Below are 72,089 nucleotides of genomic sequence, written 5' to 3'. Positions count from 1 at the left end.
GAAAAGGAAAATCCACTTCTTTTAGTTGAGCAAAGCTTAGAGGGTTCTTTGTAGAGTCCTTGTTAAATCTAGTGGTTGACTTGAGTACCATGGGCTTCAGGTTCCTGAAAGAAGTTTCTCTAACCTTATTCCTCCCTACTGGCTTGTGCTCCATAATGATTGGCTCAACTTTTGTGCAATGTTTCACAGATAAGAATTTTGTAGTTGTAGAGCCAAACACTTGTTGCATCCTTTCATCAATTTTTCTCCTTTGCTCTTTCACCTTCATCTCAGCTGCTGCTAGCTGGATTAGATCAATTCCATCAAGTTTTCCTTTGATTTGAAGTGTTGGAGAAGTAGTGATAGCTGGAACTAGCACTTTTGATATTTGTATATGTGTAGATGGTCCCCTTCCCCTTCCCCTTTATTCTCCCCCTTTTTGTTATCATCAAGGAGAGGGGTCAAGCCCTGTGCTTTAGCCAGTTGCATTAGAAGACTACTCTGAGACTGTTGATTGTGAAGAATGGTGACCATAGAGTTTCAAATAACTTGAACTCTTTCCTCCAATTTGGCCATCTTATTTTCAGCATCTGATTCTCTTCTCAGTCTCAGTAACAGTTCCTGCATGGTACCAAAGGGCATGATTGAATCCAGCTTCTCAGTATTGTAGGACTTCAAGTCAGCTATATCTTTCTTGAGTTCATCCACACTTAGATTCTGTCTTAATTGTTGTAGCTTCATGAGATGTAGAGAATCTAAGTGGGATTGAAGAATAGCCTTAGTACCAGCATTTGAAGTTTCCTGAATCACCTTTTGGATAGCCATGACTTGTTTGACTAAGGATACATTGAAATGCCCTGGTGTAGACTCCTTTGTTAATGCCCATTCAGGTAACTCTGGAATAGAACATGGGCCTTCATCTCCCCCTAAGTTCATGCTTCCATCAAAAGAATCAGAGTCATCATCATTAGAATTTACTCCAAATTCTTCAGATGGCTCACCAGTTGTAGAAGGCATCATATTGACAGCATCTTTATCTCTTTGTAGAGATTCTGAAGTATGTACTAGATTTAAAGTCTTTTTTGCCTCCTCATTGCCCTGAGTGGCCAACAGTTGATATGCTGACACAAGATGAGTAAAAGTGTCAGCATTCAAGGAAATGTTATCAATTACAGCTTTGTAATGTTGCTGAAATTGTCTTTCCTTTTCAGCATCATCCACAATCATTGACTCACTAGCAATGGCTAGATCCACCCTTATATCTCCTGTACTTGCTTTTCTCTCAATTTTTCTCTTTTCTTGCATCAGGGGCTCCCCCTGGCTCACACTCCTCAAACCCTCACCTTCACCTACTAAGGTGGTACTCCTCTCACTTTCTTTTGCCATGCTGGAAGAAATAGCATGCATATTTAGACTCTCAAACTTTCCTTTTGCCTGGGAGCAACCCAGCCTCACACTCAAGTTTTCACTCCCTTCCCTCAACCCTATAAGTGATTGTACAGTAACCATGGCTTCTACACTTTGAGTTAATTCAGTTGTTTGTGTAGAGACCATTAACGGATAAGGACTATCCGTTGAAGTTGAAACTGATGGTATCAACGGATAATTGCTGTTAAGCTTATCCGTTGAAGAACCACTTGTCAACGGATGAGGAATATCTGTTGAAGAAGGAAAAAGGAGTAGAAATTGAAAGTGACATAATTGTTGAATCTGTGTGGATTGATCTTAATTTAGGTGACACAGATTCTTCAACTAAATCTGAAAGAATTGGCCGATGATCCAACAAATCATCTAAAAGATGATGATCACCAGTATTTGAGTGGGGCTCCTCCCTGAGTTGTAAAGAGGGAGAATCAGGAATTGATGTGAATATGATGTCCACATCCAGAGATGGTGATGGAGAATTTGGTGATTGGTGTGTGTCAATTTTGAGAGAATGGGGCTGTGACTCCACATTTGTTGGAGTCACATCAAGCTAAATTTGAGAAGGCATAGATACATGTGGTTGTATCTGTGCAGTGTGTGCACCCTGTGTTGAAACTAGGGTTTTGACCTTCTTTCTTCTTGTGAAGGCTTTTACAGGTGAGTGTATGGCTTCAGTGTCCCTCCCTCTTTTGTTCTGTGTTCCTGGATGGGGACTATTTTCAATAGCTGCACCCTTTTGGGATGATGCAACTAGGGATGAATTTGGATCCTTTTCAACCACCACAGTCTTTTGGGAAACGGTGGCTTGGCTAGCTTGGGTACCACCCACCTCTCCTACCTTATTCTGGGGGTTTTCTTGATGTTCACCCCTCCCCTCACCACTAACACCCTGTTCACTCCCCTCAAGGTTTATGGTAGGTGTTACAACTGTTGTCTTTTGAGAGACAACAGAGGTGGCTTTCTTTGACTTGGATTTTGAAACTTTAGGTTTGGTGGCCTTGGTAGGAACCTGTTGGGGCATTAACACAGATTCCATGGCCACACTTGAAGGCAAAGAAATGAAGGGGTTGGAAGTAGTAGGAGTTGAAGAAGTATTTACCTCACTTACCTGAGGTGCATCCATGATTGGTAAGTATACCAATGGCACCTTACTGTTGAGGTTAATCCTTAAAAGGTCTTCAAGGACCCTCTTCTCTTGTGCCCAACATTTGAGTTAATTACTCTCATTATTTATGACCAAACCTTCAGCAACATGGTTAGCCAATAACATAAAGAATCTAGCATAGTAGAGGATATGAGGTCTATTAGCTTTGTTAGCTAACCTAGTACCCAATTCTAGCATAACATAATTGCTAAAATTAAAGTACCTATCAGAAACCAGCATATAGAGCATATTAACAAAAGATGAAGTTATTACATCAAAATTACTAATTTTCCCAGAGAAAACCTTGATAAAGGCATCACTAAGAAAACTCCATTCTTTCCTAAGGCCTTTTTCTCTTAATACTACATAAACTAGTAGAATCAAGGTAATAGCCTATGGAATCTAACATGCTAGATACATCATTATCAGTGTGTGGTGTCATGGCATTGTTTTCAGGTAATTTACAACAGGACTGTATATCATCACAGTTAATACAGTAATCCTTACCTTTGAGAGAGAAAGAGATGGTCATATCAGCGGGGTTGAACTCGGCAGTTGTCCATATTTCCTCAACTACCTCACAGTAAATTATTGGGGCTTCCAGCATTGCATAGCTCAGTTTGCAGTTTTTGATGAAGTCCATCATCTTGTGATAATCTGAGTGGGCTTCATTCTTTCCCACCAAAGCTACGAAATTGTTTTTCTCATAGACAAACCCAGATTGGGACATTATCTTTACTACTAGTGCCATTGTTGTGAGTAGAAGTTGCAGAGAAAGGTTGAGAGTTTTGGGAGAGAAAGAGAGTAAAAGCTTTTGAAAATTGCAAGAAAGCGTAAAGTGAAAATAAGAATTCAAAGGGGTTTTTATACTTTCTCAAATTAAAACATAAAAAGGATGATTAAACAATATTTTTAAGTGAATTACAGTCGTTTGTGTCACACCCCCAACTTAACAAACACAATATATATAACTATTACAATTTTTAAAAGAAAGTAAATATAACTGAATCCAAGATCTTACAGTTTAGGGTTTGGAACAACCCAACACTACCATCTATTACAACTGATTTTAATATCGAGTCCTCACACAAAACTATCTCTTATTCTACCTGAGCTCGGACATACGCATCGGCATCACAAGTCTTACGTGCGGTCAGCTTGAATCTAACCATAGCTGCTAGCTGTAATGTCAGGGTTAAAGCAAGGAGTGAGCCAAATGCTCAACAAGTGCTAAATAATACGGTACAAAACATAAATCGAGATATTAAAGAATGACAATGCGAAGATATAACTAATAATAACAAGAGATAAAATTTTGGGTGATGGCATCATTTGCTTGAATCAAAACATTTTCAAAATCATATCTTAATCAAAATCATTGTATGACGCTACAGATTACAGCCGTGATCAGCCGCGAAGTAATCCCGAACCTCGCTGGGTTCTAAAACATTAATGGGATCCCTAGGCAAATTTTAAGCCTGCAATATCAGTGTGGAAAGGACTTGCGTCTAGTCCAGATCCACTATTCAAAAAAAACATTTATCCCCCTTTGGGACTGAAAATCCACATTTTAATCATTTCAAAAACTGATGCCGATTTATAATAAAATCTCTTAAACAGTAAACATTTTTATTAAGGTATTATAGATCAACTTTGAAATATTAGAAATATGTAACCAACACTCAGGGCCATGATTCACTAGACTTAATTCTATCGGGGTACTTGTACAGTTATTATTTACAAGGTTTCTGACAAGGAGATTTAGTAGAGTTTTTGGATAATAGGAAAGAGTAATGCCAAACTAGGCTTTAAACAAGAGTTTTTGACAAGGTACAGGTACTAGAACATCAAGAAGATAAGCTTCATGTATACTAGGGGTGTTAAGGTATGAAGAAAATGATCTTTAGCTTAAGGTATATCAGGATTGTCGAACTTTAGGGTAAGAAAAAGGGTTATCAATCAGTTAAGAACAACTTTTAAAGAATATCTGGTTTTTAGGTGTCAAAGTAAAGTTTTTATTGGGGTTCTAGCATCAGGGTGAGATGTCAAGATTTTAGGAATCAATAGCATGTTAATCAAGAGGATCAATCAAGTATTATCTTTATTTTATCATGGCATTCCAATTACTTTGATGTACTGGCATGCCACGACTTTTGATCTACTTGCAGTATGTACTTGAGGGTTCATGGCATTTCTATATGACAGGAAGGTAGATTTAAGAATCACTTGGTTCAAGTATATCAAGATAACTCAGGATACCCACATCATATATATATAGGAACTAATTATCACACATTTGTAGTGTAAACGAAAAACAGGTTGAATCACTTGCCTTGAGAAAGGCTGGACTGGTCTGGAGGTAGGAGCAACTGGAAGCTTTACTCGACCTTTATGGAAAGTTTACCCTCGCTACACAATTAATAATAACCTCATTATAATATATTCTCACCGACTCAACCTATTTTTAACCCGAAATTAAACATAAGTGGCACTTAGGCCTATATGCACGAAATTTATAATCACCTTATAAATACAATAGTACACATAGCCAAATATACTCACATATCAAATTTTAATACCAAATAATGTCACACACAACATATTGCAACACTAGGCTTGGATGATCTTGACCCACAACTTAAGTCACTTGATCTCTAAACTAGACAAAGTTTCCAAATTTGGCCTCCTAACTCGATGTGCCTTTATCATAATATCCAAAATCTATTGACCCTCACTTGGGCCTTTTACTCTACTGGCTTTATACTATCTTGCAACCATAGTGGTCAACCTAGGTCTCACTCATAAGTGCTCTAAAACTATGTGATAAGTGAAAGTGCTTACCAAGGAGAATTTCAGAATGACATCTATGGTTTCTTGAGTGCATTAGACACTCTTACACTACAAGTTTACCTCCAAAAATTCTAAACTAGACTCTTCTGACCATAAGGCATCTCCCAAACTTGATGTGGCTCAAGGGCCTAGCTTGGGCCTCCTTGGGCCTAAGCTTAAAGTCCATGGTTCCCCTGTTTTACTGGGCAGAAAAATGCCCTGACTTGAACTAACTTGTGACACATGATTCTGACTCACATCCTATGTATTATGGCTGGAAAAACTCCTCTGACACTTCCTCTAACTAAGGATCAACAGGGCCTAATGAGGGCCTAACCATGACATGGTCAAAACTTCCCATTTCTAAGTCGCAACAAAACTGTCCCCTGCTGGACAGATTTTGTGATCTCACTCGTGCACCTAACCAAACGACTTACAAACCTCCAACAAACACCTAAAACCTATCATATACTCCTAGTGCTAGCTTCTGGTGGTTTGGGCCTCAAAGTGCACAACAATAACATGGTCGAAACTCACTCTAAACCTCAGGGTACCAAACTGATTTTCTGCAGAAACTAATACTCTCCTTTCTCCAAGGTTCTTACTTAACAACCAACAACAACCAAAGTATCCAAACCAAAATTAACTAAGGTGATCTACTGAACTAACCCCCTTGCACTCAAAATAGGCTTAGTGGAGATCATCCTTACCTAAGGTGCAACATAGCAAAACAAAAGTAATCACATTACACAAATTACAAGTCATCAAGTTTTCAAGGACAACAACTTTTACCTTCTTGATAAGTATAAACGAGATAACAATACATATTAAGGAGCACAATTCTTAATTAATATCTTAACTTAACTAAAATTAAGGTTTACTAACAAAATATCAATCCAAATGATCAAGAACTTCCAAAAATTCAAGAGTGATCTACATGCATGCATGACTTCGAGTCTGACGAACCAAAACAACATGATTTCCAAATAAATTTTCATTATAATTCAACATGCAAGCCTATCATGGATTATATCTAAATGACCACCTAGCATGCAAAGGTTTTTACCAATATTTTACTAAGATTTTCATGTTATCATCACAAAAACACACAAAATAAAACAAGGGAACCAAAACACCATCCATTCGGCTCCTATCAAGTCATGGCCGAATGGATTAGGGTGAAAACAACATTTGCATAAGCGTAACACACTCATGTCTAGCCATTCTCAACCCTATTATACTATAACTCATGGTGAAAGCCTTGAATTCACAAGAATCAAGGATATTCACTTTGAGTTTAACAAAAGCGCCACCATGCATGGTCAACACATAAGTTTTCTATTCTAAACTCTTGAGATATACAAGAACAACATGTAGGGAGTAAGATTACTTGATTATAGGATGATTGTTTGAGTGAAGAAATGAAGAAAAGAAGGGAATGGGGGCCTCGGCTATGGAATGGCCGAGAGGGGGGGGGGGGAAGCCGAGAGGGAGGGAGGAGGAGAAAGGGGAGGGTGAAGTGGTGGGGTGAAAAATGGAGTGATCATCTTTCTTTTGTTGTTTTTATGTCTTTGATTTGACTAAAATGTGGGTGGGTTTGGGAAATGACAAGAGTAACCTCCTAGCTAAAGTTAGGCCATTTTGCATGCAAGGTCAAGGAGGTAATTTGGCTAGCAAGTTATGAGTTAGTGGGATTGAAAATGTCTTCTTTGTCCTTTAAGAGAATATAAGAGTGATTTGCATGCAAGGGCTTCCATGTAATTTTCTAATTATAACAAATAAAATTTTTAAAGATTTATTTTTATAAAATAAAATACAAGTTCAAAAATTATAAAATTTTTACAATAAAATAACTTGGATTTTTAGAATTTTTATAAAATCCCCTTTGAAATTTGTGCACAAAATAACTTTTCAAAGAAAATTTCTCCAAGGTTTAGAATATTCCTTATAAATCAAAAATAAGGGAAATAAATAAATTTTTGCTTTGAAAAATCATATACTACATAAAGCAAATTTATAATGCAGAAATTTTCATCCACACAAACGTACAATCATTAAGTATATTTATATTTGGCTCTAATATTATACCAAGTCCACAAATAATATTACACAAAATGCCGGTCGTAACATCCTCTCCCCCTTAAGGGATTCTGTCCCCAGAATCTAAGAGAACAGATGAGGATATCGGGAACGCATATCAGACTCTAACTCCCAAGTTGATTCTTCGGCCTTGGGGTTCCTCCAAAATACTTTCACTAACTTTACCGACTTATTCCTAAGACTCTTTACTTGTCAGTCGAGTAATTTGACAGGTTGCTCCACAAATGATAGGTCTGCCTGAATTTCTACAGGTTCATATTCTATCACATGGCTGGCATCAGGATTCTACTTCTTAAGCAACGACACATGAAACACATTATGCACATGCTGATACTGAGGTGGTAAGGCTAATTCGTAGGCCACCTTCCCCACTTGACTCAAAATTTCAAAAGGACCTATATATCTAGGTGCTAACTTCCCTTTCTTGCCAAATCTAGACAACCCTTTTCTTGGTGACACCTTCAACAACATGGCTTCACCTACTTGGAATCTAACATCCTTACGCGCTGGATCCGCATACTTCCACTATCTATCTTGAGCGGCAAGCAACCTTTTCTGAATTAACTTGACTGTCTCATGCAACTGTTGTACCAATTCCGAGCCTAGAATCCTTCCTTCTCCTACTTCATTTCAACTTGTCAGTGATCTACATTTTCGTCCGTACAAAGCTTCGTATGGTGGCATGCCAATATTGGAGTGATAACTGTTGTTATAAGATAATTCTACTAATGGCAAGTGGTCGTCCCAACTTCCTGCAAAATCGATTGCACAACTACGCAACATGTCTTCGATTGTCTGAATTGTCCTTTCGCTCTAACCATCAGTCTGTGGGTGGTACGCCGTACTCATGTTCAACTTCGTGCCAAGACTCTCTTGAAAGTGCTTCCAGAATCTTGAGTTAAATCGGGGATCTCTGTCTGAAACTATCGATACTGGTACTCCATGCCTTAGTACGATTTCACGCACGTACAGATGAACCAACCTGTCCAATGACGACTTTTCATTAATTGGAAGGAAATGCGCCGACTTCGTAAGGCGATCAACTATAACCTAGATAGCGTCATGTCCGGATTTCGATCACGGTAGTCCCACTATAAAGTCCATAGCAATATTTTCCCATTTTCATTCTGGAATATTTAGGGGCTGAATTAATCCGCTTGGTCGTTGATGTTCTGCCTTCACTTTCTGACAAGTATAACACTTTGCAACCCATTCTGCCACCTCTCGCTTCATATTTGGCCACCAAAAGTTCTGCTTCAAGTCCCGATACATCTTGGTGCTTCCTGGATGGATTAAAAATTTTGAATTGTGGGCTTCTTGCAAAATCTCATTCTTCAATTCAGGTACATGAGAAATCCAAATTCTTGAGGAAAACCTTAGTATACCTTGCTCATCCTTTTGAGTACAAATCTCTTCTCCAGTTAGCTGATCCTTCTCTTTCTCCATTACTTCTTCCTGACATTTCCTTATCTTTTCCACTAATGTTGGCTGAAAAGTCATTGCTCGACAATCTTCTTCAACTATTCCACAATCATAAAGTTCCAATCCAAATCTCTTAATCTCTTCAGATAATTCTTTTGGTGTTGCTATCATATTCAATCTTTCCTTCCTACTCAAAGCGTCAGCTACAACATTCGCCTTTCCAGGATGATAATTTATCGAGCAATCGTAGTCCTTGATCAATTCTAACCATCTCCTTTGCCTCATATTGAGCTCCTTCTGAGTAAAAATGTACTTTAAACTCTTGTGATCCGTGTAGATTTCACACTTTTCCTCGTAGAGGTAATGTCTCCAAATCTTAAGTGCGAACACTAAGGCGGCTAGTTCCAAGTCATGTGTCGGGTACTTCAAATCATGCGGTTTTAACTGTCTTGACACATACGCGATTACCTTACTGTGTTGCATTAGCACACAGCCCAATCCTTTATGTGAACCATCGCTGAAAATCACAAAGTTTCCTTGGTCGTCTGGTAGTACTAACACCGAAGCTGTTACCAATCTCTGTTTCAACTCTTGAAAGCTATCCTCACATTCGGCATTCCATTCAAACTTCTGATTCTTCCTGGTTAACTTAGTCAATGGCGTGGCGATTTTCGAAAAATCCTTGACAAACTTTCTATAATACCCTGCCAATCCTAGAAAACTTCGCACTTCTGTAGGTGTCTTTGGCCTCTCCCAACTCATAATCGCCTCAATCTTTGCCGGATCTACTTTAACTCCTTCATCTCCAATGACGTGTCCCAAGAATTGAACTTCCTTTAACCAAAACTCACATTTAGAAAACTTGGCATACAACTTCTCTTATCGAAGTATCTCCAATGCTATCCATAGATGCTGCTGGTGTTCTTCTTCCGACTTTGAATAAATAAGGATGTCATCAATGAATACCACTACGAACTTGTCCAAATACTTTTTAAATACCCGATTCATCAGATCCATAAATGCTGTCGGAGCATTAGTCAATCCAAAAGACATTACTAAGAATTCATAATGTCCGTATCTGGTCCTGAATGTCGTCTTGGGAATATCTTCTTCCTTGATCTTTAATTGATGGTATCCTGATCTCAAGTCAATCTTTGAAAAGCACTTTGCTCCTTTCGGCTGATCAAATAGGTCATCTATTCTTGGTAGCGGGTAGCGGTTTTTAATCGTCACCTTATTCAACTCCCGATAATCTATACATAGCCGCATACTTCCATCTTTCTTCTTTACAAACAGAACATGTAATTTTCATTATAATTCAACATGCAAGCCTATCATGGATTATATCTAAATGACCACCTAGCATGCAAAGGTTTTTACCAATATTTTACTAAGATTTTCATGTTATCATCACAAAAACACACAAAATAAAACAAGGCAACCAAAACACCATCCATTCGGCTCCTATCAAGTCATGGCCGAATGGATTAGGGTGAAAACAACATTTGCATAAGCGTAACACACTCATGTCTAGCCATTCTCAACCCTATGATACTATAACTCACGGTGAAAGCCTTGAATTCACAAGAATCAAGGATATTCACTTTGAGTTTAACAAAAGCGCCACCATGCATGGTCAACACATAAGTTTTCTACTCTAAACTCTTGAAATATACAAGAACAACATGTAGGGAGTAAGATTACTTGATTATAGGATGATTGTTTGAGTGAAGAAATGAAGAAAAGAAGGGAATGGGGGCCTCGGCTATGGAATGGCCGAGAGGGGGGGGGGGAAAGCCGAGAGGGAGGGATGCGGAGAAAGGGGAGGGTGAAGTGGTGGGGTGAAAAATGGAGTGATCATCACTCTTTTGTTGTTTTTATGTCTTTGATTTGACTAAAATGTGGGTAGGTTTGGAAAATGACAAGAGTAACCTTCTAGCTAAAGTTAGGCCATTTTGCATGCAAGGTCAAGGAGGTAATTTGGCTAGCAAATTATGAGTTATTGGGTTTCGAAATGTCTTCTTTGTCTTTTAAGAGATAGAAGAGTGATTTGCATGCAAGGGATTTTATGTAATTTGCTAATTATAACAAATAAAATTTTTAAAGATTTATTTTTATAAAATAAAATACAAGTTCAAAAATTATAAAATTTTTTACCATAAAATAACTTGGATTTTTAAAATTTTTATAAAATCGCCTTTAAAATTTGTGCACAAAATAACTTTTGAAAGAAAATTTCTCCAAGTTTTAGAATATTCCTTATAAATCAAAAATAAGGGAAATAAATAAATTTTTGCTTTGAAAAATCATATACTACATAAAGCAAATTTATAATGCAGAAATTTTCATCCACACAAACGTACAATCATTAAGTATATTTATATTTGGCTCTAATATTATACCAAGTCCACAAATAATATTACACAAAATGCCGGTCGTAACATCCTGAGATTAAAAGAAAAACTGTATGTATTTTAAACACTGCCTTTAATACAAATACATACAACTGTGTATATATATATGTATCAACGGTTAAGTAAATAGAATCAACGGCTGTGACTCACTCAAAACGACTGATGTGACACTTCAATGGATGAGGTAAACAGTTATCCGTTGAAGATTAACACAGTTTTATCCATTGAAGGATAAAATTACTAGGAATGTATTTGTCTTTTAACGGATAATGGACATCCGTTGATAGAACAATTTTGGCTTTCAACGGATAGAGAATATCCATTGATAGAATAAACTTTACTTAAAGCCAACTTTGTTCTTGCAACAAATTCATTTCAGGCTACAAAACAAATTACAATTAGGACATGAATTTAGGAATAATTAAGCATACCTAGCTCACTTACCAATCTTGTGAATGTTGATTCATCAAGTGGCTTGGTAAATATGTCTGCAATTTGTTTTTCACTTGGAACAAAATGAAGTTCCACTATACCATTCATCACATGTTCCCTTATGAAGTGGTACTTGATGTCAATGTGCTTGGTTCTTGAATGCTACACTGGATTTTCAGTAATGGCAATGGCACTTGTGTTGTCACAAAATATTGGAATTTTGTCAACATTTAGCCCATAGTCAAATAGTTGATTCCTCGTCCATAATATCTGTGCCAATTGTACTTTTCCTGTCTATTTTGTAACCTGCATAATATGCATCTGAGTAGCCAATTAGATCAAAACCAGACTCTCTAGGGTACCAAATTCCTAGATTTTGAGTCTCTTTGAGATATCTGAAAATTCTTTTAATAGCAACTAAGTGAGATTCTCTAGGATCACCTTGAAATCTAGCACAAAGGCATGTAGAAAATATTATATCAGGTCTACTGGCAGTTAAATATAGAAGTGAACCAACCATGCCTCTATAGATTGTAATGTCTACAGACTTTTTAGCCTTGTTTAATTCGAGCTTAGTGGCAGTGGTCATGGGAGTTTTTGCAGATGAACATTCCATTAAGTCAAACTTCTTTAAAAGATCATAAATATATTTAGTTTGATCAATGAAAATTCAACCACTAACTTGTTTAACTTGTAAACCAAGAAAATAAGTTAGCTCTCCCATCATGCTCATTTCATATTTACTTTGTATTAACTTAGCAAACTTTTTACAAAGTTTATCATCTGTAGAACCAAATATAATATCATCTACATAAATTTGAACAAGTATTGTAGAGCCATTAACATTTCTAAAGAAAAGAGTTTTGTCAACAATACCTCTTGTGAAGTAATTATCTAGGAGAAATTTTGACAAAGTCTTATACCAGGCTCTAGGTGCTTACTTTAGTCCATAGAGTGCTTTCAATAGATAATACACATGGTCTGGAAAATTTGGATCTTCAAACCCTGGAGGTTGGCTCACATAAACTTCTTCCTCCAATTCTCCATTCAGAAATGCACTCTTGACATCCATTTGATAGACTTTGAAATTGGCATGGGCTGCATAGGCTAGAAAAATTCTGATGGCTTCAAGTCTTGCAACAGGAGCAAATGTCTCATCAAAGTCTATTCCCTCTTGTTGAGAGTAGCCCTTGGCAACCAATCTAGCTTTATTCCTTATGACAATGCCATTTTCATCCATCTTATTTCTGAATACCCATTTTGTGTCAATAGAACTCTTGTTCTTTGGCCTGGGTACCAGCTTCCATACTTTGTTCCTCTCAAATTAGTTTAGCTCCTCTTGCATTGCTAAAATCCAATCTGGATCCAATAGATCTTCTTCCACTCTCTTAGGTTCCTCTTGTGATAGAAAACTACTATATGGACATTCATCTTGAGTAGCCCTTCTATTTTGCACCTTAGATGTTGCATCACCAATGATTAGTTCAAAGGGATGATTCTTGGTCCATTTCCTTTGAGGTGGTAGTTGCCTCAGTATTGTCATGATGTGAGATAGAGTGTTGATTGGTTGAAACTCCCCCTGAGTTATTGGTCCTTTGCAAGGAACTGGGAGTTCTATCAACTGATGATGTAAATTGATTATCCGTTGATGAACTATGATCAACGGATGCTCCATTATGTACTTCAACGGATAACGCACTTTGTCTTTCAACGGATGCTGCATTACTTCTGTCAACGGATGCTGAGTTATGACTTTCAACTGATGCAGCATTTTGTGCATTATCCAAAGGCAAATTTTGAATCCTTTTTGAAGTGTTTTCTTCATCATTCTCATCTTCACTATCATCACAATATATCTCAATGTTGTCAAATTTGAGTCCTTCATGATGTTCCTCATCTGTTAGTCCATCAATCTTTTTATCATCAAACACAACATGCACAGATTCCATAACAATGTTGGTTCTTAGATTATAGACCCTATATGATTTTCCAGCAGAATAACCAATAAATATCCCTTCATCAGCCTTTGCATCAAACTTGCCTTTGTGATCAGGTTGGTTCCTTAGAATGTAGCATTTGCAACCAAATACATGAAGGAAATTTAAGGTTGGTTTCTTCTCTTGAACAATTGATAGGGAGTCATGACTTTTGCCTGATTGATTAGAGAAATATTCTGAGTATAACATGCACAGTTAACAGCCCCAACCCAAAAATATTTTGGGAGTTTTGACTCTTCAAGCATTGTTCTTGCAGCTTCAATTAGTGATCTGTTCTTCCTTTCCACCACACAATTCTGTTGTGGAGTCCTTGGAGCTGAGAACTCATGCATGATCCCATTTTCTTCACAGAACAACCTCATGGTAGAATTCCTAAACTCAGTTCCATTGTCACTCCTGATATTCCTTACTTTGAAATCTGGATGGTTGTTGACTTGCTTGATATGATTGATAATGATTTCACTAGCTTCATCCTTTGATCTAAGAAAATAGGTCCATGAAAACTTTGAGAAATCATCTACAATCACTAGGCAATATCTTTTTCATGAAATTGACAATATATTGACTGGTCCAAAAAGATCCATATGTAGCAGTTGTAATGGTTCATCAATTGCTGATTCAAGCTTCTTACTGAATGATGCTCTCTTTTGCTTTCCTTTCTGACAAGCATCACACAGTCCATCCCTTGAGAATTCCACTAGAGGCATTCCTCTAACTAAATCCTTTTTGACTAGATCATTCATTGTCTTGAAATTCAAATGGGACAGCTTCTTGTGCCATAGCCAACTTTCATCTTGACTTGCTTTGCTGAAAAGATAAGTGATTGATTCTGCATCTGTAGAGTTGAAGTCAACCAAGTACACATTCCCTTTTCTAACTCCAGTTAGAACCACATTGTTGTCCTTCTTACTGGTGACAATACAGGTTTCAGAATTGAAGGAAACAGTATTCCCTCTGTCACATAGTTGACTGATGCTCAATAGATTATGTTTGAGTCCATCAACTAATGCAACTTCATCAATGATGACATTTTCCTTTGAAATCAAGCCATATACCATAGTGAACTCTTTGCTGTCATCTCCAAAGGTTATGCTAGGGCAAGCTCTCTCCTTGAACTCTGTGAGCAGGGTGAAATCTCCTGTCATGTGCCTTGAACAACCACTGTCCAAGTACCATAGATTCCTTCTTTTTCCCTGCACACAACAAAATCAAATCAAGTTGATTTTGGTACCCAAATTTCCTTGGGTCCAGCCTTGTTAGTCGTTTTCCTAGACTTCACACTTCATGCACCTTTTGACTTAGGTAACTTTGAGTAAACCTTGATCTCAGATGTAGTTGGTTGAAGTATAGGGTTAGTCACAGAATCATTTAGCACATTTGGTTGAATTTGATAAGGCATAGATTGTGCAAACATATTATTCCATATAGGCATGTTGTATGGCATTTGAGGCATACTAAATGCAGAAAAATAAGGATTATTAACATATGGCATGTTTGCAAAATATGCATGTGGATTCTCTTAAGACATAACAGGCATAGCATACACTGGTGACATAGACATGTTAGGCATGGAAAGAGTTAAAGGCATGGGAGCATTCTTAACAGATTTGCAATTAGCAGATAGATGATTAACACTACTACAATGCACACAACTTTTTCTAGGAGCAGACTTATCAGGTGTGTAATTGTTGTGTTTGTTAATCCCTACCTTCCCATTTCTATTAGATTTTATTTTAGTTTCCTTTTTATCCTCAACCAACTTAAGCCTATTTTTCAACTGATCTAAAGTCATGTGTCATATAATCATCTTACTGGCATCTTTGGATGTGCTAGCTTCTTCTTTGACAAAGTTCTTAGAAGTTGAACCAAACTTCTTACTGAGATTTTTCAAATTATCCCTTTTAGAATCATTTGTCTGTTTCAATTGATAAGCCTTCAACGGATGCTCATTTTCTTCCTTCAACGGATGACTCTCATCATCCGTTGATTCCATATCCGTTGACAGTCCATCAATTAATTCCATTTCCTTTTTGTTTTTCTTCCAGGCATTCTCACAGAATGATTCAATTCCTTGAACCTTGACAATTTGAGCAATAACATCCCTAGATGTTTTCCAGGCCTTGACAATTTGAGCAATTCACGTTCTAGTTTTTTAGAAAGAACTTCTACTTTCTTAACAGACTCTTCTAGTTCACTCTCAACAGATAAACATTTGATTTTAATCTTTTCAAGCTTAATTACCTTACCCTCTAACATAGCATTCCTATCACTTAAAAACAAATTATTCTCTTTAATTCTCGTGTTCTCTTTAGCCAGTGATTTAAGGGAAACACGTAAATGATATAATTCATTGGACATATCATTTATAGCTTCATTGCATTCATTTTTAGAAAGCTGAGAGAGGTCAGTAGTGATTACCTGGTTGCTTGATGAACTAGTTTCATTTTTATCAGAATTAGCCATCAGGGATAAGTTGACATACTCCATATCATCATCTTCATTGGCTCCATCAGCTGCCTAGTCATTTTCCTGAGTCAGAAAAGCCCTTTCCTTTTGTTTGAGCAATTCGAAATATTTCTTTTTGTAATCCACTTGCTCAAATTTCTTCTTTTCAGAAGTTGGCTTTCTTCACTCACTTGCAAAATGTCCACTTGTGCCACAGTTATAACACTTGAACTTAGATTTGTCCACCATGTTCTTGTTTGGCTTAGTGGCTCTGGTGTTTTTCTTGAATTTCATCTTTGCAAACCTTCTGGACAGAAAAGCCAGATGTTCATCAACATCATCAGAGTCATCTTTACTGGAATTATCTTCAACCTTAGCTGCTTGCTCCTTTCCCTTGCTTGATTCTGATTTGCTTGTGCCAATTTTGAGACTTGGCATTGTCTTTTCTTCATTCCTGGCTTCAGTTCTCTCATTTTGTCACGCCCCCAACTTAAACAGCAGATTAAATATAACTATTACAACATTTTAAAAAGAAGTAAACATAACCAACTCCAAGATCTTACAGTTTAAGGTTTGGAACAGCCCATCACTACCATCTATTACAACTGATTTTAAATAGCGAGTCCTCACACAAAACTACTATCTGTTATTCTACCTGAGCTCGAATATAAGCATCAGCATCACAGGTCTTACGGGCAGTCTGCTTGAATCTAACCATAGCTGCTAGCTGTAATATCAGGGTAAAGCAAGGAGTGAGCCAAATGCTCAACAAGTGCTAACAGTACGATACAAAACATAAATCGAGATATACATTAAAGAATGACAATGGAAAGACATAACCAATGATAACGAGAGATAAAACTATGTGAGATGGCATCATTTTGCTTGTATCAGAACAATTTTAAAATCATGTCTTAATCAAAATCATTTTATGACGCTACGGATTACAGCCGGTGATCAGTCGCGAAGTAATCCCGAACCTCGCTGGGTTCTAAAACATTAATGGGAATCCCTAGGCAACTTTTAAGCCTAATATAAGTGTGGAAAGGACTCGCGTCTCAGTCCAGATCCACAATTCAAGAAAATATTTATCCCCCTTTGGGACTGAAAACCCACATTTTATTTATTTCAAAAACTGATGTCGAATTATAACAAAAATCTCTTTTTACAGTAAACATTTTTATCAAGGAATTATAGATCAACTCGAAACACGGGAAATAAGGTACTGAATATCAGGGCCATGATTCACAAAACTATACTTTATTCAAGTAATTGAATGATTTTCATATATCAAAGATTGGACAAGGGGATTTAGTGAGGCTTTTGGATATTATAAAAAGGGTAATGCCAAATTGGACTTTAAACAATGGTTTCTCATCAAGGTTCAAGTGCTGGATCATCAAGAAGGTAAGCTTCATGAATACTAAGGGTGTTAGGGTATGCAGAAATGATCTTTAACTCAGGATATATCAGAATTGTCAAGCTTTAGGATAAGAAAGAGGGTATCAATCAATGAGAAATCACGTTGGTAAGTATCTGACTATCAGAGTTCAAGGTAAGGTTCTATAGGGGTTCAAGTTTCAGGGTGAGATATTGATACTTAGGAATCATTAGCATGTTAATCAAGAGGATCAATCAAGTATTATAACAACTCTTTATTTTATCATGGCATTCAACTATCATGAAAAGACTTTTAAACTACTTGCAATACGTACTCGAGGGTTCATGGCATCTCTATATAATTCAAAGATAAACATAAGATACGCTTGATTTAATATATCAAATGACACAGGATAGTTGTAGTAATGTATGAACTATTAGCAGTGAATACGAAGGACAAGTTTAATCACTTGCCTTGAGAAAGGCTGGTCTGGTCTGACTGGTAGGAGCAACTGGAGCTTCACTCAACCTTTATGGAAAGTTTTCCCTCGACTCGAGATCCTACAATAATAATAATCCTCATTATAATATATTCTCACCAACTTAACCTATTTACAACCCGAAATTAAACACGGATGGCACTTAGGCCTATATGCACTTAATTTTATATTCCCTTTTTTAATTACAAATGCACACACATAGAAACATAATCACATATCATATATTAATACCAAATAACACCATATACACCATAATGCAACACTAGGCTTGGATGATCTCGACTCACAACTTAAGTCACTTGGTCGCTAAACTAGACAAAGTCTTCTAATTTTGGCTTCCTAACTCGATGTGCCTTTACTAAACTATCCAAAACCTATTGACCCTCACTTGTGCCTTTTATTCTTCTGACCTTATACTATCTTACAACAATGGTGGTCAACCTAAATCTCACTCCTAAGTATTCTAAAACTATGTGATAAGTGAAAGTGCTCACTGGTGCAAATTTCAGAATGACAACTATGGTTTCTTGAGTGCATTAGACACTCTTAAACTACAATTTTTCCTTCAAAACTTTTACACAAGACTCTCCTGACCTAAGGGCATCTCACAAACTTGATGTGGCTCAAGGGCCTGAATTGGGCCTTCTTGGGCCTAAGCTAAAAGTCCAAGATTCCCTTGTTTTTTTGGGCAGAAAACGCCCTGACTTGAATTAACTTGTGACACATAGTTCTAACTCATATCCTATGAACTATGGTTGGAAAAACTTCTATGACACTCCCTCTAACTAAGGCCCAACAGGGCCTAATGAGGGCCTACCCATGATATGGTCAAATCTCCCTATTTCTAAGTTGCAACAAAACTGTCCTCTGCTGGATAGATTTTGTTATTCTACTTGTGCACCTAACCAAATGACATGCAAACCTCCAACCAACACCTAAAACCTTTTATATAGTCCCAATACTAACTTCTGGTGGCTTGGGCCTCAAAGTGAACAATAATGACATGGTCAAAACTCACTCTAAACCTCAGGGTGCTAAACTGATTTTCTGCAGAAATTACAACTCTCATTTCTCCAAGGTTTTGACTTAACAAACTCAACTAACAACAACCCAATACCCAAATCAAGACTTAATCATGGTGATCTACTGAACTAACTCCCTTATACTTAAAATAACTTTGGTGGAGATCATCCTTACCTAAGGTGCAATTATGGCAAAACAAAAGAAACTACACTTCACAACTCACAAATCATCAAGTTTTTGAAACAACAAGATATACATTTATATAAAAGATAACCACGAATTATTACCATGCATCAAGGAGAATTAATCAATATTAACACCTTATTCCTACTGAAATTAAAGCTTACTAACAAAATCTTTCCAAATGATCAAAATCTTATAACATTCTAAGAGAAATCCACATGCATGCATGTCTTCGGGTTTTGCAAACCAAAATAACATATTTTCTACATATATTCTATCATAAAATTGACATGCAAGCCTAGCATAAGATATACCTAGATGATCACTTAGCATGCAAAGAGTTTTATCAAATTTTCACTACAAGTTTCATGCCATTATCACATAAACATACAAAAATTGACCAAAGCAACAAAAATGATCTTAAGGACCATTCATTCGGCTCTCTTAAGGTCATGGCCGAATGAAATGGAAGGGAATGGCCATTTAACATCAAGAGTTTCTTTCTCAAGACTTGGCATTTCACCATTACTTGTAGTCCTCTCAAAAACAACCTTAAATCCATAAGAATCAAGATTGTACTTTGAGTTCCAACTAGAACCTTAACATGCAACCTTAAAACTTAAAATTTCTACTCAAAACTCTTTGAAATATGAGTGATCATGATATGGGAAGTAACATTTACTTGTATAGAGGGTAAAAGCTTGGTTGAGAAATGAAGAAAAATGGGGAGGGGTGGTTTCGGCTATAATGCCGAGAGTGAGGGGGAAGAGGGCCGAGAGTGAGAGAGGGAGGAGGGAGGGAGGAGAAAATGTGGTGGTGAGTGGAGTGAATGATCATGTCTTTGCTTGTTTTATGGTTTTTGTGTTGCCAAAAGTGAGTGGAATTAAGAATTGACATGATTAGCCTTCCACTTGAACTTGGTTCAATTTGCATGCAAGGGTAAAGAACGTATTTGGCTTAGGAAATAAGAGTTAGTGGGGTGGTTATTGACTCTTTAGCCCTTTTGGATTGAATAGAAGGGATTTACATGCAAGGATAACTATGTAATTTGCTAATTATAACAATTAACATTTATAAAGATTTATTTTTATAAAATAAAACACAAGTTCAAAAATTATAAAATTTATACCATAAAATAACTTGGATTTTTGAAAATTTTATAAAACCACTTTTGAATTTTGTGAGCAAAATAACTTTCAAAAAGAAATTTATTCAAGGTTTAAAATATTCCTTATAGATCAAAAATGAAAGAAATAATTAAACTTTTGACTTGAAAAATCATATACCACATATCAAAAATTTAAGATGCAGAAATTCTCATTTACACAAGTATACAATAATTGAATATTTTGGCATTCGACTTTATAATTACACCAAATTTACAATTAATATTACACAAAAATGCCGGTTGTAACATCCTCTCCCCCTTAAGGGATTCTGTCCCCAGAATCTAAGAGAACAGATGAGGATACCGGGAACGCATATCAGACTCTAACTCCCAAGTCGATTCTTCGACCTTAGGGTTCCTCCAAAGTATTTTTACTAGCTTTACTGACTTATTTCTAAGGCTCTTCTCTTGCCAGTCGAGTATTTTAACCGGTTGCTCCACAAATGACATGTCTGCCTGAATTTCTACAGGTTCATATTCTATCACATGGCTAGCGTCAGGATTGTACTTCTTAAGCAACAACACATGGAACACATTATGCACATGCTGATATTGAGGTGGTAAGGCCAACTCGTAGGCCACCTTTCCCACTTGACTCAATATTTCAAAAGGACCTATGTATCTAGGTGCTAACTTCCCTTTCTTGCCAAATCTAGTCAACCCTTTTCTAGGTGACACCTTCAACAAAACAGCTTCGCCCATTTGGAATTGAACATCCTTACGCGGTGGATCCGCATACTTCCTCTGTCTATCTTGAGCAGCAAGCAACCTTTTCTGAATTAACTTGACTGAATCATGCAACTGTTGTACCAATTCCGAGCCGAGAATTCTTCCTTCTCCTACTTCATCCCAACTTGTTGGTGATCTACATTTTCGCCCGTACAAAGCTTCGTATGGTGGCATGCCGATACTGGAATGATAGCTGTTGTTGTAAGAGAATTCAACCAACGACAAGTGATCGTCCCAGCTTCCTGCAAAATCGATTGCACAACTGCGCAATATGTCTTCAATTGTTTGGATTGTCCTTTCGCTTTGTCCATCAGTCTGCGGGTGGTACGCCGTGCTCATATTCAATTTCGTGCCAAGACATTCCTGAAATTGCTTCCAGAATCTCGAGTTAAATCGGGGATCTCTGTCTGAAACTATTGATACGGGTACTCCATGCCTCAGTACGATTTCGCGCACATATAGATGAACCAACTTGTCCAGTGACGACTTCTCGTTAATTGGAAGGAAATGCGCTGACTTCGTAAGGCGACCAACTATAACCCATATTGCGTCATGCCCGGATTTCGTTCGCGGTAGTCCCACTATAAAGTCCATAGCAATATTTTCCCACTTCCATTCTGGAATCTTCAGGGCTGAATTAATCCGCTCGGTCGTTGATGTTCTGCCTTCACTTTCTGACAAGTATAACACTTCGCAACCCATTCTGCCACGTCTCGCTTCATATTTGGCCACCAAAAGTTCTTCTTTAAGTCTCGATACATCTTGGTACTTCTCGGGTGGATTGAAAATTTCGAATTGTGGGCTTCATGGAGGATCTCATTCTTTAATTCAGGTACATGAGGGATCCATATTCTGGAAAAGAACCTTAGTATCCCTTGCTCATCCCTTTGAGCATTAATCTCCTCTCCAGATAACTGATTCTTCTCTTTCTCCATTACTTCTTCTTGACATTTCTTTATCTTTTCCACTAGTGTTGGCTGAAAAGTCATTGCACGACAAACTTCCTCAACTTTTCCACAAGCACAAAGTTCCAGCTCGAATCTCTTGATTTCTTCAGATAATTCCTTTGGTGTTGTCATCTTATTCAGTCTCTCTTTCCTACTTAGAGCATCAGCCACAACATTCGCCTTTCCAGGATGGTAATTTATCGAGCAGTCATAGTCCTTGATCAATTCCAGCCATCTCCTCTGCCTCATATTGAGCTCCTTCTGAGTGAAAATGTACTTTAAACTCTTGTGATCCGTGTAGATTTCACACTTCTCTCCGTAGAGGTAATGTCTCCAAATCTTAAATGCGAACACTATGGCGGCTAGTTCCAAGTCATGCGTCGGGTACTTTAACTCATGCGGTTTCAACTATCTTGACGCATATGCGATCACTTTACTGTGTTGCATCAACACACAACCCAAACCCTTATGTGAAGCGTCGCTGAATATTACAAAGTTCCCTTGATCATCTGGTAGCACTAACACCGGAGCTGTTACCAATCTCTGTTTCAACTTTTGAAAGCTATCCTCACATTCTGCACTCCATTCAAACTTTTGATTCTTTCTGGTTAACTTGGTCAATGGCGTGGCGATTTTCGAAAAATCCTTGACAAACCTTCTGTAGTATCCTGCCAATCCTAGAAAACTTCACACTTCCGTAGGAGTCTTTGGCCTCTCCCAACTCATACTGAAGTCAACATCAATCATATATATTAATACCACCTTTGGTATCTAACAATAAAGTAAATATCAGTAATTCTAAAAGTTGGATCATAACCTGTTCTCAATTTCTAACTTTTCCAATTCCCTTATCCACTCCCCAGAAATCTTAGTGATATTCACTTTTTATTTTCTACTCAAGACATCTGTCTCTGAATGGATCTTGCTTGGTTGATAATTAACCATACTTTCATAGTTCATAATTAATTATAACCAGAGTTCATACCTTTGTAGCTTAGAACGCATTTGCTAATCTTTTACCTTTCGCATGCATATCTCCAGGTGTTCAACTTAGTCTTCCTTAGTTCTTGAATGGGTGAGGATGTTATTAATAAATACAATCACACTATCCAATTACTCCTTATACACTATGTTCATTTAATCTTCAGACTTGCAATTTCCGATAATCGATGCGTGACTTCATACCTCTCTTCTCTTTCCTCCATGATCACCTTTGTATATAGTGTGAAGTACTCTTTATTTCATTATTCTTTCATTCCATATTTCTGAAGTTTTCCTTCACTCAATATCTCATTTCTAATGGGTTATATGATACAGGGCTTTTGACACCAGCTCGACTCGTACAATAACTGATGAAAATTCTTACCTCATTTCCCAAGGTAACCTTGGTAAATCATTCGTTAGAATCTTCGGGACTTCACTTTAATTATGGAGAATTTCGATATGAGATTCATTGTATCGTTCTTCTCTAATAGTTTGCCACGAATACTGTTGTTTAATCTTCCCTTCTTACGCGCATTCTTTGAATGAAATTCTTGTCTTCAATTGCCGGTGTTTTACTTCATTCCCCTATCAGTTCTGGCATATCTAATGTTCACAACTTGTTTATATCCTGGATTATTTTATAACATTTCTTTATCATCCTTTTGATTCCACTTCTTTTCTTATTTAGTTCTTCATTCTCATGACTCATTAACTCTTCTAACATAAGGAATGTCTATTTCTTGATAATATTAATATGTGCGTTATTAGATAAACCAGTTCTGAAGTTAATAAAAGGCTTTTATTTATAATATTTAAGTTCTTATCGACAGAATTATCAAATTCATCGATAGTTACTTTCTTAGCCTCACCTAAATCATCATTGTTCGCATATTTGTTTTTTTTCCAATTGATCAACATTTCTTCTTCCCAAGTTCACATGTGTACTTCGTTAGTCTTTGTCTTACATCGGATACTTGGATTTGCAAGCTTTCGAAAACTTTTATTCAATCGCCATTCGATATGGGTATACTTTCAAGTCCTTCCTGGAATGCTATTACAGATGATAGAATCTCTTTGCTTTATCTTGAACCTTCAGTTCTGGAAAATTTTCTTCTTACTAGCATGTACCAATTACTTTCTGTTCCTCTTGTTTATCGAAAAGAGCATATTCATTTAGATAAAGTCTCGCACATGTCTATGGTAACATCACGCTAATTCTACTAAACTTTCGATTCCTGCTAATGCCATCACTTCCTTCAACTTTCTAACCGCTTTGATTTTGGATCTGAAAATCATGTTAGAGCTTGACTCAATCTAATTGGAATCGATCTCCATTTAGATAACCATTAGTTGGTAAAGTTGATCAATTAACTCTATTAACTGATCACTTAAACTAAGTGAAGACTAGGTAACTAGAATCAAAGACCAATTACATAAAGTCAGTTCGATCATAACATTCTTTCTCAAGAAACGAAATCACAACCATTCGGGGTACAACTAGGAGTGAGAATATACTCCTTTATCCTTACATGTAGGGTAATTTCTGAAAATTTGGGCAGCACCTCCCCTATACCATCGACTACCAGTCGGACTCAAGCCGATACCATAAATCTACCAAATCATCTACAATCACAACCATCCACTTCCATCAACCAAATTCATCCATCCGCCATAGCTCGAACTATATCATTCTGATTAGTATAGGTATGATTAACTGGCATAACATATATCTTTTGAAATGAGACTTAAGGTCTTAAACCAACAATTAATATAACCATAATTTTCTCATTCCTTTCAGAATATTACCAAATTTTATTAGTGAACTTTAAAATTTATCTTGTTGTTTCTAAAAAAAAAAATTCGCGAGTCTTTTAATTTATCTCTTACCATTACCAATTGATATAGTTACTTTTAAAAATTATACCGCATCCTTCAACGAACTACACCAATACTCCTTCTTTGACAATACACACTCAATTTCATTAGTGAGTCTGTTGATCTTTTAATAACCACGCAGGGTCTTGATTATCATCATCACAATCGAGTGGAAACTCCATCCTCATTTCATTATTTCTTATAAGGTCTCGCAGTCGAATCACCATTACTTTATCTCTACTTATGTTCCCGTATCGAACTTTCATCACCGACCCGGTTATGGGTATTAAATTCACCGTAAGTTATTTACTCAAGGTAGAGAACTTCACAATTTCTTGAAGAACACGTTCAAAATTTGTTTGCAATTAAGATTTCTTTAATCTTGAATCTTCACAACAAATGTGTTTTCACGGCGAAGGGATGCTTCACGTATCAATTGCCTGTCTGATTCAGTGTTCAGAATTCCCTTGATCTTCGATTGTTGTCCCGACACTCATTTGCTTTGCATACAGCCTTACTTCCTTATTTTATACCTAATTTATTTGTTACAGTTTGCTAACCACTCATTTCATGTCAAAATCCTCTGATTTGATGCACGTCATGTTAATGCAATCTATTGTACCGATGAGATCCTCGTGACACGAACAACTGTCTGACTTGATGTCTTCACCCCGTCCATGTTATCAATATATTCCTTCTTCCTTACCCGCAGATGTCCACCATTTATCAGTTTACAGTCGTATCCATGTTTGTTGTATAATTCCACGTGCCACACTATTTCATTTCTTTTAAAATCGCCAAAGAACAAATTCTACGCAAAAGTAGAGTTTACGAATATGACTTTGATTGAAAACTGAATAAGGAATAACAATGCCACAAACGATTAGGAGAATTTATGATTCAGTAAATTGAAGGAAGAAGAATGAGTGAAGATTTAAATGTGAATGAGACAACCATATTCGTATTCAAGATGGCCAGTATTTCATACTATATGGCATACAACACATGATTAGGTGGCGTCCCACCCGACTCTTCATCCTTTCGACAAAGCATCATACCACAATACTGCTTGTCTCAATCAGAAATTAGTGATTTGAGGAGAGAAACAATTTAGAAGGAATACAAAAAAATTTCTTTCGTCTTCATCTCATATGATTTATCCACAGAAGAAACTTATACGTATCCAAGAATCAAGAAGAACATATGCTATCGTATTAAGAAGAGGAATTTCGATGTTGATCACCTTCCACGCTTCACCTAATTTTGCCTTCAGAAACCAGTCGAATAAGAGATTCATAATTTAGGTCACATTATAACTTTGAAATGTCGTCTGGAAATGCCTCCATATTAAATGCTTTAATGATTTGATCATAATCGCGTTCCTACAAAATTTATAATTTTTACTTCTGATTTCCTTTATGCCACATAGGGTAACAGTCGATCCCGCAACGTCTCAACTCCGTCGATAGAAATACTCTTATTCTCCAATTATCTGGAAGATTGTTCCATTTCCTTCAGTCATCCGCTGTCCGTTCAAATTACGAAACTCGTTAAATTTTAATAATTTCATGAATTGGGTAAATAATATTTTAACATGTTCACTTAATTGTTGGTATTATTTAAACAAAGATTACTCTCGTCTTTCACGAAAACTTTAAACTTTCTCCTTGCTAGGGGGTCCACTTAGTCCTTCAAACTAACAACACTGAGTCTATATCCATTCTTCTTTTTAGGTCATTTTATGTTTATAATAACAGGAACTTTAATAGTAATTCGACAATCAACTTGTAAAACTCACTTCATACAAAAATCTTCTGAAAGTTGATTAAGAAAATCTTCTCCGAAATCTCATTTTAAAATTTTGAAAGTCAAATATTTGGTCATTATTACTATATAAGTTACTTGCTATTCTCTTGATCTGTTAATGAAATATCTAATTAAAGAATCGCCCGTATAAGGGTCTCTTCATTTTGGTACATCTTCTACTTTTCCCTGGATTCTGCTCGCACTTGTTAGTCGACGAAGTTCCATTTACTATTGTATATCATTTACTCGCAATTCCACTGCAATGCTGACATCTGGTACTATCTCTGACATTCTTGTCATCATTTTTGACGCTATACTTACAACCATGCAAGCGACTCGATGTTTGGTCTATAGATAGGGTCGCATCTTTTTGCTAGTCTTACCTATACCGAGTAAGGTAGATATCATTCCTTGCGCAGCTCCCGATAAGTGATAGGAATCTTCTCGTAGCAGTGGTGCCTTCGAAACGTGCAACGTTGGTTCTTCATCAACTTGTTGCCTCCAGTGTGAAGCTCGTCCTACTACCTAATTCTAAGTTAAAGCGTAAGACTCAATCGCATCTTCTTCAAAACCGCATGAAACGTAGGGTAGCATATCCAGTCTCCGTCAATCTATCGATTCCAAATTACTGTTGGATCTGCGAACTCAATATACCTATAGCGTTGCGATATTCGCCTTACGCTTGCCCCAACAATCTTGGCTTACCAATTCCGTATCGGACCTGCTGATAAGTGGCATTTTATACCACTTAGAATGTCTTATAATGGCTTGAATTGGTGTCTTGAATCAAGTATTTTGTGTATTTTGTGCATTTAAGGGTATTAATTGCATTTCGGGAGAGATTTCATCAATAATAAGCCTTGGCATGTGTTTGGCAATGCAAGCGGGAAGATATGAGCAGATTGCAGCGAAGAAATGGGAGAAAAACAGAGCAGTTTCTAGTAGGGAGTTGAGCGCCCGCTCAGCTCTGCTGAGCGACCGCTTAGGAAGCTGAGCGCCCGCTTAGGAATGCTGAGCGGCCGCTCAGGGACGGAAAATTAGAATAATTATTTTGGACTCCTAGTTCTATTTAACTTCCAACTTCTGAGTTAGCTGGGTATTATGGGACTCCTATATAAGTAGTTTTCAGAGACATTTCACAAAGGTTGGATCGTAGTATTAATCGAAGAGCGAGAAGATAAGGAAGAAGACCGTTTTAGCACACCGCAACAAAGAGGAAGCATATTTTCTTGTGATTCTTTATTTTCCTTGTAACGTTGGATGCTAGTTTTCTTTACTTTGAACCCATTTACTCTTGTGACGTACTCTGGTTTAATATAAGTAGTTTTAGTTATTATTTTTGTGTGTTATTATCATATTTTCATATGAACCTATGATGACGATAAGTGCTATCATGGGCTAATCGTGATCATGGGGTCATAACGGATTTACTATGGAATTCTTTAGTTAGTTGTTTAATACCTTAGTGTGTGATGATTGTATGATATCTAGTATGGGTTGTGCTTATTCGTCTTATGTGCGTCGCGAACATATAAGATAGGGTGTTAATCTCTTGTGAAGCGACGGTGGATCTTGAGATTTAGAACTTGCCATGCTAGCATAGGTTCGTGTATGAGTATGCATAATTAGTGGGTAACTCTAACCATTTTATTCGCCCTCTATAATCAAAAGGAATAACTTGTGCTTAAATCGTTATGTTGTCAATTTCTGTAGACATATAGGGACTCAATATAATTGATGCCTATTCAACTTCTATCTTAATTGTGGATGTTTAGTAGAATGGTATTAGTACAATGAAAGTTGGCTTTTATCAGTTTCGTGTTGTTCGATTAATATCATCACTGTTGCATGCTAAGGGTAATAACAATGACTATTGAAGGAAGTAGTAATGAAGTTGTGATCTCATGAGTGTTTTAATATTATTAATTCAAGTGTTAATTAATTTCTTAATTCTCGTAGTTAATTGTAGTTAATAATTAGTTAATCAAATTTAAGTGTTATTGTTTTAACATTGAGAAGTAATCATACATTGGTGAGTGAGTGTAATTGAACATAATTAGTCTGAGTCTCTGTGGGAACGAACTAGAAAGTATTCTATATTACTTGTGAACACGTATACTTGCGTGTATTATTAGCGCGTGTTTTCGCCCTAACAAGTTTTTGGCGCCGCTACCGGGGACTCGGCGTTTTTGTTTAGTTTATGTACTTACCATCAGTGGTCATTATGACTCAGTGATTAAGACGTGTTACTTATTGTTTCTAGTTGTGTTTCAGGTACTTTAGCGAGCGTTTATGCAAACACGTTCTCGTACTCGCAAGAGGACTTTAGATACGGCTGAGGCGACAAACGAAGTTCTTGATATTCTGGAGAAGAGAGATTTTGAAGATTCGGATTCAGGAAGTGAGCAGAAAGAGCCAGTAATCATGGGTGATCGTATTCTTCCGGCAGATCCAGCTCTTATGGATTTTTCTCGGCTAAAAATTGATGACATTCAGTCTTGCATCATGCACCCGGCTATTGAGGCCAATAACTTTAAAATCAAGTTGGGCACTATTCAGATGGTGCAGAATTTTGTTTCTTTTGGAGGTGCTGCGACTGAAGACCCCAACATGCACATAAGGAATTTTGTCGAGGTCTGTAGTACTTTCAAATATAATGGTGTGACTGATGAGGCTATCAAGCTGAGGCTTTTCCCATTCTCACTGAGGGATAAAGCTAAGGAATGGTTACATATTGAACCAGCTGGGTCTATCACTACTTGGTAAGATCTTGCACAAAAGTTTCTGGTGAAGTTTTTTCCAATGGCGAAGACTGCGGCTATGAGGAGTGCTCTTACTCAGTTTGCGCAGCAACCTACAGAATCTATGTGCGAGGCTTGGGAGCGCTACAAGGAGATGTTGAGAAAGTGTCCACATCATGGAATACCTGATTGGATGGTGATCACTGGTTTCTATAATGGTTTAGGGGCCCAATCTCGGCCCATGCTCTATGTAGCAGCTGGAGGCGCCTTGTGGGCCAAAAGCTATACGGAGACTTATAATCTTATTGAGACTATGGCTGCAAATGAGCATCAAAACCCGACTCAAAGGATGATCCCTGGGAAGGTAGAAGGTATTTTGGAAGTTGATGCAACTATAGCTATTGCAGCGCAACTCCAAGCGCTGTCTATGAAGGTTGATTCTCTAGCCACTTATGGAGTCAATCAGATAGCTATGGTCTGTAAGCTTTGTGCAGGTTCTCATGCTACGTATCAGTGTTCTCTTGTTAATGAATCTATTCAGTATGTGAATAATTATCAGCGACCGCAACAGCCTGTACCAACTACTTATCATCCTAACAACAGAAATCATCCAAATTTCAGCTGGAGTAATAATCAGAATGCTATTCAGCAACCATATCAGCAAGGCATAAGTAAACAGTTCAATCCACCTGGATTCTAACAACCACAGCATTATGCTCAAAGGCAATCATATCCTCAACAAGGAGGTGCAGCTCCACCCTCTAGTGCTGATTTTGAGGAACTTAAGCTGTTGTGCAAAAGTCAGGCGGTCTCTACCAAGACCTTGGAAAATCAAATCGGTCAAATAGCCAATACAGTGCTTAATCGTCAACCTGGCACACCTCCCAGTGATACTGAAGTGCCAGGAAGGAAGGAAGCTAAAGAGCAAGTCAAGGCTATTACCTTAAGGTCTGGAAAAGTTGCTGATGCTGAAAAAGCAAAAGAAAGAGAAGCTGAAGTTGGTGATAAAGAAGCTAAGCAAAAGGAGAAAGCGGCGGAACCAAGGAAGACTACTGTTGAACACACTCTTCCTGAGGGTAATACAGGGGAGAAACAACTCTATCCTCCACCACCTTTCCCTAAGAGATTGCAACAACAAAAGCTGGATAAGCAGTTCGGTAAGTTTCTGGAGGTGTTCAAGAAACTTCACATCAACATACCTTTCGCTGAGGCTCTGGAGAAAATGCCTAGTTATGCGAAATTTATGAAGGGTATTCTTTCAAGGAAGGTGAAACTGGATGATCTTAAGACCGTTGATTTAACGGAAGAATGCAGTGCTGTGCTGCAACAAAAGTTACCTCCAAAGCTTAAAGATCCAGGTAGCTTCACCATTCCTTGCACCATTGGCAAGTTATCTTTTGACAAGTGCCTCTGTGATTTGGGAGCAAGTATCAATTTGATGTCGTTGTCGATCTTCAAAAAGTTGAATTTACCTGATCCAAAGCCCACCTACATGTCTCTATAATTGGCTGATCGTTCTATTACATACCCACGAGGCATAGTGGAGGATGTGCTAGTAAAGGTGGATAAGCTCTTCTTTCCTGCAGATTTGTTATTCTGGATTTTGAGGAAGATAAGAAGATCCCCATAATCTTGGGGAGACCTTTCTTGGCTACAGCCCATACCTTGATAGATGTGCAGAAAGGTGAACTTACTATGAGGGTGTAGGATCAGGATGTGACATTCAATGTATTCAAAGCAATGAAATTCCCTATAGAAGATGATGAGTGCTTAAAAGTGGATTTGATTGATTCTGGGATTACTTCAAAACTTGATCATATGCTAATGTCTGATGCATTAGAGAAGGCCTTAGTGGGGGATTTTGACAGTGATGATGATAATGGTAATGAGCAACTACAATATCTAAATGCTTCTCCTTGGAGGCGAAAGCTAGACATGCCATTTGAATCTCTTGGTACTTCTGACCTCAAAAATGCTGAAGGAAAGCTCAAACCATCTATTGAGGAAATACCTATCTTGGAGCTTAAACCATTGCCTGAACACTTGAGGTATGCTTTTTTAGGTGATGCATCTATTTTACCTGTTATTATTGCATCTGACCTTTCAGATAGTGAGGAGGACAAGCTCTGAAGGATCTTAAGAGAATTCAAATCGGCTATCGGATGGACTATAGCAGACATCAAGGGGATCAGCCCTTCATATTGCATGCATAAAATTCTTCTAGAGGAGGGTAGTAAGCCGACTGTTGAGCAACAACACAGACTTAATCCTATCATGAAAGAAGTGGTGAAGAAAGAAATTCTGAAGTGGCTGGATGCAGAAATCATTTATCCTATTTCTGACAGTTCTTCGGTGAGCCCCGTGCAATGTGTACCTAAGAAAGGAGGTATTAATGTGGTAGCAAATGAGAAGAACGAGCTCATCCCTACTCGAACAGTCACATGATGGAGGGTATGCATGGACTACAAAAAGTTGAACAAGGCCACGAGGAAGGATCACTTCCCTCTTCCTTTTATTGATCAGATACTTGACAGGTTGGCCGATCATGAGTATTATTATCTTCTGGATGGTTATTCGGGGTATAATCATATATGTATTGCACCAGAGGATAAAGAAAAGACTACCTTCACTTGTCCATTTGGCATGTTTGCTTTTCACAGAGTTTCGTTTGGCTTATGTGGCGCACCGACCACTTTTCAGAGATGTATGATGACTATATTCTCTGATATGATTGAAAATAATGTCGAGGTGTTCATGGACGACTTCTCCGTCTTTGGACATTCGTATGATGAATATTTGAATAATCTTCATGCAGTACTCAAAAGGTGTGTGGAAACTAATTTGGTGCTCAATTGGGAAAATGTCACTTTATGGTGCGTGAAGGCATTATTCTTGGGCATAAGGTCTCTAGCAAGGGTCTTGAGGTGGACAAAGCCAAGGTGGGGGTTATTGAAAATCTCCCACCACCTGTTTCTGTGAAAGGAATCCGTAGTTTTCTTGGTCATGCGGGTTTTTATCGGCGTTTCATCAAAGACTTTTCAAAAATATCTAAGCTGTTATGCAACTTGCTTCAGAAGGATGTGCCTTTCAAATTTGATGATGAATGTTTGACGGCATTCGAGACTCTCAAGAAGAGTTTGATAACTGCACCAGTTATTACAGCACCTGACTGGACAGAGCCTTTTGAGATGATGTGTGATGCAAATGATTATGCGGTGGGCGCAGTTCTTGGGCAGCGCAAGAATAATCTCTTTCATGTGATCTACTATGCTAGCAAGACCTTAAATGGAGCTCAAATGAACTACACCACTACTGAGAAGGAGCTCTTGGCTATAGTCTTTGGTTTCGAAAAATTTCAATCTTATTTGCTTGGGACAAAGGTGACAGTGTTCACTGATCATGCGGCCATTCGCTATTTAGTTTCCAAGAAGGATTCGAAGCCTAGACTCATTCACTTGCTGCTCTTGCTACAGGAATTTGAGTTAGAGATCAAAGATCGAAAAGATACTGAGAATCAAGTAGCTGACCATCTCTCTAGATTGGAGAATCCCGAGTCTACTTCACATGATAAAACATTGATCAACGAATCTTTTCCGGATGAGCAGTTTTTCGCAGTTCAGGAGGAAGAGCCATGGTTCGCAGATATTGTGAATTATCTTGTCAGCAATATAATGCCTCCTAATTTGAATACAGCTCAAAAGAAGAAGTTTCTCCATGAGGTGAAGTGGTATATGTGGGATGAACCGTATTTGTTTAGACAGGGAGCTGACCAGATCATCAGGAGATGTATCCCATTCTGTGAGATGGAGGGGATATTACAAGACTTCCACTCCACAGTTTATGGTGGACACTATGGTGGTGAGAAGACGGAAGCTCGTATTCTGCAAGCAGGTTTTTTCTGGCCTACTTTGTTTAAGGATGCTCATCAGTTCATTTTAAGGTGTGATCATTACCAAAGAATGGGAAATCTTACGAGAAAGGATGAGATGCCGATAAATATGATGCTTGAAGTCGAGGTCTTTGATGTTTGGGGAATCGATTTCATAGGGCCATTTGTCTTGTGTTGCAATAATCAGTACATCTTGCTGGCACTCGATTATGTCTCAAAATGGGTAGAAGTCAAAGCTCTGCCAATGAATGATGCAAAGGTAGTGTTGAATTTTCTTCATAAACAGATTTTCACAAGGTTTGGAACGCCACGAGTAATCATAAGTGATGAAGGGTCGCATTTCTGCAACTGTAAGTTCACTTCTATGATGCAGCGCTATAATGTGAATCATCGTGTTGCTATTGCCTATCATCCGCAAACGAATGGTCAAGCGGAAGTGTCTAATAGAGAGATCAAGCGCATTTTAGAGAAGGTTGTTTGTCCATCAAGGAAGGATTGGTCTTTAAAGCTCGATGAAGCTGTGTGGGCTTACAGAACAGCATATAAGACTCCACTTGGGATGTCCCCGTTTTAACTTGTGTATGGTAAGGGATGTCATTTACCTGCGGAGCTTGAGCATAAGGCCTATTGGGCATTGAAGAAGTTGAACCTGGATCTAGATGTAGCTGGAAAGAAGCGAATGCTTCAGCTAAATGAACTGGATGAATTTTGACTCCAAGCGTATGAGAACAACAAAATGTACAAGGAAAAAGTGAAAAGGTGGCACGACAGGAAGCTATATCCTAAGTCATTTGTGTCGGGGCAGCAAGTTCTTTTATTCAACTCTCGTCTCCGACTTTTTCCTGGAAAGTTGAAATCAAGGTGGTCTGGACCTTTTATTGTCAAATCTGTGTTTCCACATGGAGCGGTGGAGATTTTTGAGAATGATCCGGACCAAGCATTCAAGGTTAATGGTCAGCGTTTAAAGCATTACTATGGGGACATGGCTAACCGGGAAGTGGTTAGTGCCGTTTTGTTGTCAACTTGATTAAGGTACGCTACGTCAAGCTAATGACGAAAAAGAAGCACTTCTTGGGAGACAACCCATGATTTGTTGTTACAGGAACCCTTAGAAGTTAGTAACCTATCTAAAACCACAAAAAAATCAGAAAAACAGGGCAAGGGAAATTTTTTTCCAGAAGACCCCTGAGCGCCCGCTCAGCTCTACTGAGCAACCGCTCAGGGGCCGACTGGCAGAATTTTTTTTAAGCTTTATAAAAATCCAAAAAAATCTGTAAAATAAAAAAACAAAACACACCCCCATTACCCACGACCTATTTCCCCATTATCCCATATTTTTAACCCTCAAACCCACTCCTAATCAAATTTTACCCTAATCTCTACCCTATATATACATACAACTATTCCATATACTCCCCATACGCTTTCAAACCTTAAACTCTCTCCCATATTCAAAAACACAAATCTTAAACACTTTTTCTCAGTTTCGATGGCATCCAAGAGATCCAGGACTATTGATAGCAGCAGCACTGTCCCTACTGCTGATTCTTCGAAGGGTACTGCTGCGAGGCCTCGATTGTTTGATAGGGCTGCTGAGGAGGAGTATACTAGGCTTCTGGATAAGCCGATTTTGAAGGAGAGGGGGTTCTTACCATTAGGAAGGGATGGTAAGTTGTTGACTATGATTGTTGAGAAGGGTTGGATTGCTTTCTGTGAGTCTCCTAAAGCAGTTCCGATGAGCGTTGTTCGTGACTTCTATGCGAACGCGAAGGCTGAAAAGAATGGGTATTCTGTTGTGAGGGGGATGACGGTGGATTATCACCCTGCGGCGATTCGCCGTGTGATTGGGCAGCGACAGAGGAAGCCCACGGAGGAGAATTGGAACGAGAAGATTGCTGAGGATTTTGACTTGGATTTGGTTTGTGCTACTCTCTGTAGGCAGGGCACAGTTTGGACTTTCAAGACTGGGACTAACGAGTATCACCATTTTCCGGCGATTGCGATGAATAGGTATGCCTGTGCATGAAATGCTTTTATTTGCGCTAATATTTTGCCTACTTCACATGCACATGAGGTTACAGTTGAGATAGCACAGTTGTTATGGGGAATTTTGAATGAAGAGTACTATGTGGACCTTGGTGAGTTCATCTACCAAGGAATTCTGAAGTTTTTGAGGGGAGCTAAGCACATGAACATCCCTTATACATCCACGGTTACAAAGCTTTACCGAGCAGTGGGATTTCTGTGGCCGTCTCACGAGCAGTTGCAGTTGCCGGCCGCTCCTATTGACTCCGGGACTCTGCATGCGATGCAGGAGTGGACTGGTGGAGAGCCCGAGGAGCATGTGATGGGTTATCATCTTCCAGGAGGGCGTCTAGCATGAGGTGCTACCATGGCGAGGCCAAGGCGAGATGAGGCTGGTTCTTCTAGAGCTCAAGAGGGTGCCGGGATGGCTGATGCCCGTTTAGGAGGCTGTCGAGGAGGATGGTTGCTATGTACGAGACGCAGAGCAGGTTTGCTCAGGAGCTCACCCTTGCGCTTGGGACTGCTTTTAGAGGCCTTGGAGATGACATCCAGTGGCCAGTTTTTGGTGATGACTCTGCATATCCGCCTCCTGATACTCCACCCTCTGAGGGTGATGATGATGATGATCTCTCCGAGTAGGTATACCCTGTGTTCCTTTCTACTACCTTCACTGGGGCCAGTGAAGACTTAAAGTTTGGGGGTGGTAGTTAAGGAATGTTTTGTGTGTGTCATATAGTTGCATATTCATGATAGTTTAGCTCATATAATTACATATTTTTCCATATAGTTTTTTTATTATAATTTTTATTTTTATTTATAGCTTTATTTATCATGTCATGTAGCTCATACGTATACCATGATCCCTTTTATGTTGATTTACCAATTGATTTGTGATGTTGATGCGAGTGTAGTGATAGCGTTAAAATGATGTTGAGTCGTGTAGGTTGACATGCATGCTAGAAACACTTGTAATTTCACTAAGTCTTAGAAAATTCTTAAGGACTAGATTGTTGTTATGGTTTGATGGTTTTCGAGGTTAATCTATTGATTATGCTTAGAATTTATAATAGGTTCTTAGTGATAAAAGGCATGAAAAGAAAAATTGGAGTATAAAGGGGAATTCATTGCTAATTGTGGCTAGGCGTCAAATGGCTAGTAGCCGGCTCGTATTTTTATGCGAGTAGTCTAGGGTTGAGCAAGATGGAGCGAAACGCACTTGCTCAGAAATTTGAAAAAAAAAGAATAGAAAAAAGAAAAGAAAAAAAAATAGAGAGTTAATGCATAATTGATCACGAGTGGGCTCTTTGGTATTCGAGTTATTAAGTTCTTAGGGGACTTTGTGCCTAGTGACCTAAGGCTTTTATAGTCTGGGATCCGCTAACCTAACGCTCGCTACATGGATGCCATTGTATAAGTCTTTTGTGGACCTCACTCATTGCACGGTCAAATAAGCATTTGTTATTATGAATAAAAAGCATGATTCCAGAATAAGCTCCAGAAATCTTGAAGTGTTATAAGTCATTTTATGCCTACAATTTTATTCTTCGTATAATCATGTGATTACCTTGAGGAGATAAGGAAGAAGACCATTTTAGCACACCGCAACAAAGAGGAAGCATATTTTCTTGTGATTCTTTATTTTCGTTGTAACGTTGGATGCTAGTTTTCTTTACTTTGAACCTATTAACTCTTGTGACGTACTCTGGTTTAATATAAGTAGTTTTAGTTATTATTCTTGTGTGTTATTATCATGTTTTCATATGAACCCATGATGACGATGAGTGCTATCATGGGCTAATCGCGATCATGGGGTCGTAACGGATTTACTATGGAATTCTTTAGTTAGTTGTTTAATACCTTAGTGTGTGATTATTGTATGATATCTAGTATTGGTTGTGCTTATTCGTCTTATGTGCATCGCGAACATATAAGATAGGGTGTTAATCTCTTGTGAAGCGATGGTGGATCTTGAGATTTAGAACTTGCCATGCTAGCATAGGTTTGTGTATGAGTATGCATGATTAGTGGGTAACTCTAACCGTTTTATTCGCCCTGTGTAATCAAAAGGAATAACTTGTGCTTAAATCGTTAAGTTGTCAATTTCTGTATACATATAGGGACTCAACATAATTTATGCATATTCAACTTCTATCTTAATTGTGGATGTTTGGTAGAATGGTATTAGTATAATGAAAGTTGGATTTTATCAGTTTCGTGTTGTTCGATTAATATCATCACTGTTGCATGCTAAGGGTAATAACAATGACTATTGAAGGAAGTAGTAATGAAGTTGTGATCTCATGAGTATTTTAATATTGTTAATTTAAGTGTTAATTAAGTGCTTAATTCTCGTAGTTAAATGTAGTTAATAATTAGTTAATCAAATTTAAGTGTTATTGTTTTAACATTGAGAAGTAATCATATATTGGTGAGTGAGTGTAATTGAACATAATTAGTCTGAGTCTCTGTGGGAACGAACTAGAAAGTATTCTATATTACTTGCGAATGCGTATACTTGCGTGTATTATTAGCGCGTGTTTTCGCCCTAACACCTACCAATCCTCATTCACACTCAATTCAAACTTAAAATGAGTATGCCTAGGGTCTTTCCTATCTCATATGACCTATCACTCCTATCTTACCCTCGCCTATTTTTATTTCAGTGACCAATAACCTGTAGCTCTGATACCAACTGTGACATCCCCCAAATCCGGGGTCAGGATTGGGTGCCACTACACAACTTTAAATAATAATAAAAACCTGTATATTAAAATAAATATACAGATACCCCTCATATTCAGGATCGCTTACAGGTTATAGTATGAAACAAGAATCTAACCTTCTAAAATTTACATTGTCTAAATACAATCTCATTACCTCATTACTAATTTCCTTGTATTGATCACTTTGACATCTCCAAATTTCTTCAGCTGGAATCTCACCACTTTTGCTGTCTATTAAAAGCTATTCACTTTGCCCTCATTTGATACTGAAAGAAATAAGAGTTCACAAAGCAAGAGTGAGCCAAAAAATGCCCAGCAAGTATCATAAATGGTTTCCAGGTATCAGAACAGAAAACTCCTAGAAACGATTGTTGAATGATTTTAAAAACGTCTTTACATATTTAAATAGTTGAGCGAATAAAACATCGGCCCTCATTGGCCTTTAATCATAAATCACATTTTTTTGTAAAAGAACAATGATCGTTTCAATATTTCATCCTTTTGGATCAAATCTCTGTTTGAGGTTGTAATTATGAGCTATTCGGGAAGGAATGCCGTTAATGGCGATCAATAATAAATTAGAATGGACACTAGAAACCAACATATGTACTATACCCTGCTGATCAGTCAGGAGATAGTGTGGATCTATACCCAACTGCATAGTCCCAACCAACATATGGGGTACCCAGGCAACTATGGTCTAAGGGTCCGGTCCATCCCTGACCCATAGGATCCAGCTCATCACTGGTCCTCATAATATCCGTCCAGCCCGTAGAGTATTTTGATGTCAAATCATTTTGATTTCAAAACATCCCAAATCAGGGTTCGTAAATAACCCGAATGAATGGGTATTTTCTCAAGAGAGCAATCGAATTATAGGAACAATAATGAAAAGAACTAGCATAATAAGAGTAATTACAGCGAAATATAAAATAGTTAATATTCTGAACTTAGAATAGGAGCGAATAAATATTTGCAGTATATTAGGAGAAAGGTTAGGAATACTTGCCTCAATTTATAATCCTCTGATCTTTAAATAGCTGCCATAACACTCACTCCTGTTGCATCTGTATTTTCCTTGACAGGCTACTTGACCTTTCTTATAATTTACTCTCTTAGATTTATCTTTATTCTAAATCCACTCGTTTCATTATTACACGCAATCAAACTTTATTTCTACAATCCCTGTCTGGCTTCGAATACTTCACACTATGTGTATCTATCATAAAAGATACTATTTATTGAACTGTCAACATATAATTGTCTAGTCTATACATTTATTCCTGTCGTCTACCCGCCCGATAATAATAGATAAGGATCACATCACAATCAGATAATGTTTAAAAGACACGCTGACTCATTATCCACATAACACGTACACATAAGGCATATAATCATATACCACATAATCACGTAATTCATGTAGCACATAAATTGAATAGACAAAAGATAGGTCTTAATACGTTTAGAATTGAAATCGGGTCAAAAAGAATATTTTATCAATCAATAACTGACTCGAAATGATTCGTTAAATAAACACTCTTTTGATATGAAAGAATTTAGATCTCGAAAATATTTTTAATAGAAGCAGAATATTTTTCTAAGTCTAGAGGCATTCGCTTCGTATTAAACGGACGAACGGTTGATTTATTATGAATTTTTGAATATTTTTCGGAATTAAAACGGTCTCTAAATCATTTAATAATTAAATAATAGGGTTCGAATACCCGAATACGACTTTAAAATAATTATCGAGCCTTGAAAATAATTTAAAATAATATTTTAAAGTTCAAACCTATTTTTTGGAATTTTTAAATCAATTATAAATAATTAAATTTAGTTAAATAATCAATTAAAATTAATTAATAACTAATTAAATTAATTAATCAATTAATATTTTAATTAATTGACTAATTAAATAATTAATTATCAACTAAAATCAATTAATTAATTAATTAAGATTTATTGTGGAATTAAAAATAATTTAGTTAATTATTTTAAGTAATTAAATAAATTAATTTGAATTTTAAATCAATTTGTCAAATAAATAATAAAATTTCTATTTATTTTAAAACCAAAAATCCAAAAACACTGTTTCAGAATTTGATTTGGGGGAAAACATGATTAAAACAGGGTATTTTCCAGGTTAGGATTCGGGTCTACCGGGTCGCGGACCAGGTCCTCAAGAACATGTCACCGGAAAGCTTCATTCCGGTAACAATGTCCGGCCACAGGACTTTTGCTCCGGCCACGACCACAGCCCCGAATCAGGGAGAAATCACCACCGTTTCGTTCGGGTTTTGATCCCAATCGATTCCAGGGAGCTTCCCAGACACGATTCTAACGTCACAACACTCAAACAATCACTATATCACAAGTTCCGATCAAAACCGATGAAGAACACCGGCCAAATCGCCGAGTTCCGGCGATAAAAAGAAGTCGACCATTTCTTAACCAAATCAATCAATCTATACATGGAATTAAAACTTGTAAAGCATACAATCAAACACCAGGATCAAAACTGACAAACATGTTGTAAATAATCTGTAAAATTAAAATTAAAAATGAATAAAACAAAATAAAAAAAATTCGATTTAACTGATTTATTAATCGATTGGTGAAACTAAATACATGAATCGATTCTAAAATTCAATATGAAGCTATTCATATCAATAAATTCAGCTGATAACCCCAGAATCGAAAACCCCCAAATTCTCAACTCAAGAACATTCAAGAACCCTAAATTTTTAAATTTTCAGAAAAATCAAACCTCAATTTCTATATGTTATTAAACTCGGTTTTTGACATATAATATATCAAATTGACCAGAAAAATATTATCTACACGATGGAATCATCAAATCATATCAACAACATCAAGAACAAATTTTCATAATTTAATCATCAATTAATTCGAATATAAATAAATAAATAAGAAAATTACCTTAATTTCTGCACTAAAATGGTGGATTGATTCATAAAGTAATTTTCGAGAGCTTCGTTTTGATATATTACACGCTTAAATCGGAGTTCGGTAATGCCTTCGTTTGTGCGTTTAATTCTCAAGAACGTATCGTTTTTAGGGTTTTTCTCTGTAATTACTCTATTTTTACTTGTTGTAAATGAATAAACGAATAAAATGAAATAAGAAATATGCTATTTATATTTACAGAATATTGGTTCGTTCTGGATCGTTTTGGATCGTTAAATTAGTTGCTTAGCCGCTAAGTAACTGCAATAACGATCCGATTTGATACCCATATTGGATAATTATCCAAACCGGGTTTTTATAAAACACTTTATACGAAAATAATGTAATAATATCCCTTCTTTCAAAAATACGGGTTTTGTTGATTTACCGAAATGATTATCGTATCGAAAATCTTGCGCCGGGCCACGCACGGGTCAAACCGTAATCCCGATCGAAAAAGTCAAAATACGGAAAATGTCCGGAATTACTAGATTAGGTTAGGAAGGAGTTTTCAGAAGAATTTCGGGTTGTAAAAACATAAAAATGGTTGAATTCGGACGATTCCCGACTTTATAAAATAATTTTATAATTATTCAGAAAATAATTAATAATTCATAAATCATTATAAAATCATATAACACTCCAAAATTTACCAGAAAAATATCTATATTTTATTCTGGACATATTAAAATTAATATACTCACATTTTATTATATAAAAACATCCAAATATTATTATCAATCATCAGATAATTCACCAAAAATTCCTATAATATTCACATAATAATCATATATTGATACAAATAATTATACGATATTTTCCGGTTGTTACACATAGTCCCGACGGATGATCAAATTAAAATAGTTGCTGACAGTGACAACATAGTCACATACGTTGGGTGTTTGCAAAAGGAATGTGGCATCCTGTTAAGCCGGAATTTAAGAACAAAGAAACATTACCATTTCCATGCAATTGTGAAGATATTCAAAGATGCTGGAATAAAGTAGTGAAGTAGCATGGAGTTAGACTAGATATGTTTTGTTTTATTATCTTGTCTTATTATCATGTAAATGATAAGTGGCATTTTATACCACTTAGAACGTCTTAAAATGGCTTAAATTGGTGTCTTGAAATCAAGTATTTTGTGTATTTGATGCGTTTCTCTAGTGTTTATGCATTTCAGGGTATTAGTTGCATTTCGGGGGAGTAATCATCAAGAATAAGCCTTGGCATGTGTTCATCATTGAGAGAGGGAAGAAATGGGCAGATTACGGCGAAGGAACGGAGCAAACTCAGGAATTTTCCAGAAGGGTCCTGAGCGCCCGCTCAGCTATGCTGAGCGGCCGCGCAGAAAGCTGAGCGCCCGCTCAGCTATGCTGAGCGGCCGCGCAGGGTCGGGGAAAAAAATAATTTATTTTAGGACTTCTATTTCTGTTTGGCTTCCACTTCTATGTAATCTGAGTTTTATGGGACTATTATATAAGTAGATTTGGAGACGTTTTCAAGAGAGGAACGTGGTATTATGCAAGGAGCGAAGGAGATAAGGAAGAAGACCGTTTAGTGCATAACAACGAAGAGGAAGCATATTTTCTTGTGATTCTTTTTTCGTTGTAACGTTGGATGCTAGTTTTCTTACCTTGAACCTATTTACTCTTGTGACGTACTCTGATTTAATATAATTAGTTTAGTTATTATTTTCTTGTGTTTGTTTATCATGATTTCATATGAACCCATGATGACGATAAGTGCTATTATGGGTTAATCGTGATCATGGGGTTGCAACGGATTTATTATAGAATTCTTTAGTTAATTGTTTAATACTTTAGTGTGTGATGATTGTATGATATCTAGTTTTGGTTGTGCGTATTCGTCTTATGTGCGTCGCGAACATATAAGATAGGGTGTTAATCTCTTGTGAAGCGACGGTGGATCTTGATATTTAGAACTTGCCATGCTAGCATAGGTTCATGTACGTTGTGCATGATTAGTGGGTAACTCTAACAGTTTTATTTGCCCTATGTAATCAAAAGGAATAACTTGTGCTTAAATCGTTGTGTTGTCAATTTCTGTAGACATATAGGAACTCAATATAATTGATGATTATTCAACTTCTATCTTGATTGTGGATGTTTGGTAGAATGGTATTAGTACAATGAAAGTTGGCTTTTATCAATTTTGTGTTATTCGATTAATATCATCACTGTCACATGCTAAAGGTAATAACAATGACTATTGAAGGAAGTAGTAATGAAGTTGTGATCTCATGAGTGTTTTATTATTGATAAATTGAAGTGTTAATTAAGTAATTAATTGTAGTTAATATTTAGTCAACAATTCTAAGTGTTAGTGTCTTAACATTGAGAAGTAATCATACATTGGTGAGTGAGTTTAAATAGACAATAAATTAGTCTGAGTCTCTGTGGGAACGAACTAGAAAGTATTCTATATTACTTGCGAACGCGTATACTTGCGTGAATATTAGCGCGTGTTTTCGCCCTAACAAGTTTTTGGCGCCGCTGTCGGGGACTCGGCGTATTTGTTTAGTTTATGTACTTACCATCATTGGTCATTAGGACTCAGTGATTAGGACGTAGTAGTTATTTATTGTTTCCGGTTGTGTTTCAGGTACTTTAGCAAGCGTTTATGCAAACTCGTTCTCGTACTCGCAAGAGGACTTTAGATACAGCTGAGTAGACAGACGAAGTTCTTGATATTCCGGAGAAGTTAGATTTTGAAGATTCGGATCCAGGAACTGAGCGGAAAGAACTAGTAAACATGGGTGATCGTATTGTTCAAGCTGATCCAGCTCTTATGGATTTTTCTCGGCCAAAAATTGATGACATTCAGTCAAGCATTCTTCATCCGGCTATTCAAGCTAACACCTTCGAAATCAAGCCGGGCACTATTCAGATGGTGCAGAATTCTGTTTCTTTTGGAGGAGCGGCGACTGAAGACCCCAACATGCACATAAGGAATTTTGTCGAGATCTGCAGCACTTTTAAGTATAATGGCGTGACTGATGAGGCTATCAATTGAGGCTTTTCCCATTCTCACTGAGGGACAAGGCTAAAGACTGGTTACATTCTGAACCAGCTGGGTCCATCACTACGTGGCAAGATCTTGCGCAAAAGTTTCTGGTGAAGTTTTATCCGATGGCAAAGACTGCTGCTATGAGGAGTGCTCTTACTCAGTTTGCGCAGCAACCTACAGAATCTATGTGCGAGGCTTGGGAACGCTACAAGGAAATATTGAGAAAATGTCCACATCATGGAATGCCTGATTGGATGGTGATCACTGGTTTCTATAATGGTTTGGGGGCCCAATCTTGGCCCATGCTCGATGCAGCAGCTGGAGGCGCCTTATGGGCTAAAAGCTATACTGAGGCGTATAATCTTATAGAGACTATGGCTGCAAATGAGCATCAAAACCCAACTCAGAGGATGACATCAGGTAAGGTAGCAGGTATTTTGGAAGTTGATGCAGCCACCGCTATTGCAGCACAGCTTCAAGCGCTATCAATGAAGGTTGATTCTCTGGCTACATATGGAGTTAATCAAATAGCTATGGTTTATGAGCTTTGTGCAGGTTCTCATGCTACGGATCAGTGTTCTCTTATCAACGAATCTGTTCAGTATGTGAATAATTATCAGCAACAACAGCAGCCTGTGCCAGCGACCTATCATCCTAATAACAGAAATCATCCAAATTTCAGCTGAGGGAATAATCAGAATGCTATTCAGCCACCATATCAGCAAGGAGTGAGTAAACAGTTTAACCCACCTGGATTCCAGCAACCACAGCAGTATGCTACAAGGCAATCATATCCTCAACAGGGAAGTACAGTTGCACCTACTAGTGCTGATTTTGAGGAACTTAAGCTGTTATGCAAGAGTCAGGCGGTTTCTATCAAGACCTTGGAAAATCAAATCGGTCAATTAGCCAATGCAGTGCTCAATCGTCAACCTGGCACTCTTCCCAGTGACACGGAAGTACCAGGCAGGAAGGAAGCTAAAGAGCAAGTCAAGGCTATTACCTTAAGGTCTGGAAAAGTTGCTGATGCTGAAAAGGCAAAAGAAGGAGAAGCTGAAATTAGAGATGGAGAAGCTAAGCAAAAGGAGAAAGCGGCGGAACCAAGGAAGACTACTGTTGAACACACTCTTCCTGAGGCTAATACAGGGGAGAAACAGCTCTATCCTCCACCACCTTTTCCTAAGAGATTGTAGCAACAAAAGCTGGATAGACAGTTCGGTAAGTTTCTGGAGGTGTTCAAGAAACTTCACATCAATATACCTTTCACCGAGGCTCTGGAGCAAATGCCTAGTTATGCGAAGTTTATGAAGAGTATTCTTTCAAGGAAGGTGAAACTGGATGACCTTGAGACCGTTGCTCTCACGGAGGAATGCAGCGCTGTTCTGCAGCAAAAGTTACCACCAAAACTGAAAGATCCAGGTAGCTTCACCATTCCTTGCACCATTGGCAAATTGACTTTTGACAAGTGCCTTTGTGATTTGGGAGCAAGCATTAATCTGATACCCTTGTCGATCTTTAAAAAGCTGGATCTGCCTGATCCAAAACCCACATACATGTCTCTACAATTGGTTGATCGTTCCATTACTTACCCAAGGGGCATAGTGGAGGATGTGCTAGTCAAGGTGGATAAGCTCTTCTTTCCTGCAGATTTTGTTATTCTGGATTTTGAGGAAGATAAGAAGATTCCCATAATCTTGGGAAGACCTTTCTTGGCTACTGGCCTTACCTTGATAGATGTGCAAAAAGGTGAACTTACTATGTGGGTACAAGATCAGGATGTGACCTTCAACGTATTCAAGGCAATGAAATTCCCTATAGAAGATGAGGAGTGCTTTAAAGTGGATGTGATTGATTCTATGGTTACTTCAGAACTCGATCGCATGCTAATGTCTGATGCATTGGAAAAGGCCTTAGTGGGGGATTTTGACAGTGATGATGAAGATGGCAACGAGCAATTACAATATCTGAACGCTTCTCCCTGGAAGCGAAAGCTGGACATGCCGTTTGAATCTCTTGGTACTTCTGACCTCAAGAATGCTGAAGGAAAGCTCAAACCATCAATAGAGGAAGCACCTACCTTGGAGCTCAAACCATTACCTGAACACTTGAGGTATGCTTTTTTAGGTGATGCATCTACTTTACCTGTTATTATTTCATCTGACCTTTCAGGTAGTGAGGAAGACAAGATCTTAAGGATTTTGAGAGAATTCAAATCGGCTATTGGATGGACCATAGCAGACATCAAGGGGATAAGTCCTTCATATTGTATGCATAAAATTCTGCTAGAGGAAGGTAGTAAGCCGACTGTAGAACAGCAGCGAAGACTGAATCCTATCATGAAGGAGGTGGTGAAGAAAGAAATTCTGAAATGGATGGATGCAGGCATCATTTATCCTATTTCTGACAGCTCGTGGGTAAGCCCCGTACAATGTGTACCTAAGAAAGGAGGTATCACTGTGGTAGCAAATGAAAAGAATGAGATTATCCCCACTCGAACAGTTACAGGATGGAGAGTATGCATGGATTATAGAAAATTGAACAAAGCCACAAGGAAGGATCACTTCCCTCTTCCGTTTATTGATCAGATGCTTGACAGGTTGGCGGGTCATGACTATTTTTGTCTTCTGGATGGTTATTCAGGGTATAATCAGATTTGTATTGCACCAGAGGATCAGGAAAAGACTACCTTCACTTGTCCATTTGGCACGTTTGCTTTTCGCAGAGTTTCGTTTGGGTTATGTGGCGCCCCGGCCACTTTTCAGAGATGTATGATGGCTATATTCTCTGACATGATTGGAAATAATGTCGAAGTGTTCATGGACGACTTCTCCATCTTTGGACATTCATATGATGAATGTTTGAATAATCTGCGACCGTACTCAAAAGGTGCGTGGAAACTAATTTGGTGCTCAATTGGGAGAAATGTCATTTTATGGTGCGTGAAGGCATTATTCTTGGGCATAAGGTCTCTAACAAGGGTCTAGAGGTGGACAAGGCCAAGGTGGGAGTCATTGAAAATCTTCCACCACCTAATTTTGTGAAAGGAATCCATAGTTTTCTTGGTCATGCGGGTTTTTATCGGCGATTCATCAAGGACTTTTCAAAAATATCTAAGCCGTTGTGCAATTTGCTTGAGAAAGATGTGCCTTTCAAATTTGATGATGAATGTTTGGCAGCATTCGAGACTCTCAAGAAGAGTTTGATCACTGCACCAGTTATTACAGCACCAGATTGGAAAGAACCGTTTGAGATGATGTGTGATGCGAGTGATTATGCGGTAGGTGCAGTTCTGGGACAGCGCAAGAAAAATCTCTTCCATGTGGTCTACTATGCGAGTAAGACTTTAAATGAGGCCCAAATGAACTACACCACTACTGAGAAGGAGCTATTGGCTATAGTCTTTGGTTTCGAGAAATTTCGATCTTATCTACTTGGTACAAAAATAACAATATTCACTGATCATGCGGCTATTCGCTATCTGGTTTCGAAGAAGGATTCGAAGCCGAGACTCATTCATTGGGTGCTTTTACTTCAGGAATTTGAGTTAGAGATCAAGGATAGAAAAGGTACTGAGAATCAAGTAGCTGACCATCTCTCTAGGTTGGAGAATCCCGATTCTACTTCACAAGATAGGACATTAATCAATGAATTTTTTCCGGATGAGCAGTTGTTTGCAGTTCAGGAGGAAGAACCATGGTTTGCAGATATTGTAAACTATCTCGTCAGCAATGTAATGCCTCCTAATTTGACCTCCGCTCCAAAGAAGAAGTTTCTGCATGAGGTGAAGTGGTATATGTGGGATGAACCATATTTGTTTAGACAGGGAGCTGACCAGATCATCAGGAGATGTATCCCGTTCTGTGAGACGGAGGGGATATTACGAGACTGCCACTCCACGGTTTATGGTGGACACTATGGTGGTGAGAAGACGGTAGCTCATATTCTGCAAGCAGGTTTTTTTTGGCCTACTTTGTTCAAGGATGCTCATCAGTTTGTTTTAAGGTGTGATCATTGCCAAAGAGTGGGAAATTTGACAAGAAAGGATGAGATGCCATTAAATGTGATGCTTGAAGTCGAGGTCTTTGATGTTTGGGGAATCGATTTCATGGGGCCTTTTATCTCGTCTTGCAATAATCAGTACATCTTGCTGGCAGTCGATTATGTCTCAAAATGGGTAGAAGTTAAAGCTTTACCGACAAATGATGCAAAGGCAGTGCTAAATTTTCTTCATAAGTAAATTTTCACAAGGTTTGGAACACCTCGGGCAATTATAAGTGATGAAGGGTCGCATTTCTGCAACCGTAAGTTCACTTCTATGATGCAGCGTTATAATGTGAATCATCGAGTGGCTACTGCCTATCATCCGCAAACAAATGGTCAAGCGGAAGTGTCTAACAGAGAGATAAAGCGCATTCTAGAGAAGGTTGTTTGTCCGTCAAGGAAGGATTGGTCTTTAAAGCTCGATGAAGCTGTTTGGGCTTACAGAACAACATAAAAAACTCCACTTGGTTGTCCCCGTTTCAGTTGGTGTACGGTAAGGGATGTCATCTACCTGCGGAGCTTGAGCATAAGGCCTACTGGGCATTGAAAAAGTTGAACCTGGATTTAGATGCAGCTGGTAAGAAAAGAATGCTTCAGCTTAATGAACTTGATGAATTTCGACTTCAAGCGTACGAGAATAACAAAATGTATAAGGAAAAGGTGAAGAGGTGGCACGATAGGAAGCTACATCCTAAGTTATTTGTGCCGGGGTAACAAGTTCTCTTATTCAACTCTCAGCTCCGACTTTTTCCTGGGAAGTTGAAATCGAGGTGGTCTGGACCTTTTATTGTCAAAACTGTGTTTCCACATGGAGCGGTGGAAATTTTTGAGAATGATCCGGACCAAGCATTCAAGGTTAACGGTCAGCGTTTGAAGCACTACTATGGGGACATGGCAAACCGAGAAGTGGTGAGCGCTATTTTGTTGACTACTTGAGAAGGGTACGCAACGTCAAGCTAATGACGAAAAAGAAGCGCTGTGTGGGAGGCAACCCATGAATTGTTGTTACAGGAACCCTTAGAAGTTAATAACCTATTAAAAAACACAAAAAAAATCAGAAAATCGGGGTTGAAAATTTTTTTTCCAGTGACCCCCTGAGCGCCCGCTCAGCTTTGCTGAGCGACCGCTCAGGGGTCGACTGCCAGAAAATTTTTTAAGTTCAGGAAAAAAAGAAAAAAAAACCAATTGTAGCCCATAAACCCATGATTTGTTCCCACTACCCCATCATTTTAACCCTTAATCCCCAAACCCTAATCTAATTTAACCTATTCCACACCCTATATATACATACACATATCCTACATATCTCCCACAAACTTCCTACACTTAAACTCTCTCCCACGCACCAAAACTCAGTTCTTAAACACTTTTATTGGAGAATCAATGGCACCCAAGAGAGCACAGACTATCGATAGCAGCAGCACAGTCCCTACTGCTGATTCATCAAGGGGTATTGCTGCAAGGCCTCAGTTGACTGACAGAGCTGCAGAGGAGGAGTACACTAGGCTTTTGGGGAAGCCGATTCTGAAGGAGAGAGGGTTTTTACCATCGGGGAGGGATGGTGAGTTGCTACCCATGATTGCAGAAAAGGGGAGGATAGCTTTTTGTGAGTCGCCCAAAGCAGTATCGATGAGCGTGGTTCGCGAGTTCTATGCGAACGCGAAGGCCGAAAAGAATGGGTTTTCTGTGGTCCGAGGGCTGACGGTTGATTATCACCCTGCGGCGATTCGCCATGTGATTGGACAGCGAGAGAGGAAGCCCGAGGAGGAGAACTGGAATGAGAAGACTGCTGAGGATTTTGACTTGGATTTGATTTGTGCGACTCTATGTAGGCCGGGCACAGTTTGGACCTTCAAGACCGGCACTAATGAGTATCGTCACTTCCCGACGATCGCTATGAACAGGTATGCCCGTGCATGGAATGCATTTATTTGTGCTAATATTTTGCCTTCTTCGCATGCACATGAGGTCACAGTTGAGAGAGCACAGTTGTTGTGGGGAATTCTTCATGAGGAGTACTATGTGGACCTTGGTGAGTTTATCTACCAAGGAATTCTGAAGTTTTTGAGGGGAGCTAAGCATATGAACATCCCTTATGCATCCACGGTTACGAAGCTGTGCCGAGCTGTAGGAGTGAACTGGCCGGCTCATGAGCAGTTGCAGTTGCCGGCAGCTCCGATTGATTCTGGAACTCTGAATGGGATGCAGGAGTGGACCGGTGGTGAGTCCGAGGAGCATGGGCTGGGTTTTCATCTTCCAGGAGGGCGTCCATCATGAGGTGCTACTATGGTTAGGCCTGGGTGTGATGAGGCTGGTTCTTCAAGAGCTCAGGAGGGTGCTGGGATGGCTGATACCCAGTATAGGAGGCTTTTACGGCGGATGGATGCCATGTACGAGACGCAGAGCAGGTTTGCTCAGGAGCTCACCCTTGCGTTGGGGACTGCTTTTCGGGGCCTTGGAGCTGATATCCAGTGGCCAGTTTTTGGTGAGGACTCTGCATACCCGCCGCCTGATACTCCACCCACTGAGGGTGATGATGATGATGACTCCGAGTAGGTATACCCTGTGTTCCTTTCTACTACCTTCACTGAGGACAGTGAAGATTTTAAGTTTGGGGGTGGTAGTTAAGGAATACTGTGTGTGTGTCATATAGCTGCATATTCATGATAGTTTAGTTCATATAGTTGCATAATTTATGCCATATAGTTTTTTTTATATAGCTTTAATTGTTTATCATGTCATGTAGCTCATGCATTTACCATGATCCCTTTTGCGATGATTTATCGACTGAATTGTGATATTGATGCGAGTGTAGTGATAACATTAAAGTGATATTAAGTCGTGTAGGTTGATATGCATGCTAGAAGCACTTGTAATTCCACTAAGTCTTAGAGAATGCGTAAGGGCTAGATTGTTGTTATGATTTGATTGTTTTCGAGGTCAATCTATTTATTATGCTTAGAATTCGATAATAGGCTCTTAGTGATAAAGGCATGAAAAAGAAAAAAATTGGAGTAAAAAAAAAATAAAATGGAATTTGTTGCTAGTTGTGGCTAGGCGTCAAATGGCTAGTAGCCGGCTCGCATGTTGTGCGAGTAGTCTAGGGTTGAGCAAGATGGAGCGAAACGCACTTGCTCAGAAATTTTATAAAAAAAAAATTTAATTTTTGTGGTGTTTATGCATAATTGATCAAGATTGGGCTCTTTGGTATTCGAGTTATTAAGTTCTTAGGGGATTTTGTGCCTAGTGACCTAAGGCTTTTAGAGTCTGGGATCCGCTAACCTAACGCTCGTTACATGGATACCATTGTATAAGTCTTTTGTGGACCTCACTCATTGCACGGTCAAATAAGCATTTGTGTTGTGAATAAAAAGCATGATTCCGTAATAAGCTCCAGAATTCTTGTAGTGTTGTATATCACTTTGTGCCTAGAATTTTTATTCTTTGTATAATCATGTGATTGCCTTGAGGATAGTCGAGTCATAATAATTGGTCTAGTTCCGAAGCATATCTGTTAAGCATTTGCACACACCACCTTTCTGGCTGTATGTCCGTTTGCATGAGTTTATTGATCTTTAGTTGTCTAACTGCATTTGTTGAGATGTTGCAATTTGGTTGGTTTATTCGTAGTAAGGGGGATCGCTGCATTTTCATATAGATTGCATTCATGCATGTTTTTATTTGTTTTTGAGTCTGTGACGCTTGAGGACAAGCATCGATTTAAGTTTGGGGGTGTGATAAGTGGCATTTTATACCACTTAGAACGTCTTAAAATGGCTTAAATTGGTGTCTTGAAATCAAGTATTTTGTGTATTTGATGCGTTTTTCTAGTGTTTATGCATTTCAGGGTATTAGTTACATTTCGGGGGAGTAATCATCAAGAATAAGCCTTGGCATGTGTTCATCATTGAGAGAGGGAAGAAATGGGCAGATTACGGCGAATGAACGGAGCAAACTCAGGAATTTTCCAGAAGGGTCCTGAGCGCCCGCTCAGCTATGCTGAGCGCCCGCTCAGCTATGCTGAGCGCCCGCTCAGCTAAGCTGAGCGGCCGCGCAGGGTCGGGGAAAAAAATAATTTATTTCAGGACTTCTATTTCTGTTTGGCTTCCACTTCTATGTAATCTGAGTTTTATGGGACTATTATATAAGTAGATTTGGAGACGTTTTCAAGAGAGGATCGTGGTATTACGCAAGGAGCGAAGGAGATAAGGAAGAAGACCGTTTAGTGCACAGCAATGAAGAGGAAGCATATTTTCTTGTGATTCTTGTTTCGTTGTAACGTTGGATGCTAGTTTTCTTACCTTGAACCTATTTACTCTTGTGACGTACTCTGATTTAATATAATTAGTTTAGTTATTATTTTCTTGTGTTTGTTTATCATGATTTCATATGAACCCATGATGACGATAAGTGCTATTATGGGCTAATCGTGATCATGGGGTTGCAATGGATTTATTATGGAATTCTTTAGTTAATTATTTAATACTTTAGTGTGTGATGATTGTATGATATCTAGTTTTGGTTGTGCGTATTCGTCTTATGTGCGTCGCGAACATATAAGATAGGGTGTAGGGTGTTAATCTCTTGTGAAGCGACGGTGGATCTTGAGATTTAGAACTTGCCATGCTAGCATAGGTTCATGTACGTTGTGCATGATTAGTGGGTAACTCTAACAGTTTTATTTGTCCTATATAATCAAAAGGAATAACTTGTGCTTAAATCGTTGTGTTGTCAATTTCTGTAGACATATAGGAACTCAACATAATTGATGACTATTCAACTTCTATCTTGATTGTGGATGTTTGGTAGAATGGTATTAGTACAATGAAAGTTGGCTTTTATCAGTTTTGTGTTATTCGATTAATATCATCACTGTCACATGCTAAAGGTAATAACAATGACTATTGAAGGAAGTAGTAATGAAGTTATGATCTCATGAGTGTTTTATTATTGATAAATTGAAGTGTTAATTAAGTGATTAATTAAGCAATTAATTGTAGTTAATATTTAGTCAACAATTCTAAGTGTTAGTGTCTTAACATTGAGAAGTAATCATACATTGGTGAGTGAGTTTAATTAGACAATAAATTAGTCTGAGTCTCTGTGAGAACGAACTAGAAAGTATTCTATATTACTTGCGAACGCGTATACTTGCGTGAATATTAGTGCGTGTTTTCGCCCTAACAGTAAACTTGGTAATATACAAACCAAGTGTATCAAGTAGAACAATTAACTAAGCAAGTCTATTTTCAGAGAAATAAATCAAGTTGTATTCTGTAAGCATTTCTCTGTAGTTTAGTTGTTCAAACTTGTAAGCAGCTGTGCGTTATTCAAAGCTTCACAGAGTTCTAATTTGATATATATATCTGTGGTAGATACTTTCAAATCCACCAGAAAGTTTTAAAAGCTTGTGTTTTTATTACTTAATGCTTTGATTTCTATCACTCTTTTATTCCGCACCATTGCTAATCAAACACTGTTATATTTATCAAGTTAGAACTTTCTTTAAATTTGAAAAAAGTAGCCAGAATTACATTCAACCCCCCCCCTGTAATAACCCCAATTTTTGGAATTTTTGAAACCCTTATGAATAGTGTTTTGCTGATTATGCTGAATAAGAAAACTTTTCATGTCACACTATGTAGGGGCTCTTTTATTGATCTTCTGGGATATTATTAGTACTCTATATGATAAATAAGTGTATATAAAGATCGTCAGAATCCAAATTCGAACACTTTGATTTTTCCCGAAAATCTACCAGATACAGAAAGAATTGAGTATAAGGTAACAGAATAAAAAGGATTTAAATTCAAGGATTAAAAGAGAGGATCATGAAAGGAATATAATGTATTGAAAAAGGTTAAAGAAACCTAAGTAATAAGATCCCGGGTATGATCCCTCAAATGATAAACGAAAACGAAAGTTAAGCGAACCGTATAACAGATCAGCGGTCATTAGGCAAGCAATTAAGAGTTAATCAAGGAGGTTAGGGATGATGATGTCATCAAACCAACAACAAGAGGACAAGTGTGGAGGGTGACATCACATGATGACCAAAGCATGACATAAGGGAAAGAAGTGTGGTTGATTTATAACCACACAATTTTTCATGGTTAAAAATGATTAAAACAAAACAAAAGTCAACCAACCAAGGCAAATCAAAACAAATCACAAAAAATACAAAAGCTCTTCCCTTTTCTTCATCAAGCTCTCGGCCAAAATAAACACAGCAACTTCAAACTTCCATATCTCCTTTAATACTGACTCAAATGTTGTGTTCTATAGCTCGTTGGAAAGTTATTGAGATGGCCTACAACTCTTGTTCACAAGTCTCGTCCAAATAAACATGGTAAGACCCTCATTTTTATAGTTCTTTTAATCGGACTTTTAGAAACTTTAAAGCCTAACTTTGTGTTCTTGATTTCTTTGGAAAGATCAAGCTTGTAGGAGGCTCCATAAGGCTTCCTAGAAACTTAACACCTTCCAAGAAAGGTATAAATCTTCACACCCTTTAGTAATAAGTTTGAATGTTGAAGTTTGGAGATGGTTTGGATGGATGAGTAGTAATTTGAATGATAAGCATGATTCGAGCTTTAATTGTTAAGTAGTTTAGTTGAATTTGGAGGTGTTATAATATATGATTGGATTGAGATCCTTGAGCTTATTATGACTGAAATCAGTAGAATTGATGTGTATCTTGAGTTGTTGTTGATTGGTAGTTGGATTGATATGATTTGGAATGGTAAAAATTTGGGAAATCACGTAAACATAGCCGTCATAATGTCCGATTTACTTTAGACTGTTTTTGCTCTTAACATCAGGACCCTAGAACTCCCTGTTAGGTTTTGACCATTGCTATAATTAGATAGTTCATGTTACGAGCTTCGTTTTGATATGTGGTTCATTTGAATCCGATGTACGGTTTAGGACAAACAACCGTTTTAAGTAACGGCGTTTCGCGACCGAACCATTACCCCTCGCCTTACTTTGAAACCTTGGTTAAGGACCTTAAATGACTAATTGGGGTATGAAACATTTATGTAAAGTGGATTAGGCAGTTGGTAAGGTACTCGCGAAAGAATTGCCTTAAAACCCTTAATGGTTAATTTATTAAAAATTGTGGAGCCGAGGGTACTCGAGCGACTTAAGAGAATCAGTAAGCGCAAAGCGAGCGTTAGAGTCTAATTTGGTTAAAGTATAGATTTACAAGTGACTTTAGTTTAATTCCAACTTATATGTTGTTTATAAGTTACCAGACTCGCCCCAAGCCATTTATAACCCCCAGTCGCTCAGGCAAGTTTTCTACCCGTATAACTGTTGTTGTGATGTATATGTGTATATGCATGATCTTGTGATAAATGCATATTTGTTATTAGCAAATTCTTGCGATATATTGTAGCATGTGATATGGTATATATGCCTGCCTGTTTCGTATTCTTGTATATCTGTTGGTTCAAATGCTTATTAGTTGCATAATACCTATGTTAGAGATAAGCAGTAGTGGCGTTTACCCTTGGTATAGGGGACCCAAAGGTGAACATTTTTTTAAACCGGGAGTCGATGTTCCCGAGTATAATATATATATAGATATAGATATAGTTTTCAAAACTATTAATCGAATAAGTTTTATTCGATAACTTTATTAATGAATATTATTTGGAATATTCATTCGAGGACATATGACTCCACTTATTTTATTTAATGAATATTATTTGGAATATTCATTCGAGGACTTATGACTCCGCTTATTTTATTTAATGAATATTATTTTGAATATTCATTCGAGGACTTATGACTCCGCTTATTTACTAAATAATATTCTTTATTTTATTAAAGAATAATGTTTCGATAATCAAACTTATTTTCGATTATTCAAATAAAGATCTTACTTTCGTATAAGTATATCTTTGGTTATTAATATTCATTTCAAGTATGAGTTTTAAAACTTCTACTTCAATTATTTTTATAAAGATTATTCTTTATGGGAAAATTATTTAAATAATAATATTCAGATATTTTCTAATATATTGGGACTTATTTATTTTATTAAATCAGCATTACTCCAAACATTCTTAAAAATGTTTTCGAGTCTTCAAAATGATTTTTAAAAGTTAGGGCGGATCCTAAAACTCATTTTCAAATTTAAGATCTTCCTTTCGAAGGGGATTTAAATACTCGCTCAAAACCTTGGGGATCCGGCTCTGTGGTGTATTTTACATTCGCAACGTGGTTGCTGTTTTGAGAAAACAATTTGATTACTTGCCCAACATTCGGGAAGTAAGTCCATCTAATTGAGTCGGCATAAGCGACAGGCCGGGGTACGGTCTATCAAAGTGTAAGTGGCTGGGTGGCAGTCCATCAACGCGTAAGAGGCCGGGTGACGGTCCAACACAAGGTCCTTATGTGGCCAGGGTGATGACCGGTGGGGTATTCATCCATCTACTAGTAGAAAAGGTTACTTATTGGTATCTTTGCCTGATCAGCAAGATATCAGGTTTATGTCAAGGTTTTCTCCTTTCCAAAATTCATTGGATATTGCAACTCTGTTTATAATTTTCATAACAGAGGTTTTCAAGGAGTGTATGAAATGTATATATATAGGTGTATATATATATATATCGGGACTTAATGAAGTATCTCGTAACTTCATTATTTATAATGATATTTCAAGGATTGAATCTATTCAAGTCTTATCTTGTAGTCTCATCGGGGTGATGAACTTTTGAAACTGATTATAACTTGAACGGTGGTAGTTCAAGCAGTATTCAGATATAAGTATATTGGAGTATCTTGTAACTTCATCTTTTAAACTTATATCTAGTAAATGATTATCTTGTGCATGTCAAAGATTTTCGGAAAAACGTTGAGACAAGGTTAGATATAGGAGATCACCTTGCAACGATATTTTATACAGTTATAAACGGGAACTCTGTGTATATTATACATGTCAGAGGATTTCAAAGATTGTGAAAAGTATATATGTACATATATACTGAATATTTTGCGACTTGGTCGCGGTAAGATATCAAACTTGGTTCATTTCTTCTTGACCAAGACTTTCATGAGTACTATGAGAATGCTCATATATTGTAAATCACTATACATATTATTTTGGTGGGCTTGTTGCTCACCCTTGCTTTCTTCTTTTATCACACAACATCAGCTAGACAAGATGAACAGGACCAAGCTTCCAATTCGCAAGCGGTTAGAAAATGTTCCGCAGTTTTCTGGAAGCGTTGATGCCGCCGTAGCTGAGGTAGGAGCTACCAATAGGCTGGGTTTTCAACTATTGATGAACCAGATTTATGTATATTTATGAATTGTAATAATGGCAAAAAAATGTAAATTTATTCAGAAACCCTTTTAAGGAGTATTGGCATATAATTGTGGAATAAAACGACTTGTGATTATTTTTGGATATTCATCTCTGAGACTATAACTTGTGGTGTGTGTGTTTATGGTGGGGTCACAGTGCAGAATAGTTGATTATTTATTAAGATTGGGTGTTATTAAGGGAAATGGAACTCGTGACAACCCGGATCCCCGACCCCGGATTTGGGGGTGTTAATCTGTAATTCTTGTTGTATTGTTAGAGAATAACAATTGGCATCAGAGCAAACTTTTGAAGAACGAAGAGTATAAAGATCACAACAAATAACAAGATGAACAAAAAGGATGTTGGAGTAAAGATTCCATTTCTGGACAAAGACAACTATTACCACTGGAAGGTGAAGATGAACCTACATCTTCTTTCCCAAGATGAGGCTTATGTGGATTGCATAGAGAGAGGTCCTCATGTACCAATGAGAGCTGCAACTGGCAATGAACCATCTGTTCCAAAACCTAGGCATGAATGGTCAGACCCTGATATTGAACAAGTCAGGAAAGATAAGAAGGCCATGAATATATTGTTCAATGGAGTTGATGGTGATATGTTTGATAACATCATTAACTGTAAAATAACCAAAGAGGTTTGGGACACAATCCAGATTATATGTGATGGTACAGAGCAAGTAAGAGAAAACAAGATGCAGCTACTGATTCAACAATATGAGCATTTCCACTGTGAAGAAAGTGAGTCTCTCACTGATATTTTTAGTAGATTTCAAAAGATACTAAATGTTCTGAAATTTCATGGAGGAGTCTATCAAACAAAAGACTCTAACCTCAAGTTCCTTAGATCTCTTCCAAAAGAGTGGAAGCCAGTGACAGTCTCATTGAAAAACTCACAAGATTACAAGTTCACCTTGGAGAGACTGTATGGCATCTTGAAAACCTATGAGCTTGAAAAAGAGCAAGATGAGAGAATGCAGAAAGGTAGGAAGAAAGGAGGGTCCATAACATTGGTTGCTGAGTTAGAAAAGGAAAAGGAGATGAAGGTAGAAGTTGTTGAGTCTACATCAAAGGTTTGTGAAAGCAAGGGTAAAGGGATGGTAGCTGAAAATGAAGATCACGTGAGCCAAGATGACATGGATGATATTGATGAACATCTAGCATTCTTATCCAGAAGATTTGCCAAGCTCAAATTCAAGGAGAATTTTGGAGCAGCTAAGTCAAATAGAAACATGGTTGATAAGTCAAAATTTAAGTGTTTCAAATGTGGCTTGGCTGGTCATTTTGCGAGTGAATGTAGAAATTCTGATTCCAGCAAAAAGAATTTGAGCCTGTTGATTATAAACAGAAATACTTTGAGTTGCCAAAACAAAAGGAAAGGGCTTTCATCACACAGAAGAATGATTGGGCTGCAGATGGATTGGATGAAGATGAAGAAACAAGCTATGTCAATCTAGCCCTAATGGCCAAATCTGATGAAACAGAAACAAGTTCTTCAAGCAATCAGGTAATCACCACTAACCTAGCACTTTTATCTAAAGCTAAGTGTAATGATGCAATAAATGACATGTCCAGAGAATTATATCACCTGCGTGTTACACTTAAGTCCCTCACTAAGGAAAATGCTAAAATTAAAGAAAATAATTTATTTTTAAGTGAGAGGAATAATGTGCTAGAGTCTCAGTTTATTGAATTTGAGAAATTGAGAATTGAGTGTAAGATTGCTAAAGATGAATTAACTGAGTCCTTGAAGAAAGAAGAGTTTTTAAAGAAGCATCCTGAACGAGAATAAGAAGTGATTAAGGCACGAAAATCATCCAGAGATGTCCATGCTCAAATCACTAAAGTTCAAGGTATTGAGTCCTTTTGTGATGCATCCTGGAAGAAGACTAAAGAGAAGCTTGAGTCCAAATTGGTTGAAGGATTGCTTACAGATGTGGACTCGACAGATGATAAAAATCATCTGTCGAATAATCAAAAAGATTATATGTTGAGTGACAATGAGCCACATCCGTCGACTGTGAGTAAACCAGTTTGAAAAACTAAGCTAGATAAGTTGAATGAAAAATATGGATCAGTCTAAGAAGTTTATTCCAGGAGAATCAAGTCAAGTCAGGAAGGAAAAGAAAGTTAATGTTGGTCATCTGTCTATCAAGCAATTGAATGACATATTAGAAAAGATTGAGGTTAAAATAGAAGCTAAAAAGAAAAATAATAGAAATGGGAATTCTATAAGTGCACCTCTGCAACTTATTCACATGGACTTGTTTGGGCCAGTAAATATCTTGTCCATTTCAAGGAACAAATATGTCCTTGTCATGGTTGATGATTTTTTAAGATACACTTGGGTTGAGTTGATGTGCTCTAAAGATGAAACTCCAACCATTATAACTGAGCACATCAAGAAAATTGAGAAGCAAGCTGAAAGAAAAGTTAGTGTGAAAAGATTGAGGAGTGATAATGGAACAAAATTCAGAAACTCAACATTAAGTGAATTCTGCAAAAGTGAAGGCATTGTTCAAGAATTTTCAGCAGCTAGAACACCTCAACATAATGGAGTAGTTGAGAGGAAAAATAGAACATTGGTTGAAGATGCTAGAACCTTGCTACAAGATGCTCAGTTGCCAACTAGTTTTTGGGAAGAGGCTGTTAATACAGCATGCTACACTCAAAACAGATATCTCATTAACAAAGCTCATGGCAAATCACCTTACTCAATCATGTCTAACAGACTTGAAAGAGATATGTCCTAAGTCCAATCATGTATGAGGATTTAGGAATAACTTTTATGTAATCTGTTTTGATTTCTTTGATATTAATAAAAGACTTATTTTATTTTTTATTGCGGGCTCCATCTATTTTAAGTGTTTAAATAAGATATACCACAGTTTAGAGTAAAGCTTTTTATGGATTGTGATGAGATCATAATAATGAGACCTAAAAGATGATTACTCTAAACTTAAATAGTTCCTGGTCATAGGATTACTAACTGGTAATTAATAATCCGCAAAGATCGGTACATATTATGCTTGCTTCATTATAAAGGATGTCTGTTCTCTTAGATATTTTTGTGGTGACACTATAGGTAGTATGTAGGTGCTTATTATAGAATAAGTTCACTGAACATGACTCACACAGCTGAACAACTGATGGAGTTCACTCACGTGTCAGCAGTTGTTCATATAGTGATAGTTGTACAAGTATCCTTAAACTTGAGGTCATCATAGTCATCTTGTGTACACTGAACTATGCTTCGGTTTAGTTCTTAGTCTCCAGGGACAATTATAAGGGCTCTACTGGGTATAGGAATTTGTACAAGAAGATAGTGTATGATCAATAAAGGATCTACCCCTTCCAATGAAGGAAGAGAATGTTCAATGCTGATCCACTTATGCTAGTTCAGGAATCTCTGGCCAGAGTGAATGAAATTAGAAAGGAGTTTCTAATTTACATTAAATAGAACTAAGCATAGTGAATGTGAAAGCAAGTGATTAAATAAGATATGCTTGACACAAGTTCCATGTCGTGTATTTAATCGTGACATTGCAGGGTAGAAGGAATTGATTGTACGGTAACTACTCACTGAATAGGTTCTTGGTATTCTAAGCAGTGAATTCGTATTATCCGGATAGTCGCGATATGCTGAGAAGTATCCCTCATGATGTAGAATAAATATGATTAATTAATTAATCATATTTAATGAATTAGAGAATTTATATAAATAATGATAAAACAGTTTTATTATTATTTATTTTTACTACCGGCTTAATATTGAACCTACAGGGTCACACCATAAAAGAGAATGATTTAATGGTGGAGGAATTAATTAATAATGGTTGATAATTATTTATTTATGAAATAAATAATTAATTGGCAAATTTAATAATTTATTAAATGAGATTTAATTGATTATAAATTAATTAAGAAAGAGTTCTTAATATTATTAATTAAGAATTTAATTTTTGGAAATTAAATCAAGTGAGAGAATTATTTCTAAAGTGTTTAGAAAAATGATTAATAATTAAAAGGTGTTTTAAATATTAGTGAGAATAATAAAGGGTTAATAATAATAATATTTTATGGGAAAATTTTCAGCTGAAAATTTTATCTATAAATATACTATTATAAACCCTATTTTTGCCTCAACCTAAAAAGTTTACAAAACCCTAATTCTCTCCACCTCCTCCTCCTCCATTACATCGATTTGTTGGTGGATACCGGTGGAGTGCTTCACACTTGAGGATCAGCTGCTAAGGATCTCCACTCGTGATTCTTGGATCGCTTTTAAAGGTTAGAAATGATCCCTTGTTTTAATCATGATCTGTATGCGTATTATATGGATTTTATATCAATAAAAATGTTTTACCATGCTTCCGTGATAGATAAAATCCTACAATGGTATCAGAGCATAGGTTGTATGCATATAGATCTGTGATAAAAATTTCAGAATTTTATGTGCTTGTATGAATTAATTATGATTTTTACAAGTTATATCATGGATTAATTATGACTGATTAGAAATTGTTTCTCAGAATTATTTTGACTGTAGATCTGGGTTCTACAAGTGATGTAGATCGTCTGGGTATTTTTTTTATAATTTTATGATGTATGGATTAATTATTATGAATTTTTGAAGTTGTTTCAATTAAATTCGTAATTAAATATATATATATATAATCTGTTAGTATATATATATGTTTATGCTGCTGTGCTTTTAAAAGAGCACTGTTATGGTGTATTGATGGTGGCACGGAAAAAGGAACGGCACGGTGTTCGAAGAAAGGCAGCGGCGGCGACTGTTCAGAACAGGGGGGGACCGCGCGTCTGGCGCGCGCGCGTAGGGCACACGCGCTCGTGTGTCACGTGCGACACGTGTCAGACATGAGCAGGTCAACGGTCAGCCCTGTGCGGATGTCATGATGACGCCATCAGATGACGTCATGCTAACGTCAGCTTAGGGTTTAGGGCGCGTGAGGCGCGTGTGCGCGTGGAGGCGCGTGGGCGACAGTCTGACACGCGCCTGACAGCGCGTGTGCGCGTGGCGGCGCGTGGGTTTTCTTATCGGGCCGCATGTGGGTGCGTGCTTTGTCAGAATGAGGCGTTTTTGGTGCCGTTGGATTCGTCTTTTCGAGATGCATCTAATGGTATATTATATGATAATTTCTGAAAATGTTTCGAACTGTTTATAGCTAATAGTAGTGTTTTAAAGCTGTTTTTGACAGTTTTAATTGCTTTTAAATGCCTCATGTGATACATAGAGATGTATAATGCTTAGACCAATATGCTACATGATGTAACATGCCTACCTTTACTTTTATTCATGCTTATATATGTGATATATGCTTAGTTTATCATGCGATGATAGATTTAGGTGAACCTAATTAACATAAGGCGTTTGTTAGACAATCTAGTATAGTGAAATTGTTTCATGACCTTAATATAAATATTATGAATACGATCATGAGATTCTTGTGTTTATGAAACACGTAATTGAATATGAATTTTCAATATTGAGAGAAAGGATGATTCTGTCAATAACAGATTTCTATCTGTAAGAAAGGGTTATTAAGTGACGCCTCTTGACAATGCTCCACCCGATCTGGGAATCATCTGATTATCGATTATTGATTTGAAATATTTAATTTAAAAGGAATAATCTCTTTATAATATGATTATGATTGTAACGTAATATAATCCCTCTAAAATTAAATAATATCAAGTAGTAATTGGCCAATGACACAACGGGCTTGTGTCGATCATAGCCTTCCAACATGATAGAAAGTGGTTCTTATTTTTAAATCATTGTCGTTTCGTGCTACAGCCGAGTGCTTTGATTTCGAAATAAGAAATACTTGTCTATTACATAGAGATCTGTACATTGAATTAGAATCTAAAGGTCGTTACGTGCTACAGCCGTGGGCCGTTGGAGACTGATTCAATTGTACGAAATGTTGAGTTAGACTTGACTTAGAATATTGAGTTTGTCGTGCCACAGCCGTGACTCAATTATTCAAGAGGCTAAAGTTATATTATGGAATAACATAAGATGTAATTGACAAGAGTTGTCTGCCTATTGAACATCACATGACGTTTCGTGCTACAGCCGAGGTTGTGTGATGGAATGTAGGATCCCTATTCCCAGTAGCATTATGAATGCTTAATTTTCACTTAGGGGTTGTATAAATTAGATAAACTAGTGGGAGCCATTTATGAATAAAGGCCCGATTCATATAGTGTTTTGAATTGAAATTGAATATTTGCTAAGTGTTGTTATGTGTTTATCATTTACAGATTTACTATATTCGTTATGTCTTCTGCACTATCACTCCGGAGCATACTAGATGCTCACAAGTTGACTGGTCCTAATTTAGCTGTTTGCTTTAACTGTAACAAGTTGGGGCACTGGAAGAGGAACTACAAGGTTTACCTTGAAGAATTGAAGAAGAAGAAGGGTAGTGAGACTACCGCTTCTGATTTAGGCATGTTCATGATCGAAGTTAATATGTCACGAGGTCAAATTTCTACTTGGGTATTAGATACCGCCTATGGTTCTCATATTTGCAATTCGTTGTAAGGACTAAAGGGAAGTAAGAATCTTGAAAAAGATGAGGTGATTCTACGTATGGGCAATGAAGCAAGGGTTGCTGCCATATCTGTAGGATCATTTAGTTTACATATGCCTACGGGCAAGACTATTTATTTGAATAATTGTTATTACGTTCCCTCTATTGTGAGGAATATTGTTTCGATTCCTATATTGGATTTGGATGGTTTTTCAATTATTAATAAGAATAATGAATGTTCCATTCTTAGAGATAATGTTCTTTATGGACGTGGTATTTTAAATAATGGTCTGTATGTATGTGACGTAGAGCATGATTTACTTCAGATTGAACAAACTAATAAAAGAAGACGAGATGATGAAAATCTAACCTATTTATGGCACTGTAGGCTAGGTCATATTAGTGAAAATAGACTGCGGACATTGCATAAGGAAGGGTTACTTGACCCCTTTGATTTTAAATAATATCCTACATGCGAGTCTTATCTATTGGGTAAAATGACCAAATCTCCATTTAGTGGACATGGAGAGAGGGCTGCAGATTTGAAGGATTGGTACACACAGATGTATGTGGACCAATATCTACGCAAGTCGTGGGTGGATTTTCATATTTCATTACTTTCATAGATGATAGATCTAGATTCGAATATGTGTATTTGATGAAACACAAGTCTGAAGCCTTTGAAAAGTTCAAAGAATATAAGTATGAAGTGGAGAAACAAACCAAACAAAGTATTATAACTCTTCGATCAGATCGAGGTGTTGAATACTTGAATGGAGAGTTTCTAGATTATCTCAAATAAAATGGTATAGTCTCCCAGTGGACTCCTCCATATACTCTATAGTTGAATGGGGTATCAGAAAGGAGAAATTGAACTTTGTTAGACATGGTTCGGTCCATGATGAGCTATGCAAATCTTCCAGTATTCCTATGGGGTTATGCATTGGAAACCTCAGCATATTTACTGAATAAGGTGACTTCCAAATTTGTTCCTCAAACTCCATATGAGATATGGAAAGAAAGGAAACCGAGTCTTAAATATGTTAAGATTTGGGGATGTCCAGCTTATGTCAAAAAAGTTGACCCAGATAAGCTGGAATCTCGATCCGTAAAATGTAATTTTGTGGGATATCCTAAAGAGACTTTGGGGTATTACTTTTACACCGATCATCGGGTGTTTGTCTCCAGACATGCTACCTTCTTGGAAAAGCAGTATATACTTGAAGGAAACAGTGGGAGCAAAATTGAACTTGATGAAGTTCAAGAAGCACAAACTACTACGGATCAAGTGGAAACACCTGTTCAGACCGAATAACCTTCTGTGGAATAGCCCATTCGTAGGTCAGGGAGAGTGTCTCGCCAACCTGAGAGGTATTATGGCCTTGTCATTGAGAATGACAATGAGTTGTCAATCATTGATGATGACGACCCTGTGACCTATAATGAGGCTATTAGTAGTGTTGACTCAGAGAAATCGCATAGTGCCATGAAATCCGAAATGCAATCTATGTATACCAACCAAGTATGGACTCTGGTTGAGGCGCCTGAAGGTGTTAGGCCTATTGGGTGCAAGTGGGTATACAAAAGAAAGATTGGAACAGATGGCCAGGTGGAGACCTATAAGGACAAGCTCGTGGCAAAAGGATTCAAACAAAGCCAAGGGATTGACTTTGATGAAACTTTTTCGCCTGTAGCCCTGTTAAAATCAATTCGGATTTTGCTTGCGATTGCTGCTTACTACGACTATGAGATCTGGCAAATGGACGTGAAAACGGCCTTCCTCAATGGGGAACTTGAGGAGGAAGTGTATATGACACAGCCAGAGGGTTTGCTTTCCAAGAGAAATGAACACCTAGTGTGTAAGCTGCTGCGAACCATATATGGTTTAAGGCAAGCTTCTCGTCGATGGAACATCTGTTTTGATGAGACAATCAAAGAGTTTGGTTTTATCAAAAATATAGATGAACCATGTGTCTACAAGAAGGTTAGTGGGAGCGCGGTAACATTTCTTGTATTGTATGTAGATGACATACTTCTTATAGGAAATGATATACCGATGCTGCAATCAGTCAAAGTATGGCTATCAAAGAACTTCACCATGAAGGACTTGGGAGAAACAACCTACATTCTCGGTATGAAGATCTATAGAGATAGATCTAGAAGAATGATAGGTCTTACCCAGGGTACATACATCCAGAAAGTGCTTAAAAGGTTTAACATGGAAAACTCCAAAAGAGGTCTCATACTGATGAGCCATGGAGTGTCACTTTCCGAAAAAATGTCTCCTAAGACACCTGAGGAAAGAGAGCGTGTGATTATGATTCCTTATGCTTCAGCAATATGATCTATCATGTACACGATGTTGTCTACTAGGCCTGATGTTGCTTATTCAATTAGTGTGACGAGCAGATATCAGTCTAATCCAGGTGAAGGCCACTGGAAAGCAGTCAAAAACATCCTTAAGTACTTACGAAGGACTCAGGACATTTTTCTTGTTTTTGCTGGTGAATCTGAGTTAAAAATAGAGGGTTATACTGACTCTAGTTTTTAATCAGAAAGTGATAGCAAATCCATGTCAGGGTACGTGTTTACTCTGAACGGTGGTGCGATTAGTTGGAAGAATTCCAAACAGTCTACAACGGCTGACTCCACAGCGGAAGCATAATATATAGCTGCAAGTGAAGCTGCAAAAGAAGCCGTTTGGATGAGGAAATTTGTTTCTGAGTTGGGAGTTGTTCCTAGCGTTGAAGATCCTATTGTGTTGTATTGTGATAACAACGCAACAATAGCACAAGCCAAGGAACCTAGGTCTCATAAAAATTCCAAACATGTCCTGCGGCGCTTTCATCTGATTAGGGAGATTGTTGAAAGAGGAGATGTCAACGTCAAGAGAGTTGACACACATAACAACGTAGCAGACCCACTCACAAAGCTACTTTCTCAAAGTCACTTTGATTGTCATAAAGACAAGATGGGTATTAGATACCAGAGTGATTGGCTTTAGTACAAGTGGGAGAGTGAAAGAGATATGTCCTAAGTCCAATCATGTATGAGGATTTAAGAATAATTTTTATGTAATCTGTTCTGATTTCATTGATATTAATAAAAGACTTGTTTTGTTTTTTATTGCGGGCTCCATCTATTTTAAGTGTTTAAATAAGATATACCACAGTTTAGAGTAAAGCTATTTATGGATTGTGATGAGATCATAATAATGAGACCTAAAAGATGATTACTCTAAACTTAAATAGTTCTTGGTCGTAGGATTACTAACTAGTAATTAATAATCCGCAAAGATCGGTACATACTATGCTTGCTTCATTATGAAGGATGTTTGTTCTCATAGACATTTGTATGGTAACACTATAGCTAGTATGTAGGTGCTTATTATATAATAAGTTCACTGAACATGACTCACACATCTAAATAACTGATGGAGTTCACTCATGTGTCAGCAGTTGTTCACATAGTGATAGTTGTACAAGTATCCTTAGACTTGAGGTCATCATAGTCATGTTGTGTACACTGAACTATGCTTTGGTTTAGTTCTTAGTCTCCAGGGACAATTATAAGGGCTCTACTGGGTATAGGAATTTGTACACGAAGATAGTGTATGATCAATAAAGGATCTACCCCTTCCAGTGAAGGAAGAGAATGTTCAATGCTGATCCACTTATGCTAGTTCAGGAATCTCTGGCCAGAGTGAATGAAATTAGAAAGGAGTTTCTAATTTACATTAAATATAACTAAGCATAGTGAATGGGAAAGCAAGTGATTAAATAAGATAGGCTTGACACAAGTTCCATGCCTTGTATTTAATCGTGACATTGCAGGGTAGAAGGAATTGATTGTACTGTAACTACTCACTGAATAGGTTCTTGGTATTCTAAGCAGTGAATTCGTATTATTCGGATAGTCGCGATATGCTGAGATGTATCCCTCACGATGTAGAATAAATATGATTAATTAATTAATCATATTTAATGAATTAGAGAATTTATATAAATAATGATAAAACAATTTTATTATTATTAATTATTTCTACTACCGGCTTAATATTGAACCTACAAGGTCACACCATAAAAGAGAATGATTTAATGGTGGAGGAATTAATTAATAATGGCTGATAATTATTTATTTATGAAATAAATAATTAATTGGCAAATTTAATGATTGATTAAATGAGATTTAATTGATTATAAATTAATTAAGAAAAAGTTCTTAATATTATTAATTAAGAATTTAATTTTTGAAAATTAAATCAAGTGAGAGAATTATTTCTTAAGTGTTTAGAAAAAGGATTAATAATTAAAAGGTGTTTTAATTATTAGTGAGAATAATAAAGGGTTAATAATAATAATATTTTATGGGAAAATTTTCAGCTGAAAATTTTGCCAATAAATATACTATTATAAACCCTATTTTTGCCTCAACCTAAAAGGTTTACAAAATCCTAATTCTCTCCACCTCCTCCTCCTCCATTACATCGATTTCTTAGTGGATACCGGTGGAGTGCTTCACACTTGAGGAGCAGCTGCTAAGGATCTCCGCTCGTGGTTCTTGGATCGATTTTAAAGGTTAGAAATGATCCCTTGTTTTAATTATGATCTGTATGCGTATTATATGGATTTTATATCAATAAAAATATTTTACCATGCTTCCGTGATAGATAAAATCCTACAAGACTCACTAGAAAGTGCGATATGAGTCATACAGTAGAAGCTATTATTGGTGATCCCTCAGCTGGTGTGAGAACTAGAAGTGCAACTGCAAATGAATGCCTACATGCATGTTTTCTATCTCAAGTAGAGCCCAAGAAAACTGAAGAAGCCCTATTGGATCCTGATTGGATATGTGCTATGCAGGAGGAGCTGAATCAGTTTGAGAGAAACAAAGTTTGGAAATTAGTCCCTGTACCTAAGAACAGAAACATAATTGGAACTAAGTGGGTGTACAGGAACAAAATGGATGAAAGTGGAATTATTACTAGAAACAGAGCAAGGCTGGTTGCTGAAGGCTACTCACAAGAAGAGGGAATTGACTATGATGAGACTTTTGCTCCTGTTGCAAGACTAGAAGAAATAAGAATTTTTCTGGCATTTGCTGCACACTCAAATTTCAAGGTGTATCAAATGGATGTCAAGAGTGCTTTTCTTAATGGTGAACTAGAAGAAGAAGTTTATGTGCAACAGCCACCTGGCTTTGAAGATCCATAATTTCCATACTTTGTTTACAAATTACTCAAGGCTTTATATGGATTGAAACAGGCACCTAGAGCCTGGTATGACACACTGTCAGAATTTCTACTCAAACATGGTTTTACCAGAGGTACTATTGATAAGACTCTCTTCTACAAGAAGCATGGTGAAGATATGATCCTAGTTCAAGTCTATGTGGATGATATCATCTTTGGATCTACTAATGAAAAGCTTTGTCAAAGATTCTCTAGGCTAATGCAGAGTGAGTATGAAATGAGCATGATGGGAGAATTGAGTTACTTCCTTGGCCTTCAAGTTAGTCAAAGAACTGATGGTATTTTCAGCAGCCAAACCAAATATGTGAATGACTTATTGAAGAAATTTGGTATGGTGGATAGCTCACCTGCATCTACACCAATGTCTACTGCAACTAAGTTGGATGAAGACAAGAAAGGCAAGAGTGTGGATATTTCAAGCTACAGAGGGATGATTGGATCATTGCTTTATTTGACTGTTAGTAGACCAAACATCATGTTTGCTACTTGTCTATGTGCTATATTTCAAGCCAATCCAAAGGAATCACATTTGTTGGCTTTAAAAAGGATTTTCAGATACTTAAAGGGAACTCCAAACTTGGGATTATGGTATCCTAAGGGAACTGGTTTTGAAGCTGTTGGATACACAGATGCAGATTTTGTTGGATGCAGGGTTGATAGGAAAAGTACTAGTGGAAGCTGTCAATTTCTTGGTCAAAGACTTGTATCCTGGTATAGTAAGAAACAACAATCTGTGTCAACTTCCACAGCTGAGGCTGAATATATAGCTGCTGGAAGTTATTGTGCTCAGGTGCTTTGGATTAGAAATCAGCTAATGGACTATGGTCTAGTGTTACACAAAATTCCTATTATGTGTGACCATACTAGTGCCATATCTATAGTAGCTAATCCAGTTAATCATTCTAGAACAAAGCACATTGATGTTAGGTACCATTTTATCAGGGAACAAGCTGCAAATGGTACCATTGAGCTCATTTTTGTTCCAACGGAGAAACAATTAGCTGACATTTTTACTAAACCTTTGGATGAAGCAACCTTCACTAGACTTGTGAGTGAAATTGGAATGCTCAATTCTTCATCCTAAGGCAAGAACTCAGCTAATGTGTTGCAGCAGATTAATTTCTAATAAATCAACCTAGTTTGATTTAATTGGAAATTAAATGAAATATAAATTATAAATATTTCAGAATCTCTGTATCTTTATATTTCTTAAAAACTCAAAAATTAACTTTGAATATTTCAAATTCTAAGTAAACTACATAGTTGTTAGTTTACATCTTAAATGTGTAAAATTAACACAAGGCAGAATAACAGTACTCAAAGATATAGAGAACTGAGTTCTCGATAAGTCAAAATGACTTATCGACAAGTCATTTTAGAGTTCTCGAGTGAGTCCTCGATAAGTATATTTACAGACTTCTTGAATGACTTCTCGATAAGCTCTATTATGACTTATCGATAAGACCATGTAGAGTTCTCTAATAGTGTTAATTCGCAGAGTTCTCGACAATGATATTTTGAGACTTATCAATAACTCAGAACTAAAATAATTTAATTCAATGAATTATTTTAGACAAATACTTTTGGAAAATTTATTCTGATTTCAATTTGATTCAATTTAAATAAATTAGAATCATTTTTAGTCCATTTTCGGACAAACTGGGCATTTATTAGAGTTCTCGATAAATCATTTCTTAGTTCTCGAAAAGAATTAATAAAATGACTTATCGAATGTACCTTTTCAAATTCAAAATTACTTCTCGATAAGTTTAATATCAAACATTTATTTGACTTCTCGATAAGTATTTTACTTTTTCTATAAATACCCAGACTTCTCGATACATGTTCTTCATGAATTTTGGACATCAGCTATTACTAGGACAGTTGTTCTAGAGAATGTCACTTCTATGGTGGTCACATGGACAATTGGAGGCCAATAAATTGAGTTTTCAGCTGCTGATGTGAATACATCCCTGGGATTGCCAACTGAGAACTATGGAGAGATGCCAACTGCAGATGAACTGAGTGAATTCATGGACTTCATCAACTACAGTGGCTCAATCAACTTGGCAAGCCTGAATAGGACAAACCTTAGGAAGGAATGGTCTTTTGTTTTTGATTCTGTAGTGAGGGCTTTCACTTGCAGAAAAACTGGCTTTAACAACATCTCCAGTATGGTGCAGAAGCTGGTGTTCTCAATAGCTCACAACAGGCATCTGAATGTTGGGGCTCTAATTCTGGAGGAGCTGACTACCAGGCTTACTATGCCTTTGAAGAATAGAGGTAAAGAAATCTTTTTGCCAAGGTTTATTATGTCTACTTTAGCTCATAAAGTAAATGACATACATTTGCTAGCTGATATTGATAGTAGTAGAATTGGCAATTGTAAGCAAGTGTCCAAAATAATATTTGGCTCACTTGCTACAAAGAATAAGGTGAGTGTAAGTCTTAGAATCACTCCATTTATGTTGGAGAGATTCAGGACTTATCCTTACCCTATACGAGACATGAGGGCTCCTAAATTTGCTAGTTCAGCTATGGTTCCTGAGCATGTGGAAGTACAAACACAGGCACACCAACAGGGACCTTCAAAAGCTGCAACCCCTTTTTCTAAACCACTAGATGTTAGCAAACCAACCACTTTAGTCTTTCAAAAGACTGAAGTGAGTAAAAAGAAGAGAAAGGAACCAACCCTTGCTATTGTAAATGAGAGTGAAACAGTTTAAACTGAACCAGAG

The 72,089-nt window shown here is 37.3% G+C and overlaps 2 non-coding genes across 2 annotated transcripts; both read right to left on the bottom strand.

The window, feature by feature from the left end:
- Window positions 1–29,599: 29,599 nt before the first annotated feature.
- LOC141722417 (small nucleolar RNA R71) lies at window positions 29,600–29,706 on the bottom strand. The gene has a single exon (XR_012575437.1). It is a non-coding gene; the product is annotated as a small nucleolar RNA R71 (small nucleolar RNA).
- Window positions 29,707–44,297: 14,591 nt separating this feature from the next.
- Window positions 44,298–44,404, bottom strand: LOC141722229 (small nucleolar RNA R71). Its single transcript, XR_012575250.1, has one exon. It is a non-coding gene; the product is annotated as a small nucleolar RNA R71 (small nucleolar RNA).
- Between the last annotated feature and the right edge of the window lie 27,685 nt (window positions 44,405–72,089).

The sequence above is a fragment of the Apium graveolens genome, chromosome 4, assembly GCF_009905375.1.
Source record: "Apium graveolens cultivar Ventura chromosome 4, ASM990537v1, whole genome shotgun sequence".
In the NCBI taxonomy this organism is placed as follows: Eukaryota; Viridiplantae; Streptophyta; class Magnoliopsida; order Apiales; family Apiaceae; genus Apium; species Apium graveolens.
Note: the sequence above shows the minus strand (reverse complement) of the source record. Positions and strands in the feature narration are given on the sequence as shown.